Source organism: Alosa alosa, chromosome 21 (genome assembly GCF_017589495.1).
Source record: "Alosa alosa isolate M-15738 ecotype Scorff River chromosome 21, AALO_Geno_1.1, whole genome shotgun sequence".
Lineage (NCBI taxonomy): Eukaryota > Metazoa > Chordata > Actinopteri > Clupeiformes > Clupeidae > Alosa > Alosa alosa.
The window spans coordinates 457905-529993 of NC_063209.1; the positions used below are offsets into that span (position 1 = coordinate 457905).

General features: G+C 39.6%; 2 protein-coding genes across 5 annotated transcripts; one reads left to right on the plus strand and one right to left on the minus strand.

Annotated features, from left to right (window-relative positions):
- Positions 1–408: 408 nt before the first annotated feature.
- On the minus strand, positions 409–36071 carry commd5 (COMM domain containing 5). Of its 3 annotated transcripts, XM_048231243.1 has the most exons (8): positions 35996–36071; positions 35747–35900; positions 34794–34954; positions 34668–34696; positions 34532–34582; positions 19173–19268; positions 18907–18982; positions 409–717 (listed from the first exon to the last, which is right to left on the minus strand). In XM_048231243.1, exons 2-8 carry the CDS (start codon positions 35886–35888, stop codon positions 616–618), a joined length of 657 nt encoding a protein of 218 aa, XP_048087200.1. In that variant the 5' UTR covers positions 35889–35900; positions 35996–36071; the 3' UTR covers positions 409–615. The 3 variants fall into 3 exon arrangements, with proteins under 3 accessions (XP_048087200.1, XP_048087199.1, XP_048087201.1); XM_048231242.1 differs by having other exon boundaries at positions 35747–36056; XM_048231244.1 differs by lacking the exon at positions 409–717 and adding an exon at positions 18444–18761 and having other exon boundaries at positions 35747–36056.
- Positions 36072–50287: 14216 nt separating this feature from the next.
- On the plus strand, positions 50288–55606 carry slitrk4 (SLIT and NTRK-like family, member 4). 2 transcript variants are annotated; one of them, XM_048232339.1, is made up of 2 exons: positions 50288–51059; positions 51500–55606. In XM_048232339.1, exon 2 carries the CDS (start codon positions 51537–51539, stop codon positions 54039–54041), a length of 2505 nt encoding a protein of 834 aa, XP_048088296.1. In that variant the 5' UTR covers positions 50288–51059; positions 51500–51536; the 3' UTR covers positions 54042–55606. The 2 variants fall into 2 exon arrangements, with proteins under 2 accessions (XP_048088296.1, XP_048088297.1); XM_048232340.1 differs by having other exon boundaries at positions 51796–55606.
- Positions 55607–72089: the final 16483 nt, after the last annotated feature.

A 72089-nucleotide genomic window follows, 5' to 3' on the forward strand; every position in this document is an offset into this window, starting at 1 on the left:
AAACACTGAGAAGAAAGTTAATGTTTCAAATAGGCTACATCAATACAATATATAATATGTGAAGTGAAACTGGATGGGCCATAATAACCTCTGAATAGTTTTAGGCTACTTATTGTTAAATTGCAATGTGAGCGGCAGCCAGCAGGGGAGGATACGTCTGATACGATTATTTAAAAAGTAACTGCAACTATTGTGCGTCTATTGTGCGTCTGCCCTGATTCTGATACCGTGGGGGTATTAATTAAACCGTGGCGGACCGCCATGCTGAAATAAACGTAGAGGAAACACTGCACATGGACCTCACAGCTGTAATCTTCCCCACCCACATTTCCTCCACATTCCATGACAGACAATTGTTAATCCTAATATATAATGTTTCTTATTACAGGACATAAAGTTACAATACAATCGATTTAATATGTTTATTGTATTTGCAAAAATTAAAACAGCACATGATCATACAGTGGATTTCTGAAGTGTTTGTCAAATATTTTTTGTCTGTTATATACATCTGTCATGTAATATTTTGCTGGTTACACACATTTTTTATCCAGGCTGGTTTTCAGGACAATGACATGGCATAGCAGGCAATTGAATTGTTGAAAAAGTAATGTTTCAGTCTTGAATCTTGAGAATGTTTTTTCTTTCTAGGTCATTCATCTCCTTTAGAATGACTGCAACATTATAGCGCAATTCTTGGAACTTCGAAACAGGAATCTGGAAAAGAAAAAAAACAGGTTATAAAATGATGTAAAACAAAAACACTTGATAGGGTAATGTTAGTTTGGTTTCTGATATATGCAAGGTGTGGTTTGTGGAATGGGGGATTTAGTGGCAGCTACTTCGGAGCGGTCGCTCTCTCTCCAGTTTCTCTCAACTAGTTTTGATGGACATGTCAAGATGAACTGTGCCGCGTTTGGGCATTGGGCAAAGGGGCTGTGGCCACTAGGGGGCCCCGGCGCGGGACATTTAAAAAATAAAACAAGTGTCTTATCTTCACCCGTCTTTGCCCGTATCAATGCATGCCATCACAGACAACAATGGCTTCACATGAGAGAATTAGGAAATATGAAAGCGGATCTCGAAAAAAAGAGAGCGCTTCAGCCAGACAATCTCAGTAAGGCGCGCCAAAACCACGGCCGTACACACTGTGCGTATCAGCCAGGCTACTCAACAACGAGAGAGAATTTCCCCTGTGTGCGTGTATTCACACCAAATTGGCCTAGGCTACCATAACTTCTCAACTCTGCACAGTAGCATATTCCATTAACTGCATGCCAGTAGGCTATTTACAATTTTCTGTAAAGTAAAGTTGGTAACCTTATCAAAATCAACTTAATGCAGAACTATGCACGCGCACACCTTTTGTTTGAGCAGGAGAGATACACAGGCATGCTACAAAAGTTGTAGGCTAGCTTGTTGTTTTCTATTACTATCAGTGCTGGTTATCAGCACACAATGGTATAGGCGAATTCATTAACTCGACACTCATCATGGATATACCGTATTTTCCGCACTATAAGGCGCACTTAAAAGCCTTTAATTTTCTCAAAAAACGACAGTGCGCTTTATAATCTAGAGCGCCTTATATATGGATTAATTATGGTTGTTATGGCTACCTTACTCAGGGGCGTCGCGGAGTAGGCCTAATACACGTGCTTTACCATAACATTAGGCCTACAGTGTGTGTATAAAGACCCCAAAATGGCACCTGTCAAGAGACACGCTTACAACGCAGAATTCAAACTCAAGGCCATCAGTCACGCAGTAGAACATGGGAATAGAGCAGCTGCGAGAGAATTCAACATTAATGAATCAATGGTACGGAAGTGGAGGAAGCAAGAAGATGAGCTGCGTCAAGTAAAGAATATGAACAGAAGGAAAGGGAACAAAGCGAGATGGCCACAGTTAGAGGACAAAATTGAACAGTGGGTTATTGAACAGAGAGCAGCAGGTAGAAGCGTCTCTACAGTCTCTATTCGACTGAAGGCAACAGCGTTAGCACGGGACATGAATATCGATGCCTTTCGTGGCGGGCCTTCTTGGTGCTTTCGTTTTATGAAAAGACGTAATCTCTCCATCCGCACACGAACTACAGTCTCGCAGCAACTGCCAAAAGATTACAAAGAAAAGCTGGCCACTTTCCGTGCATACTGCAAAAACAAGATCACTGAAAAGAAGATCCAGCCAGAGCACATCACCAACATGGACGAGGTTCCCCTCACCTTTGATATCCCCGTGAACCGCACTGTGGAGACAACAGGGACCAGGACGGTGTCTATACGCACCACAGGGACCGAGAAGTCATCCCTCATTGTAGTTCTCAGTTGCCAGGCTAATGGCCAGAAACTTCCACCCATGGTCATTTTCAAGAGGAAGACTTTGCCTAAAGAAAAGTTTCCAGCCGGCGTCATCATCAAAGCTAACCCAAAGGGCTGGATGGACGAGGAAAAGATGAGTGAATGGTTGAGAGAAATTTACGTCAAGAGACCGGATGGCTTTTTTCACAACTATCCGTCCCTATTGATCTACGACTCCATGCGCGCCCATCTCACCGATGCTGTCAAAAACCAAGTTAAGCAAACTAATTCGGTGCTTGCCGTCATTCTGGGTGGATTAACTAAAGAACTCCAGCCGCTAGATATTGGTGTCAACAGGTTGTTCAAAGCTAAACTGCGAGCTTCATGGGAGCAGTGGATGACAGAAGGCGAACACACATTCACCAAGACAGGAAGACAGCGCCGGGCGTCTTCCGCCACTATCTGCCAATGGATCGTGGATGCCTGGGCTAAGGTATCAGTCTCAACTGTGGTCCGAGCTTTCACGAAGGCCGGAATCATCACTGAACTGCCAGGTAACAGCGGCGACACTGACACTGACTCGGATAATGACGAGAGGGATCCGGGCATGCTGGATGCCGTAATCGCCCAACTGTTAAACTCGGACACTGAAGATGAATTTGAGGGATTTGTGGACGAGGAATGAACTGAAAAACTGAGTGTATTGTGTTGTATTTTACGTGTTATAACTGAATAATTTTGAGTTATTGTGTGAATACGCTAACGTTTGATTTAGCAGTATCAGACTGTTTTTTTACGTGACAACTGAACAAGGTTGGGAGTTATTGTGAATACGCTAACATTTGATTTAGCGATGTGTTTTTTTTAGGTGTTAGGCTACAACTGAACAAGGTTGTGAGTTATTGTGAATAGCCTACTGTACGCTCATTAACATTTGAACAATGTTGAGAGTTATTGTGAACGTGTTTAATAAAGTTTGACTGACTGACTTATCTGACTGTTTTGCTTCGCTTAATGCGCCTTATAGGCCGGTGCGCTTTATATATGAAAAAAGTTCGAAAATAGACCATTCATTGACAGTGCACCTTATAATCCAGTGCGCTCTATAGTGCGGAAAATAAGGTAACAGGTTTTTTTAAACAACGAAAACAGAAAGGATAGAGACAGCAAAGCGAGAGGAGTTATTTAAAATGGGCAAGCCGCAAGCACAAGGTAGGCAAGATTATGGCTTGTCAAAACGTTAGGCTATCATTACCACTGTTTAAAGCCATATGTGAACGTAGCCTTCGCTAGAACAAAACTAGGCAACTTTAGCCTTTATAGGGCTAGGCTATACAAAGTTGTCCAAATAAATAGGTCGTTAGGCGTTGTTGTTATAAAGATATTGCATGTGGATGTTATTAGCCTACTACAGTATGTAGGCTACTTTTTAACTGACCAATGCAGGAACCTAACCGGGACAAATATTATCAAAGCGTTGGAAGGTAGGTGTGTGTGTGCGTACCATCGCATTCATTCCTGCAGGCGCCCTGTCCACTTTTTTCAAAACGAGGATCAAAATAGTGATAAGTCCACGTCTAGGCGGCTGCGACACCCCCCTTGTTTGTATTTGATGTGGTTGGGCTGTGTGTGCGCTAGACTGCGTGTTTCAATGTATTTGACGTCGTGGCTGGCTAGGGCTGCGTGTTACAGTGTGTTACAATGCATCATGAAGTGGCTGTGCGTGCGCGCCAAACTCTAGGCTACAATGTTTTGCCCCGGGCCCCAGATGACCTTAACCTGGCCCTGAAGATGAAATGTCAAGATTAAAGTCGATATGTCAACTTTAAACTCTTTTTCTTTTTGAAAATAATGTCAACACGTCGAGATTAAAGTTGACATGATATTTCAATTTTATTCTGGAAATTTCGAGTTTAATGTCGACAGCAAAGGGTTACTCCTTAGCAAACCATAACTAAACAGTACTCCACCACATCTGTGGATTAACAGTGCTTACACACAGTTTCATGCATTGCAGTGCTGGAGACACATCTCGTTCACTTTACATGGGCTTACGTCATCCGTTGCCGAACTGAATTGTGGGTCCGTTGCGTTGCGTTGCTCCCGTCGAAAAGTTCAACTTTTGCTGCACCGACGAAGAGCAACCGAAGGCACCAGCTAATCAAATTACGGTTATAGGCCTACTTCAAGGCATTTGCATAGTAGGCTACACACCCCTGACTGTCGGGAACACCCACTGGCATGTGGTGACGGAACGCAACTGTGTATAAGCCACACAGTCAACTCAATGTTAGTAAGATAGACAAGGATGTTTATTCTAATGTAAGCCAGCATTGTGTATAATATGATTGTCACTTGGAGGAGACTTGTAGATAATTATGACTGCCACGCAGCGAAGCGATAGCATGGAACCATCGTTTTTTCGCCCCCGCTGGACTGGAGCCCCCAAAAGGAGGGTAGGGCAGACACAGTTTTCTGTGAATATCTCGAGAACCGTAGGGTTTAGGAGGTTTTTTGTATGTTGATCTCAAGGGGCCATGTCAACCCATTCCATAACCACTCATTTCATGTATAGCGCCACCTAGTTAAACACAAAAAAGTAAAATGAGGTGTTATGTCGCGGGTATCTGTGACCTAACATAGTCAAAACTGCACGAAATTGGAAGTGTAGGATCATTATGACACCCTCTGTATGCACGCCAAGTTTTGTGGAATTACGCTCATGGGGGGGGGGGCCCACACAATACATTAATTTATGTTACTACAGTATACACCAACTGGCCTGTAGGTGGCCGGAGACAGTTTTCTGTGAATATCTCGAGAACCGTAGGGCCTAGGAGGTCCACCTTTTTTATGTATGTTGGTCTTAAGGGGGCATGTCAACCCATCCCATTACCACTTATTTCATGTATAGCGCCACCTAGTTCAAAATTAAAAAGCAAAAAATTAGGTGTTTTCATCACAATATCTCTGGCTGACAAGGTCAAAACTGCCGCGAAATTAAAAGTGTAGGATCATTATGACACCCTCCGAATGCATGCCAAGTTTTGTGTACTTTCGTTCATGGGGGGCCTTACAATAAAATAATTTATGTGTACATTTGGTGACGTACACCAACAAGGATTCCCGGGACACTGAAAGACCGGGGTACACAAAACTTGGTGGACATGTAACCCCACATGGATAGCATGGAACCGTCGTTTTTCGTTTTGATCTGTAGCCCCCCCGCTGGACTGGACCCCCCGAAAGGAGGGTAGGCCAGACACAGTTCTCTGTGAATATCTTGAAAACTGTAGGGCCTAGAATGACCATTTTTTTCCATATGTTTGCCTCCAGGGGTCCTGTTAACCCATTTCATGTGCACAAACAGATACACACGCACACACATACATTCACAGTAATCATACGTATGACACATACTCACACAGTAGACATACGTACGCATGCATGCACAGGCACATACGCAGGCACACACACAAGCACACACACAAGCACACACACACACATAACATAACATAAACATGTACATGCACACAATTCAAGAATTTCTCAGAATTATGAACAGGCACGATGGAGGTGGGGTTGTATAAAATTAATTTTACATATGAAATTTATGAACTAATCATGTTTTGGTACTTGTTGTCTAGCAGATACCAGTGAGAATTGTGTGTGGATAATGCAATTTAGTGAGACAGTTAGAATCATTTAGGCCTTTCAGCGTGATTTATTTTTGTGGACTAGGCGGCGGTCATATTTTGTACTGCTCTGCGGTACTAGGGATGTTAACCGGTAGCCATTTAACCGGTGGTTGACCGAATCAAAGTTGACCGGCTAAAAATGTCTGCCGCCGGTTAAAAAAAAAAAAACACACTATTTTTAAAGCTCTCGAATGCCAGCCAGCATCTGTTATTACACTGCGCACACACGTGTTATTGGTGTTGTATTGTATGGGGCGATATGATCACTCACAGTTTTTCTTTAGCTTAATGTAGGCCCTTGGCCTATTTCACACGGTGTTTATATGTTCATGTTTGCCGTTTTAAACATGTTTCAAGTTCAAGTTCACCGTTGAGTCTCTTGAAAATAAAAATAAATTTAAAAATGTAGAGATGGTTCTGATCGTTATTACACCATTCTCACAATCATTTTGACGTGAGAAGTTAAGTGTTGCGTGTAGCCTATTGCAATCCTGACTGCAATATTGTGACAAACTTCACTGCTTGTTAGTGGCTGCGTGTTGACTATGGCATGATGATAATTGTAACAATGTAATGGCAAACGAAGACACGAAAGACTAACTTAGCATATGCCTACTTGTTGTGTTTTATTATTCATCTGTACTTAAATGGCATGACGACAGGAACTTATTGCAAAGGATTTTGTGCAGCACGCTACAGAGGCTGTTGGCAATCGGTAAGTTGTTTTACGAAGACGTTGGTTAATACACTTTCCTGTAACACCACCAAATGTAGCATTCTGTTTGTGACTTTGTAACGTGAGCTTTTATAGCCCGAGCTTCGGTGCCGCGTTGCATGGAAGGTCGGCGTTGTAGCGTAATGTGTGCCTGTGCGTGGAGTGCGCGGGAAAGCAATTATTTTTCTCCCCAAAACAAAACCCTTATTCCTCCACAAGTAGTGGACAATGATTGGGGAAAATGTATAATACAAAGGGCACAAACTAACATTGTGTGACGGGAGCCTAACCATTCTAAAATGGGGGGATAACTTGTTTCACGGGCAGAGAAAGACGCCACGACAGGACACGGGTATCATAAAATGGCAGTTATAGAATTTTCGGTGACCGACTTTAACCGGTTAATGAGGCTCAGTGGCCGGTTAAGATTTTTTTTTAATTTCGCCATCCCTATGCGGTACATCTAGTTAATATTAGGATAGTTCCACCTCCGCTAATGTGGTAGCATCGTCACCTCAGAAAAGCGTGGGGATGTGCACAGTAGTGTAACATTTATTCACCATAAATGAATAAAGTTGAAGTGGCTCTGCAATGTAGGCTATGTTTCCATTTATTTGCAGTACCATATTCCTTACATGACATGACCCAGTGTCCTTGTAACATGCATGCAAGTCTATCTAGCACAGCTAATATTAATATCAGTGAATCACACTCGCCTACTGTCTCCTAAGTTTGTCACCCAACATTACATTAATACACAGGATTAGATGTTATAATCCCTTGTGCCAAAATCCAAGGTAAAAACACATTCAGAAGCCCCTACTCAAATGGACTTTAAAAATAAAGCACGCTAACCACAAATCTGCCAACCAATGGTCACAAACACAAGACAAATGGCCCATCCAACAGCAGTATATAGTATACGGCATGTCATTGGGGTTATCAAGTGGGCACCCTTATTCACCGGTGTTTCGTTAAGTAAGGACCACGACACCTCATGAAGGCTTAACAGTGAAACCAGCATCCTGGAGACACTCCCCTCCATGCTGCCACCATATTACCACATTGAAATATCCAATACCCAAAATACTTTTAACCAGCCTGGGCATGGTCTAGGTTGGCTAGGTTGGTCCGTCCCGTTGATGCGGACTGAACCATAACCATTAAAACCCTAGCCAACCAACATCAACCTAGGCACAGTCCATCACAAACACAAAACAAATCAAATGAGCCAGTTAGCTTACGCCCCATGTTGCCACCATATCACCACAATAAAATATCCAAATACTCTTAACCAACCTAGGCATGGTCTAGGTTGGCTAGGTTGGTCTGTCCAGTTGATGCGGACTGAACCATAACCATAAAAACCTTAGCCAACCACCATCAACCTAGGCACAGTCCATCACAAACACAAAACAAAACAAATGAGCCAGTTAGCTTACCTTAGCTTGCGCCCCAGTAAGGGTAACTTCTCCTTACCCACAACCATTTGCTTGCTCGTTCTGCTGCCAAGGACATGTTACTAACCACCTGCCTTAGACTTCGTCCACAAATGGCCAATTCAGACAGCAAGCTAATAGCAGACCTGGTCCCAGTCTCCCGATAACGACGGAGACACGCTCTTCCGAAGATTTTCTACGATTCATCTTACGATCGTTCGTTTGTTTTTTCCGACTGTTTCCCGAACATGCTTGTAGCGTGAACGCTCGTGCACTGCTCTTAAGATGCTCTTAAGGGAAGCTGTCCACGTTAATAGTTCTGAAATATCCTCTAATTTGAGGGTGATGTCAGGTGACTGCACGTCACAGCTATAGGCCTACCGTTTACACTTTAATTCACATCAATGCGAAAATAGAAAAACTTTGACATCCCCATGTAAGCATCCCAAGTAGGTTATATACCACACACAGACATGAATAATAATTATCTAAGATTAGATTGTTGCACCGTTTATGTCTGTCACTTAAGAAGATGTTTGAAGATAAGAAAGAGGTCGAGTAGGCTAAGAAAGTGAGGAAATGTGTAGGCTTAAATAACATAGTAGGCTTAGATTTTGACGCAGCACTAGCACTAACCACATGTTCCTTTCTCTGTTTTTACCTCATAGGCCTAATAAAATATAGCCTTCACTTGGCAAAGATAATGTCAAACTATTCTGGCAACATCTCGTTTCGTAACTTGATTGCATTTTTTAATCACATTATTATGACCATTAAATGTATGCTATTTTGCACGCTAAAATCTGATTCAGCACAAGTAAACACAATAAAGAATGGGAACGTAAGTTGGTTAATGTATTCTAAGTTGTAATTCCCCTGTATGTCCTGTTGGTGACCTCAGTGAGAAGTGCCTGTTAAGACGCGCTCAGCCGGTAACGAGAACTCTGGAGCACTCGTAGATCTTCACGACGCTCTTAAGCTACGATGGTTTCGGGAAACAGTCGGCAAATCTTAAGACTTTACGATGCTCTTAGGCTTACGATGCTTTCGGGGAACTGGGCCCTGGCCACAAACCCTCGTGCACCGATTTCAATAGGCCTTAATCATGCACTCCAACCTCGCTTGGCTGCCTCCTCTGCTATTTCAGTGTATTTCGCTCTCTTCAGCTCATTGGCCTCTTCCACTCCGTCTTCCCAAGGGACAGTAAGTTCAATGAAGTAAACTATCTTCTCTGAATCCAACCACAGAATTAAGTCAGGTCTTAGTTTAGTACTCACTATATGTGGAGGTACCACCATCTGCTGGCCAAGATTCGAGCAAACCTTTGTTTCCCAGCTCTCTTCAGCTCATTGGCCTCTTCCACTCAGTCTTCCCAAGGGACAGTAAGTTCAATGAAGTAAACCATCTTCTCTGAATCCAACCACAGAATTAAGTCAGGTCTTAGTTTAGTACTCACTATACTGTATGTGGAGGTACCACCATCTGCTGGCCAAGATTCGAGCCAACCTTTGTTTCCCAGCCCGCTCCATTTTCCAACTGGCCGGTTTTACACCTGGCTGTCACGAAATGAGGTTTATCCCCCTGACGTACAAAGTTAATTTGCCTAACCCCTTTAATAGCTGCTAATGAATTGAATTATCTCCTTTTATCCTCAATTGCCGCTGCCACACATTTCAATACTTGGTTATGACGCCACCTATACCGCCCCTGGGTGAGACTCACCTTGCACCCTGATAGGATATGGTGGAGGCTGCCCACACACAAACAAAGTGTGCATTTATCATCCTCACCAAACCATTGACTTAAGTTCTTGGGAGATGGGAACAAATCATATGTAGCACCTAACATAAATCTGATCCTACCAGCTTCCATACCCCATAGATCTTTCCATCTAATCCGTCTTTTTTCCACGCCTTCCCAGTTCACCCACTGCCCTCGTTTCTCCTGCAGAAGCCTTGTTCCACAAGGGTTTACTTACGTCCACTCTTAGACCCCCCCGCCCATGCTGCACATGGCCCATTATATCCCTATGCCTCAATGCTGATTGAGCTTGCTTGCCTGTTCTGGGTTCCACTTCCTCCCTGCATTAACCCTTACAAGCCCGACCGTTCTAATTTCGTTAAAATTTTGACGATGACCAATCATCTAATATCTCAGCTGTCCAATGACTGATTTTATTTCTGAAATCTTCCCCGTAATGCTGACAACATAAGCTTCAATTTGATATGATTGGTTAAGGGGTTTATGGCGCGAAATGTTTTAGATACTTGAAGATGAGTCGTGAAAAAAACTTTTCACTTCAGTCGTACATTTTGACATGGACCGCCAGATGCCACCTGCACTTCGTTGGAGTTTACCTCAACTGGAAACCACACAGCTGGATAAACTGAGGTAATATATGTTTTTACATCGTTTCTAGTTATGGTTAATCTTAATTTGTAGTCATAAAATCATGTTATTTGACAGTAATATGCTTTCTCATCAGCGTCAACATTATGGCATAGCGGGGGCTAAGTGCATCATCATGTAACTTTAGCTAGCTGCATTACTCTGAACCGCTTGCAGTATTCTCGTTTGCTTTTGATATCAGTCATTTTCATTTGACAATATCATTTAAAAACCTGTTAGTATATAACCTGTAAGTAAGTTTGTTTTCTAGTACCAATTTGCTTGTTAGGTAAGCATTATATGGGCAAGTCAGTATAGCATACCAAAGCTGAATAAATCAATGGGTGCCGCGTTTCTAAGTTGCATTCTCTTACATGAAATAAGTTGAGCGATATTTTTACTCCTCTCAATATGTAGAAAACAAGACGTGAAATCACGGATTCTGTCAGAAATGTAGTGCTAATTAACTTATTGCCTCTCCTCGGGATGTTACCTCGCTAGGCAGTTTGTAGTGAACTGTTTTACTTTGCTAACTTCTAAATTACAAACATCAGACGTGCTTGTCTCAACATTTTCTAAGATGGCATGACTTGATATTCTACTCTTCTCAATATGTAGTTATAGAAAACATAATGTGAAATCACATATTATGTCAGAAATGTCATTATTGCATTTCAGCAGTTTCACTAGGTGAAATGTAAATCGGTCTTTATCTTAATGCCAGCCAGGCAATCAGATTTAGGGTAGCTAAACCCATGTGTAATAAAATGACTTTTCATACTTCTAAATATTTTTGAGTTACTCAGAATGCTTCAATAGTTTAGGCTACCTCTTCTTGTGTATGTATGTGCACACATGCACGCATCTGTAGTTTTGAGATTTAATTTTTTTAATTAATAAAGGTATTCAATTTGTATGATTTTACTGTTGTTTCAGATGGAGGATGACAAGACCTACACAGACCTCCTTGCAGGCCTGAAGAGGTAGCTGACTGCTGATGAGCTTGCGCTCACAATGTTGAAGACCATGTGAGGAAGAAGGAATAGATTTAGGTGGCGTGGGTAGGGTGGTGTAGACTGCCACTAAAACACTGTGAAATAGACTTATGTTGTTTTTTATATCTTGTTGTCCCAGGCATATGTGGTTTTACCAACCGGAACGGGTGGGAGGTTGTGCTTAGTAGGCCGTCGTATGCAAACACACAGTGCAGGGGCATGGGACGAAGAGACCCCAGAAGAGTTTCACAGTTTTCTGGGATTGATCATTGACATGGGACTTCACTTCCCTCCCTAATATCCATTGCTACTGGGGAACCAAGTCTCTGAAGGGATCAGGGAGCGTTGACCAAATGAGAAATACATATTGTGTACACTTTTTCTCCATTGACATTGCCGTTGTCAGTAGTTTCTTATTATTTCAAGTAGGGCTGCACGATATATCTAAAATATGTCGTTATCGCGATATCAACATTTGCGATGGACATACCGCAAAGATTACTTAATTTTCGATAAATTTCGATACATTTTCTGTCCCGTGCGCATTCCATACAGTCTATGGTGTATTCACATTCTGAATGTCAACATATTTTACCAAACCGATGCAGCTGCCCTAGAAGCCTGTCCCCTACCAGTTTAGGTGTGTGGTGTTTTAGGTGTTGAGGCGGGAGCTAATGTCGTGATGGCTGAAGATAGTGAGTCGAGCGAGGTAGGTTACATGTGGGTGAAGAGGAATTGGTGACTAAAAGGAAAAGCATGTCTGTTCTATGGAAATATTTTGGTTTTATTAAGGATGACGTGTTACACAGCGCCAAATGCGTCCTCCACCGTGTTAAAATAAACAATTTCTTTCGTTATCGTTATAGGATCAGAAGATATCTGTCTTTCACTGTAAGGCTTGTATTTCATGATTTGCATTTAGCAAAAGCCCCAGACAGCAGCAGAGAGGTAATCAGGATTCGTTATTTGTAAAAGTTGTTTAGCTTACTTCGTTGGACTGTGCGATCGCAACCCCTTACTTTCACTTTCCGCTGCACTCGGCATGCCGGTAGCCTAATAACGTGGGATGCGCAGCGTATGAGGTTGAAATATTTACATTAAATTTTTATTGCAAGTTTTAAATATTGCAAGTTATATCGTTATCGCAGTACTCAATAATGTTATCGCATATCGCATGTTTTCCTAATATCGTGCAGCCCTAATTTCAAGTTTGACAATGCAGAATCTGGTGTTGAACCTAGGTTTGGTAGCTACAGCCAGAAAGCTGGCAGGCATTTCCGTCAAAATTTCAGCCTCGCCTTCAGCTTCAACTACTACTCGTCTTTTCATCAAGTACATATTCCTGTACAGCAGGAGCCAAAGAAAATGTGTTGGCTTTGTTATAAATACAATACAGAATAACACTAAAGTAGCTTGTATGGCCTGGAGTTTAGCGGTAGGTGACTGTTTTTTTGGTAAACAAAATTGCTGTCAGATTTGGCATTCTACAGAAGGGGATGCGTTTCGTTATGAGTCATAGGTCTTGTGTGTTTAACCTTCAGGTTCCCCACCCCACCTTTCCCTATCCTCCTCTGTGTGTGTGTGTGTATATATGTGTATGTGTTTATTCTCAACATGCTTGTTCTATGTAATCCACTTTCAAATGTTTAGAACACATAGATTTTTGAAGTTGATTGTATTCCTAGCTTCATAAATAATAGAGATGCACCGATAGATCGGCTGGTGACCGGAATCGGCCGATTTTCACGTGATCGGCCATGACCGGCGACTGGCCGGTCAGTCTGAGATATGCCGATTTTATCCCGGTCAAATGCACTTGTGCGCCACAATTGTAACAACACCCAGCTGAGTTTGCAAAGTTTGAAGAAGCTAGCAACAAGGCCAACACTCAGGGCTGGATGTAGGGCTACAAAGAAAGCGCTAATAGGCTACTGAGTTTTTCTATGCAGCAAACGCTGTGCTTTGCCATTGGCCTACTGCGTGGAATTTACTAAGCTGTCACTTCATTAGGCTACGTAAACATCGCTCATCACCGCCCGTCACTGCCGCTAATTGCGTGCCCACAGTTGAACCACAAGCGCTGCTGAACGGAGATAACCGATTGCGACATTAGAAATAATCAAAGTTTAGAGATCATAGGCTACATAATAAGATGTCAACAAGCAGCAACATACAGTAGCCCTAGTAGTTCTACTCCACTTAAAAAAAAAAAAAATACTCGGAACTATTTACTGCAGTAGACTAGGGCTTAAAATACCCTAGTAGATTGAGAAGTGGATGTCGTGAAAGTGAACAAATGATAGCCTATTAGAAAGTCAAACAAACGTTAAAGTTGCTTTTGACATAGTAGCCTACAATGAAGAAAACTGATGCTCTGAATACTGAATCAGCCGTCTCTGAAAGTTTCTATAGCCTAATTGATGCATTTAACCGGAATTTGGATTTAATTTTTTCACCGCAAAACAGACGTGCACTGTTTTCATATATGGTGGAGCACCTAATCGCACTTCTCCTCCCCTGTGTTTGGTGATAGCCTAGGCTACAACCACTTTTCCCTCGCCCTCCCATAAATTCATCAATGCATATGAAAATATGTTACATGGTAGCATGTTCAAATGTATCATGCCCATTTTTGTTATATCTTTAGTTGGATATTGGATGTGCGAAGAATAAAATGGGTGTTCCATAACTTAACTTAATCCATAATTTGATACTGCAGCTGAAGTTAGACTTGAAGAAGAATCTGTCTGCTCACCAGTTCCATTTTTTTAACAGCCATTTCATTATTGATAAGTTGATTACATGTCTATATTAACATGTTCTATCAAAGAAAAGATAGAAAATAACTATTTGTGTGTGTGCTGTAAAATGGTTAGAAGAAATGAAATCGGAATCGGCTAAAATCGGTATCGGCAGGTCAAACTCTATGAAAAATCGGAAATCGGTATCGGCCCAGAAAATTGCAATCGTTGCATCTCTAATAAATAATACATTTTATAGATGTATATAATTTTCATATTACACTAATTTATATAAGGACGTTGTATCTATGTATGTATAAAATGTATTTTATGTCTCTATTCAGAATTGATCTTCAATAAATATACAGTATACTTACTTCCTGTATTACTGGTAAGGTACATGTTTTTCTTTTATATATCATTATTATTGACTGTAGCATTTGCTTATATACAAATAAATGGTTTATTCTTATGGACCAAATAAATCTAAACCATTGTGTCGGACTTCATTATTAGTTTTTATGCATACTTTTATGTTTTTGGTGAGAAAGAGAATGTGAACTCTGTCAACATTCTAAATCCCGTTTCCTTTCATCATAACTTTTGAAAGGTTAATGATATTCCAATTCAGTCTTTTTTGTTAAATAGCCCACAACTTGCTGAACATGTCATACACTCTATATTTTTCTCTATCTCGTATAGAAATATGATGAAAATTCATTTTTATGTGAATGAAATTAAATTTTAACGAATTTCGGTATACATTTGGAGAGGATTTTCAAAAGACTGTTCATTACTATATCAAATCCTTCTGATTACAATGGTATGTATATCCCATTGATGGTATGTATTATACTCAAGAAATAAGGTTTTTTGTGTAAGGAGGTCATCCAGCACCAAAAATGGAATGTTCGGCACGGGCATGAAAGGGGTAACTGTGGGTGCAACTCTCCTCATCACTGGGTCCTTGGAATGAGTAAGAGTCATTTCCAATCTAACCTTAGCACACTTAAATTCCTGTCAGACTAGATATTGGCAACTCTGTTGGAACGGCTAACGTCCGCTTCAAAGTCACGCTACCATAAGGCTAGTAATAGCTGTGTCCTCACACTATTGCACGTGACAATTTACTTAAAAAGGTGATTTTCTCCTCTTCTGGCGTATCGTAACAGGAGAACCATGCCAACTTTGGATGCGGTTATCGTAGCGATACTTTTTGCAATACCCTCGATATACATATCGTTGGAAAGCTTAGTCAATGGCCGTTCATGTGAGCACATTAACTTAATTTTGTAAATTTGACCAAAACGACTGGTTTCGCCTTGCAGGGTCACATTTAGGCCTAAACTGTTAGCCAAAGGCCATCATCTCTGGCCCCAGTTTGATACAAAAAAGTAGGCTCTGATTTAGCCTAGTCTACTGTATGACTTCAACGAGGTGATCTTTAGTATCATTCTGGAGCTTACAGCAGTGTTTCACCAACCTTTCTGGGGACCCACTTTTTAAAAATGACAGACTATCGCGACACAATTCAGTTCAGATCTAACATACAACCACCAATATTGCCCAAAACGTCAATGTTTTAGGCCACAGGTTCTCAAACTTTTCTATAACCATTCTACAGTGCCATATCTAGGTGGTTGGATAGATAGCGCCTACTAGGTCTGGCCCACTACTATTATAGGGTTTGGTGATGCACTGACTCCTCAGTTTTCCCACAATTCTCAATTACACTCATGAAACAATGTTAAATATGTTCAAAGCTGTTAAATTCTAGCTCACACACACACAACCTCAGGTTGTCCTCATCCTGCTTTGAACATGGTTGTGTTGCATTTTGAGCACCATCAGCTTGTGAAGTTGGAAATGACTAGCCTACCGAAAAGATCAATTTTAATGTACATCTGGGAGTTTGGGGATATTCTGGCATGCTACGCAGTAATCACTCTTCAGCATATGCTCCTATATTTCTTAAGATAGATGTTGTTGTAGCCATGTTGCGTTGCAGATAAATGGACCCATAACACCGTGGACAATTCCGATTTAAACAGCAAATAACTCAAGTCGTTATATTGTAGCCTATTTGTTGGTGTTGTGTTTATGTTATCAGAACAAGAGGCTTTTGCGAAATAGCCGAAAGATAAACGATAATGTGCCATACTGTAGCCTATAGTAGGCCTAGGCTAAAGTTTGCGAGATGGAAAGAAGAAAATAGCGTTTAAATGTACATTTAAATTATAGCCTAATCTAATGCACTGTTGTTAAATCCGAAACAAGAAGGAATGTGAGGAAACTGCTATTAACTTTAAAGAGTATAGGCCTATCTACAATTGAAACTACCGGTAGGCTATCTGCAGCCTATGACACAAATGTAATAGCCTTATCCATCAAATAATTATATAAAATTAAAAATAATTGAATTGCTAATTGAAAATGGTAATTGTTATCTTTGCAAATTTCACAGTGGTTTACCATTACACAGATAACCTTTACATCCTTAACAACTTGTGAACTTGAGTGCTTGGCGGAAGAATCATCACTGCATTGTAGTGTTAATTTTATCACCTATTTTTAATTTAGTCTTAGTCTTAGTCTTGTGACGAAATGTCCTTTTTAGTCTTTGTCATATTTAGTCATTCAAATATCATTTTTTGTTAGTCAAGTTTTAGTGGACTAAAAGTCTCGTCATTTTAGTGTAGTTTTAGTCAAAAAGAAAACTAAAGGTATCTTAGTCTTAGTCAGTTTTAGTCAATACATTTTAGTCTTTTTTTTAACAAATTATTTCTGATTACCATTTGAGTCAAATAGTGTTTCACACATCTCAATTTTCCAACAACATTGTGTGTCCACAGGGCTACTTTCGTCTGTTATAATTACTCATTTTGATTTTTTGTCAGTCAGTATGTTTACATGCACAGGTAAGTCAAGCTACAGTTATAGCTTCGGCTGGGATTTGACCATAGACAGTAAAAGATTTGACTGGACCACTGTCATATTAAGTAGACCAGTGTTTCTCAAAGTGTGGTCCGGGGGGATCACTGGTGGTCTGCAAAGCTATCCCAAGTGGTCCTTGAGCAGGCGTGGTAAAATATAATATAGATGAGTTGTTTGCAATATAACTTGTATGTAAATCCAAACAGTTCTGCAACACTGTCTATGTAAGATATGCCAATTTAAATCATACAGTATGAATCCTCTGACACAATAAGCAAAGTGCAAAGTCAATAAGCAAGGTGGTTCAGTGAGTATGCCTATTGTGTAGACTAATTATAGGCTACTGTTGAAGTAGGTCTAATCTTTTTTTTTTTTAGCTAGGGTTAGTTAAGTGGTCCTGAAACTGAAAAAGTTTGAGAAACACTGTTGTAGGCTAAACTATTAATGTTTTACTCCGCCTCGCTAGATGGCGATATGCGCCCAAACACAACACATTCCCCAAACAGACTCTCCATCTTAGCCATAGCTAACCTGCTAGCGAACTTTCCATATTAGCTTACTTGCTAGCAAACTTTGCATCATCAGTCTAACTAGATGAATAGTTGACATTACATGCTGAACATTTTTTATATGGACATTCTGGGGATGTTAATTTGTATGAGAGAAGCTTCAACTTCTGGGTATGTAGCATTGTGGCATAAAGCTTAGGTAGTTAGCTTGCTAACTCTGGCAGAAAATCTCCAGTGTTCTTGTTCCATGTAGTTTTAGTGTTGCAGCCACAGGGTTGCAGCAGCAGCACGTAGACTAGCCTACAGGAAAGCTGTTAGCGTATGAACTCATTGAATATTTTGAAAACATAACAGCTAGATATTCTGTCTTCTCATTTTGTAGAGCGAACATGAAGGGAGATTTTATCTTAGTTTTTATTTCATGCAAAACATTTTAGTCTCGTCTTTTTTAGGTCAACAATAATGCATCTTAAGATAGTCTTAGTCAGTGTTTCAGGACATTACTGCCGTCTCGTCATCGTCTAAGTCTTAGTCATGAAAAAAAAGGTCGTTGACGAACATATTTCCTCTTGTCTCGTCTGACGAAATTAACACTACTGCATTGGGTGTTAGATGAGAACCAAGACTTGTGTTGCGCTTGGCGCCATGATGCACCAGGTGTAAAATGTATAATGTTTCATTTCTTTAAGACTGTTTAAGCATTTTTTTATTCCTGCGCAAACATGCACAAATGATACACAATGTGTCCACATACTTTTATTCGTATTTTCTTTACACGGGTGGCAACTTCATATGAGATCAATCTCTCCATCTATCTACATCAATCCATTCATCTCTTATCCTAGCAACCATTTCAATTAACCTAGCAACACCCTAGCAAACACTTTCATAATGTCAACCGATCCACCATTACCAAGGGAAATATTCTCATCCCGATGTATTGTCTCTCTGTTTCGAGGGACAAGGGGGAAGGGGAAGGGGTAAGAATGAGAAATGGGATTGGTCCTTAGTCCCTTCTGCACAGTGAGAGGGAAATCATATTCTGAGAGACAATGCAAAGAGAATATATGCATAGATTATATGAATAAATGCATAGAGAATATAACACCACAATACTCCTTTGTGGACGGATAAAGTAACTTAGCCATCTAGTGATACATGCAGAAAAATTTGGAACCAAAGTTTACCTCAAAGCAATGTCTTGTTTCATCTGAGAGCTTAATCTGCCCAAGTATTGAAGGTTGAAGAGCCCGGGAAATAGAGCTTTATAGAAGGAAACAGACAGTTTATTATAGTACTTGTAACAAAAACCTTCAATCAAAGCCTCTGGCTATTGAAATTAGAGAAGGAAAATATACGGCATGATTTGCACATGTTCATGTTGAAAGTTAAACATTTTAGATGACTATACACAAACATCCTATGTAGTTATGTTAGAAACATTGGGCTATACCTTGTAGAAATGGCAACATCTACTCTCCATGTGAATTCCTTGATGCTGGGTAACTGTGTAACCTGATGAGTGCCTATAGATTCCAGAACCATTCGTCTAAAAACAAATAACATAAGTTGTCATCAAACAGTCAAGATGTATGAATTAAATAATTCTGGTGATTTTTCACATAGATCTCTGTTTCTCAAGGTCACAGACTACTGTCTGTAAAAAAAAACGGTTCTGAAACATTCGGTTCTACCTAGCTCGAGTTGCTGCAGCTAACAGCTGCCAGGCAGCTACAGTGCTACACTCTGGGGGCATGTTCCTGAGCCCCCATGAACATGCCCCTAGAGTGTACACTGCAAAAACTGCTTATCTAACAAAATCTAACCAAGTGTTATTAATCTTATATCAAAATAAAAAAAAATAGTTGATATTGTTTTCAGTATAAAAAGAGACTTACCTAGCGCTTTCTTGTGAAATCATTTGACTTAATTTAAAAAAAATTGACTTATTCATCTTGAAACAAGCAAATTTGTCTGCTAGTGTGTTAAGCAAATTTGTCCGAAAAACAAGCAAATTTGTCTGCCAGTGCGTTGAGCAAATTTGTCTTGATAAGACTCAGTGGCGTAACTATAGTAGGTGCAGCAAGTGCAGTCGCATCAGGGCCCGTGACCTCCCGGGGCCCGTCGCTACCGCCGCCCTGCCTCCTTTTTTGACCAGGCCAAGGCTACAGCGCAGACACTCGCAAATAAATGGGGGGGTTCAGAGTACATTTGAAAATGTTAGAGCACGGAGAGTGAAGCGTCATTTTGACGAACTATCGGAAGATGAGCGCTTAACCGATGCAGAGAGATACTTCAAAGTGCAGGTATTTAATGCAACTCTGGACATCATAATCAGTCAGCTCTCCCAAAGATTTGCAAGTATGCGGGAAACTTGTCATGTGTTTAAGTCTTTACGTCCTATGACCCTTCAACTCGCAGGTGATGATGAACTGCTTGAAAAGGCATTATAGCAGGGACATTGCACCGACATTCCCAACACAACTCCTCTCATTCAGGTCTTGTTTTTTTTTTTTACATTCATTTATTTATTTATTTATTTATTTATTTAAAGGACAGTGCACATTGATCAACATTTCTGTAAACGTGCAAGTGTTAGCCAGCACGCTAATTTTCAACTGTAGTCCATTGGCAAGATGTTATACTAGGCACATGGTGGCTAAAAAAAAAAAAACATTAAATCACATAGCAATTGACATACAGCAATAGAACATAATGCCATAATACTAGCTCCAATAAAACATTTAAAACATAAGACATATAACCATACAGCCAAACAACCCTTAAGGGATCAATAAAGTAACCACCTATCCATCTATCTACCATACATACACCATGGGTTACAGGACAGCTAAACTATAGAGGCAGACCTACATTAATGTATTATGAGAAGTGCTCACATTTTTGTATGCTCAAAAGCCAGTCCTTAACATGGTGTGTGAATGTATGGTGAGAGGTGGAGTTTGTAATGTCCACTGGCAATTGATTCCATAGTTTAGAGGCTCTCACAGAAAAACATAATTGGCCAAAGGAACTGGACCTAAGAGGGACTACACAGTCCCCTCTTAAGGCAGACCTTGTGGTTCTGCTGCTAGATGACTATTGTTGTATAAAAGTGCTGAGTGGAGGGGGAGCCTTCCCATTAATGATCTTAAAAATTAGGCATGCATCACTGTGTTTTAAAATATTTTCCCAACTGAGTAGGTTACATTTGTTAAGAATGTTACAGTGGTGGTAAAGTTTGTTTTTTTTGTCCAAGACTTTAAGTGCTTGTTTGTGGAGAGATAAAATAGGCCTTAATGTTGTGCTACATACCTGGGTCCAGCTTGTCATACAATATGTTAGGTGAGGGATTATCGTAGTATTCATGTATAGCTTTGCTACAGGTGTTGTCAAACAGTTCCTTATATACCTAAAGTTCGCTAGGTTATATTTGTTTTTTTTGCACTACCTTTCTCACTTGATGTTTAAATGATAGGGTAGAGTCAAGAATAATGCCCAGATATTTAAACTGTGTAACTGTTTGAATGACCTCCCCAGACACACAGACATTGGGTTCACAGTGAGATACAGTGTTGCTTTTGCTAAAAAACATACAAACTGTCTTCTTAACATTGAGATACAACTGAGAGCAAGTAAGCCATTTACGTACATGTACCATTATATCGCTGAGCTTGGGCTTTAGTTTTTGCATGAACATATATGACTATCATCAGCATACATCTGTACCTCACATCCAGTGCACACTGATGGCAGGTCATTTATGTAGATGCTGAACAGAATAGGGCCCAGGACAGCTCCCTGGGGTACACCAAGTTCGTTCCTCAGGGGTGGTGATGTCTCACCACTAACTCTCACACACTGAACTCTCTTTGACAGGTAAGATCTCATCCAGTCAGTAACACTGGATGAGAAATTAAAATAAGACATCTTGTGGATAAGTATTTCATGGTTGACCGTGTCAAAAGCTTTTTTCAAATCTAAGAAAATTGCTCCAACTACACCTCCTTTGTCCAATTTTCATTTAATGTTTTCCACAAAGAAACAATTAGCTGTCTCTGTGGAGTGATTGGCTCTAAAGCCAAATTGCATGGGGTGCAGTTTAAAAGGACTACTGTTAAGATGCTCAGTCATTTGCTCAGCCACACATTTTTCAGCGATCTTAGACATGATGGGTAAAATACTAATTGGCCTATAGTTATTCAAAAGCAGAGATTTCACAGAAGTCATCTATTTTTCAACTTGCCAAAATGCTGGTGGTAGATTATGACAGTGTAACATCCACATTCGGGGAAGTGTGTACTGCTCTCATGTTGTTTCTGACATTGCCTGTGACTGTGGCAACAGCTGAGCGATCTTTTTCCAAACTCAAACTTATTAAGACCTACCTAAGGAGCAGCATGGGGCAGGAGAGTCTCAGTGGGTTAGCTATCCTGTCCATTGAAAATCACGAGAGCCAGAGCATTAAATATTGGGAACATCGTTGGCGATTTTGCTAGTGAAAGGCTAAATAAGATGGCCTTCTTCTAATGGCCTAATTCACGCATATTGGGGATTGTATGCATATGAATGATTTTATTTGGTTTCTACATGGTTAAATAAGTTAGGCTACATTAAGTTTTGTTTCTGCGCAGTGCGAGTTTATAAGCAAGCAATCTACGCTTGCGGTTTTAGCAGAGGGTTGAAGAGGCGCATTGAGTGTTCCCATAATTCAATGCGAGTTGATGTTAATGCAGTAATATTAGATTACCCTGGCCTGTTAATAAAATTATTTTTTAATGTTTTCACATGTAATGGATCCTGTAGTCGTGTGTTTTTTATTTGAAATTGTAATCTGTAACTACTAAACTACTTCGGTGCCTCAGGCCCTTTGCATAAACAATTGAAGTCACCCTTAATGTGTATTGCATGCATCAGAGCTAATTCATCCTGGGCCAAAGTATGTCGGTATGGGGCCCGCGTAGCGCTCTCGCACCTGGGCCCACCATTGGTTTGTTACGCCACTGATAAGACTCCTTAAAATAATTTAAAGTCTTCTTAAATTAAGTCAAAATTATCTTTTGAGAGGGCGCTAGGTAAGTCTTTTCATACTAAAAACAATACCAAATAGATTTTTTAATCTTAATATAAGATCAAGAACACTTGGGTTAGAATTCATTTTTTGCAGTGTAGTACTATGGCTGTCTGCAGATCTAGCTGGTGGCTGAAGCAACTCGAGCTAAGTAGTCTGAGTGCTGTTTTTGTTTTTTTCCATACCAAAAGTAGATCTATGTGAATAATCGCAGGAATTCTCCTTACCATAGTACATGTAGTAGTAAGTCAGGGACAGACAACTACAATTTCAACCACTTGCCAACAAGCTGCTGGTTCTCATAAACACTGTACTGTAAACAAGTTTATAACCCCTCCTCCAGCAAACGTTTTTAATTTCTTTAACAAAAGTAAACCTCATGGCTAAGTATTTCTGGAACCCTATCTTGACTAACTTGTGAGAGTCAGAAATATTTTCCAAATATTTTTTAGCTCCAGCTGCAGGCGTTGCAGTGTTTCCTGCAGTAATTTGGATGGGGGCCTTTATTGATACATTGATAATCAATTGATATACAGCCCCCCTGATACCGAGTTATGGATTATGAATTTTGTGCCACCATCACAGCCAATTAAACTTTAGACAGCCGAAGTAACTTCAAAGATTACTGGGCCAAATGCTTCAGACATGAAAGAAATAAGCAGTTTATCAACAAGGCTATCACGATTTAAGTTAAATTCTTAAACTAGAACATAAAACTTTCATGGAGTACTTAAACATGTATGACTCCTTTCTGGCCAAATTCCACAGTTTTCAAGTCTAACTTCTTTGTGTGGAAATGGAGTTTTAACGGAGAGAATAGAAAGTGTTACGATTGTGCCTGTTCTCTCCTACTCTCACATAGTAAACAAATGGAATATTGGAACATTGCGCTCCCCAACACAAACGCAAAAGGTTGGGTTTGTTTCATCTTTTGATGATAAGTTTTGAAAACCTTGAATCAATGTCATAAGATGGTTCATCACATTACACATCACGACATTACACACTATGTGCACACATGTGCAGGCCAATAGGGGGATTCGACTTCATGTAGCCGCCTGCAGACGTCTTAAAGCTGACTGCATAACATGTTTAATGTAATGTTTATTTCTGAGATTTTCAACCATTCCGGGTTGAAAACGTATCAGAATCAATTATAATCAAGAGAAGACATTCCATATTTTTCAGTGTATCCAATGTTTTATGGCGTTTTAATATTTATTGTGTATTGTGTTTTTTCTTTTCTCGATTTCTTTTTTCCATCTAGGGCAGGGGTCTCCTAACCTGACTCTCGCCAGATGAATTTCGTTCCGCCTAGCTCCACTCATCCATCTGGGAGCAATCCATTGGAGTGTTGCTTCAGAAGGCTGGGCCTAATCCAAAAATGCTTGCATATGATTGAATAAGCCACTTGTCCGTCATCTATTGACGTGCTACTTCAACCACTCACATCGAAGCCAACCCGTGACGCTGATAACAGTCTCACAGTGGCTTCTACGCTATGTCACATCTATGAAACTCCCGCCCTGTGTCCTGATTGGCTTTACCATAAAATCTGCTGCAGAAATCACTCTCAATTTTGACCCTTTGATGCACCGTTTCTTGTCCTCAAACTGCCAAAGACACTTCCTAGTAGGCTTCTGCCTAGCCCTCCTCCTCCTGTAGTCATGGAGATAATAAACACCAACGTAGTTCTGAACTCCCGGTTGGCTGGATGACGCTTTAAAGAGCTGTGGACGCCGGTGTCGACATGAGTGCAGTGCACTCCGTTTCGACATTCAATTAGATTATGTTGTTCTCAATACAACTCCACACACCAGCATCGCACTTTGCAGCCGCTGTTGTGTAAATTACGATTCAGTTCTACTTTGTCGGCGCAGCTCCATAAATCCATTGTTCATCCCGTAGACTGTATATATAGTCCATGGTTCATCCCATAGACTGTATATATAGTTCCTCCAGTGTTTGCCAGTTAAAAACTGCACTTCAAGTTTAAGCTATAATCTACGAGCTAAACATTGTTTACACTCCTACACTGTTACACGTGAACTGAATATAGTTAATGGACTAGGCTATTTCTGTTAGCAATTCATTGAAATGTGCTGTAGGCCTATGCTACATTTTGCACATGCAATTTTGCATATTTCTCATTTATGAAAAGTTCCTTATTTTCAACTGAACTCTAAAGATAATGAATATATATGGAGTTTTTTTTGTTTGTGTGTACATTTTGTGCATGCACTTCTGCTGTAGCATTTATTTCAGTTTATATCAGCTATGTTTGAAATAATCAAATAAAATATGAAGTTCAGTCAAAGTAACTTTCTTCGCTTTCATTTGATTCCCAATCAAGATACACTGGTAAAAATGGCTCCAGGACATATCTCGTACCAACACACCAGCAACACATGTAATTAATTAAATTAATAATTTCCAACTGCATTTAAACTGGCCAGGGTAACTTTTTAAATTACATTTGGCTGACGCATTTTTAGGCAAAGCGACTTAAATCAATGTAAATCAGGTTTAATGGCCAAGTATACTTGCATATACAAGGAATTTGTTCTCTGGATTTTACCCATCAACACTAGTAGGAACTGGTAGCGCGTTCCACCAATGAGGAACAACAGATGAGAAAAACAGATGAGTTTGGATTGGCCTTAGCATACCGGTGGCAGAGCTAGATGTTCGTCTGGGGAGCACAATGGTCAGGAGGTAGGATATGACTGTATGAGGGCATTCAAGTAGGTGGAGGCAGAACTGGAGTCTGCTTTGTAGGCAAGTGTTAGACTTGAATTTGATGCGAGCGGACATAGGTAGCCAGTGTAGCTGGATGAGCAGCGGGGTAACATGTGCCTTCGGGGTTGGTTGTAGACCAGGCACACCGCCGCGTTCTGGATCATCTGAAGGGGTTTCACTGTGCAGGCTGGGAAACCTGTCTGGAGGGCGTTACAGTAGTACTCACTAGAACTAAAAAATATGAACATATTTCCCCTATCCTAGCATCTATACACTGGCTGCCTGTTAAAAGTCGCATTGACTTCAAAATATTACTTCTAACATACAAAGCCATAAAAGGCCAGGCACCAGAATATATTAAAGATCTCCTAGTCCAATATACTATCACAGAATATTGGCCTTCTTCTAATTCCAAGAATCTCAAAAACTACAGTAGGAGGAGCTTTCTGCTATCGCACACCCCTCCTCTGTAATAATCTTCCTCCCTTAATTCGATTAGCAGACACCCTCCCTATTTTTAAGTCTAGACTTAAAACATATCTCTTTACTGCATCCCATAGTTACAGTAGGTGCGGTGTGGAACTTCACCCACCTCAGGGATTTTTGGAATGGACCACCCTGCTGTGTCCAGTCATGCGTGCGATGGTGGTCACTGACCACACCTGCGCTGGTGTCGACTACCCCTCATCTTGCCTATTCTCTATGGCAGAGGCGTCAAATGGCGGACCGCGGTCCGAGTCCGGACCCTGACGTGATCCTATCCGGACCATAATAGCCTAATTTAGATTTTCACGTAAGATTTCAAAGCTGCGCTGAATGTTTCATAGGTTAGGATAACAGCATTTACTTCAGTAGCTTCAGGAACCATCATTTCGCTTCCTGCTACTCAGCCAGTGAAATCTGTGCATTTTGATGAAGTCGAGTCAGTGAGTAAAGCTACGATGGTGAAGAGACTCACTGATAGCCTGAAACGAGCGAGGAGAGGAGACGGGACGAGAAACAATCAGATGGATATCTAAGTTAGCGATAAGTAAGTTATTTTCAAATCATGGATTACTCAGGAGAAAGCTAGACAGCGAGAACAGAGCTTTATATAATGATACCGGGGTCAAAACTTTCACGTCCATAATGCCAACTAAAACTACCATGGCATTGTGTTGCCGTTATGGATGTGACAGTTTTGCGCGGAATTGCCCTGGATCGACTCTGAGACCACAGAATATTTCAGATTTAAGAGGGCAATATGATTAATCCACCACAATCTAGTTAGGCCTAGCCTACATCCATTCACTGCCCAACAACGTAATGTTCCTGGGTTTCCCGGATTTTGGGTCAACACAAAAAAAAATACAAAAATAAAATTAAACTTGCTGATTGATGGGTTCAAGGAACCAGCTGTGGAATATCCATCCTTGTCTCAGCTCAAAGTTTAAGTTCACGTTAAGATCTTAAACTAGCCAAGGCTATTCAGTTTTTCTCCCCAATTAGGCCTACTCTTATCTTGTCTTATTTCTCCTCATTTCGAATGTTGCCTTTTAGGCTACTTATTTTATTTCACATTAAACATCAGGCCTAGGCCTACAAATAGTCTTCATCCATCCAAATACATACCTTTATATATATATATACACAGTTAAGAACAAAATTATTCATACCCCTGGCAAATATTGATTTAATGCTGATTTTCTCTTTATCAATATGTTTTGAGAACATATTGAGAGAACCATTTTGAGAGCTTTGATGGCAAATAAAGATGTTTCTATTGATTATTTTAAAAGGTATGAATACTTTTGGACATTTGGACACAAGGGTATGAATAATTTTGGACAATGTTAAAAAAGATAAAAATGATTATTTTTTTTATTCCATGTTTCTACCACATTGTCTTACAACCTTTTGGCATGTGGCAATGTCATTTTCAGTCAGAACAAACATATTGGTCAAGGGAAAATCAACATTGCATCAATATTTGCCAGGGGTATGAATAATTTTGTTCTTAACTGTATATGTATATATAATATATAGATACATATAGAATATGTATCTATACACGCACGTTAAACATTATGATGCTCCAGACCTTTGCTTGAGGAAATTTTCCGTAACTGGACCTCGCTGAAGGTGAATTGAATAACCCTCCTCTATGGTATACTGTAACAATATATAGTACCATTGATTTACTTATTGACATTAACCATTTAGATTTTTAGTAATACTAACCCACATCTCTCTTTCTTCCCCCTTACCTCACTTGTGAGGTATACCATCACCAGTCATCAGCCATCCGTGTCTCACTCATCTCACCTGAAGTCCCATTCCTACGACTGCCCTATCATCGCCTATTACCGTCCCCCTACCTGGATTCCTGGCCCGTACAGCCTAGCGACCCACCACCTGCCCTATGACAAATCTGCCCGGATTCCTGGCCCATACTGCCTAGCAACCCACCACTTGCCCTTTGACATCTCCTAATCCCCTGGACAATTCCATTTCCTACGCTGGACTATTTGAACTTTCTGACACTAAATTATGATTAATGCATTATCATACTGGATATGTAACCTTCCCACCTCTTGTAACATTCACCTCAGGTGGCTTTAAACACCATGTTCTATTATCTACACCTGACTAACTTACGCATTTGTCATGTATACAGACCTTACTGTCCTGTAACTGACCCTAGGCAGATGGGTCAGGCCCTTGAGTCGTGGATCTGCTCAAGGTTTCTTCCTATATGTGTCTCCAATTCTAGGGAGTATTTCCTCACCCCTGTTACCCATGGGCCTTCTTTTATTTTATTTTCTCTGATTGTCTGCATGACCGGGCGACTGAAGCATCATGATTGGAGAAGGTTATTTGGTTGTCAAGCATGACTCCTAAATTTCTTGCAGCCCTGGTTGGTGCAACAGACAGGGAGTCAATTTTGATGTTGATGTCATGATGTATAGTAGGTTTAGCTGGGAGGACCAGCAGTTCGGTTTTTGAGAGGTTAAGCTGGAGGTGGTGTGCCTTCATCCATGTAGATATGTCTGAGAGGCAATCAGAGATCCGTGCCGAGATCAAGGGGTCATTAGGTGGAAGATAGAGCTGTGTGTCGTCTGCATAGCAGTGGTATGAGAAGCCGTGCGAACGGATAATCTGTCTCAAAGAGTTGGTGCAGATAGAAAAGTAAAGGGGGCGCAGCACTGAGCCCTGGGGGACCCCTGTGGTGAGAGTGAGGTGCGGACAGCTGTCCAAGCCATGATTTGTTAAAATGAGCGTCCTGTGAGGTAGGATTCAAAACAGGAGATAGATTCCTATATTTGAAAGTATGGGAGAGAAGAATGTGGTGATTAACAGTGTCAAAGACAGCCGATAAATCAAGCAGAATGAGCACTGATGACCGTGCGGTTGCCCTGGCTTCCTTTAAGGCTTCTGTTACGGACAGCAGGGCCGTTTCGTTTGAGTTAGGGCTGAAACGATTCATCGAGTTACTCGAATAACTCGATTACAAAAATTACTCAAGGCAAAAACCCTGCCTCGAAGCCTCGTTAAATTTCTATGGCCCAGCGCACTATCTCGGCGCGGGGATCTGATTGTTCCACACGGACCGTTGTTCAGGAAGCACACCACTAGCGCGTGAATCGTACATTCTGAATTTAGCTGGCGTGATGGTGGAGTCAAGATATCCATAAATGGCAGAGAATGTCTAAAGTTTTCAAGTAAAGTTTTGGGATCATTACATACTCAAAAACGAAAAGAACAAGCATCTGAACCTAAATATCCACTCCATGCTGTTTCACCAAGCGTCAATAAAGTAGGCTAGGCTATTTATTAATCTATCTAGCCTATCTATCATCTATCTACGTAGCCTATAGCCTACATTGATGTTGGCTGATTTTAAATCACATACTGTATTTGTAGCGATGTCATGATCGCTTGTTTAGCTTTGATGTTTTTAAGTAAGTAAACTTATTCACGTTCAATTACATGACAGTATGCCTAAAAAAGAACCCCTCACACACATGCATGCACCCTCATCTTTCCTCACGCACCGCACACATGCACACACACACACACAGGTTGCTAGGTTACCATAGCAAATAGGCTCACCCCAGAAATTATTTTTTAGTAGCCTAATGGTAAAATTATTTGTTAGTAGCCTAATGGTAAATGCTGCAGGTGTAGAAATCTACAGATATTTATGTTGATGTCAGGTCTAGATTACAGCATGAAACTTGTTGTAGGCTACACATTAATACATGAAATTGCTTTCCCTCTTCTCCCTCCCAGCACTTCACAACATAGTATGGGCAGCTTTGTTTGCCCAGCTAAGTCATGCACAAGAGGCTGCAATTTTACAGAGAGCATTTACAGAGACACTTAAAAACACTAAATGGGTAAATTGCAATAAATGGGCTTAGTTTTGTAGCCTAATGTTGGAGTTAGAATAAATACCTCTGTGCCAATTGCTTGATCATTTTACAGCCATGTCATTTTCGTTATGCATTATGTGTTTTGGTTGTTTAAAAATGCAAAAGACCTGTTTGGAGACTGCTCGTTCGATACCTTTGGATAGGAAAGGTAGGAGTGGGATAGGAAAGGTAGGATTGAGACAGGACCGTAGTTCTCAACTTGAGCAGGGTTGAGAGAAGTTTTCTTGTGTTAGCCGGGCCGCATTGAATGCTGTTGGAAACGTGCCAGAAGTTAGCGAAGCATTGATCACATGTGTGATAGCTGGTGTGATGATCGGGCTGATGAACTGAAGTAGGCTCGTAGGCAGGGCTTTGAACCGATTTTTTTCCCAATCGGTTCGTTCCGAACAGAAACGGAATTATAACGTTTCCGGTTATGAGTTCCACCAATAAATTGACGTTCCCGAACCGGTTAGAACAAAAAAAAACTGTTCCCGGAACGGTTCATTTCGTTCCTGTCAGCTGTTTAATGCTATAGAATTATGTCACATCTTTCTCATCCAGCTTAAACCAAATGTAATAATATTACAACCATTCTTAAATAATAATAATTATATTAATAATAATAATAATAATAATAATAATAATAATAATAATAATAAAATAGGCCTACAATTATTTCAAATATGTAGTTTATTGTTAAAAGAGAAAATTTCCACACAAACGTAACGACATTATTAAGACACGTGGTTATGCCACTCGGGCAACAACAAATTCCAACTGTCGGGGGGAAAGGCTATCCAGTAGGCCTACTCATACCGTCACAAGCCATCTGTGCATTAGGCAAACAGAGGTGTTGAAGCCATTTAGCCAAATGTTAAGCTAGTCCATCATTAACGTGGAGTCGACAAATATAGCTATTGTTATTGTGTTTGGAATGAGCGTTTTAATTAATGATGGATCGTAATTTACCTCTTATTTAAGATGTGGAGTGGAGACTTTGTAATCCACCGCTCTCTCTCCATTCAGTCAGCGAATGTCTGATGTGATGTCACACAGGAAGTGAACCACAGCCCTCAAGTCAACCTCAGCGCAGGAAAATAATTACTTTTTTTTTTTTTGTTAATTAGGCAACGAAAACTTTGAGGAACGAAATAAAACCGGTATTAACCGGTTACCATTATTTTTAAATAAGTGTTCCTGTTCCAGAACATAAAAAATAATAACGTTTCCGGTTTCGTTCCTGTTCCCTGTAAAATACAAAAAGTTCCCGGTTTTCGTTTTCATTCCTTGAACCGGTTTAAAGCCCTGCTCGTAGGTATAGGGTCCATAGGCGCGAATGCAGAAAAAGATGTGCCAGCAACCGTCAGAGGCTGTAGGAATGCAATATCTAATTCTGTTGCGTCTTGTGGACATGTAGAGAATTGACTCAGATTGCTGATTGCCGCCATTTTGTTTGTAAAAAATGAGGGTATCAGCAGTAAGGCTGGATGGAGGAGGCGGCGGCTGAGGGTTGAGTAGCGATTTGAAGGTTGAAAAGTTTCCAAGTGTCTGTGACGCTGTTGATTTTGCCATAGTAGAAAGCGGTCTTAGCAGCAGTGATGCTGGCTGAAAAGGAGGACAGGAGTGTCTGGTAGTTTTTGAGGTCATCAGTTTGTTTAGATTGCCATTTTCTCTCCGCAGCTCTGAGTTTGGTGCACTGCGATCGGAGGGTATCATTTATCATGGGTGAGAGTGTTTGGATCGAGCTGGCCTTGTAGTAAGAGGGCACATTTCATCCAACACAAGCTCAGTGTGAAGCAGAGCAAGTCTGTGGCATCATTAACCTCCAGAGAGGAGAAAGTGCTGAGTGGAGGTAGACCAGAGGTGACCACAGAGGAGAAGTGGGTTGGAGACAGGTTGCAGATGTTGCAGTGGAACAAATATACAAATTATATTGTTTTGTATTCGTATGTCGCTTTGAACAAAAGCGTATCCATAACCATATCCATAATCATAAATAAATTGACATTGACATTTTTCCCACCTGATGATGCCACGGTCTCGGCACGGATCTCGGATTGTCTCTCTGACATATTCGCTTGGATAGTAATTACTATCCAAGTAAACGAACCAATTACCAACCATTTCGTTTGAAAATTCTAAAACAACGATGTCTTTTAATACTTCAAAATAATATTTGATAAATTAACCTTATATTTTTCAGTAGCCATTGGTGTATAGATTTGAACAAAATCTGGTTTGGTTCTTACCGGGGCTTTTACTGCCTGAAATATCTGATTTTGTTTACCACACCCGGAGGTTAGTGCTGGCCTGGTGGGTCGCCGATTTCCAACCTTTCTCACGGCACATCAACGGTTAGACCAAGAATTCTCGTTGCAAATCAAAATTCTACTGGAGCTCCAAGCAGATTTTTACACCGTTTTTACAGCTCTTCGAGTCACGGTAAAATGTAACTTTTGGTACATAGCTAATTTAGATACTTATGGTGTGGGTGCTTGCGTTTCTTTAGGAATCCGCCGTCTTGGTTTGTATAGAAATTAATATGTGACACAAACACGTAAGAGGTAGGTAATAGGTGACGTTCCTATACTAATCTACCGAAGGTCTCCTCTGCACTGTATCTTGAATGCTATTCTCTTGGTGTAAGTCACTTTGGATAAAAGCGTCCGGTAGCGTCTGGTAAATTAATAAATGTAAATGTGACTGATATTTCCTTTATGAATATTATTATTACAATTATTATTTACTCGATTTTGCATCAATTTTGTTGTTATTTACCTTGATCATAACAGTGGTCCCTTCCCTTGTAGCAAGGTGACATTGATATGATGTTGATTTTCCATCCAAATCATCATTTTGGTTGAGATTGAAATCTCAATGGTAAATAGACATTGAATCAGCATTACAATCCTGACAAAAACCCGACAGTGCATGAATATCGATGAGATATCGAAACAAAACATTGGTTTATAGTTTATGTTGCCATAATCGATAGAGCATCGATACATAGATAGTTCACTAAAAGCTATTGAAAAGTCATGGATTTGTGGTTGACTGGGAAATCTTGAAAATGATTGAAAAGTAGTGGATTTATAGTTGACCGCGCGACGACGTTTGAACTGTCCAGGAGATCATTTTCTGCAACAGTTCAGTCAGACCAACGGGGGTGTTCAGCTCTCTGTCAAGTTCACTTCTCCTTAATGGTAAGCAAGCATTTATTTATCAAACGATAATGTTTTATTGTAAAAGTGTACTACATTAAATTCGGTCATGTTTCGGTCTATGTACATCGTACTGTCTGACTTACAAACTCATTCAAATGCTAGGCTGGCTAAATTTACTTGCTGTTGTCAAATTAATGTTTAGGCTAACTTACGTTATGGCAGTTCATCATAATGTTAGGTTAACGTTACTTGGCAGTCCGATTAGGTCCTACCTTTGTTGTCAGTAAGTTACAGGTATACTCATGATAATAAAATATGAAGTAGGCCTAGTGCTAGGCCTACCGGTAACGTTAGCTTCTAGGCTACTGTCAAAATTATAGGCTGAAGATGTGCTGCTGGTTAACGTGGAGATTTAGCTAACATTTATGTAACTCCTGGTGATCATATTTTTGTGAGTTTAATAGGCTAACTTTAGCAATACTGATATAAGTTAACTTTAAGTCATCTGACTAGACTGCTATCATTAACCGTTCATTGGGCAGCAAAATTGTTCGGACGAACAGAGCTGCCCGAATGGCTGGTGCTGCTAGCAAACACGGCATGTTCAATGAGCTCACCCAGCTTGCGAAACTGAATTATTCTAACACTATCTTCAGCCTGGCATTTTGACAGCAAACTCAACAAACATATAGAATATATATTCTATGATTATTCTAAAGTTTCAATTATAAGTAGCCTTCAGTTTCAGTTGAACATATTTATCTAACACTGTCTATCTCTTTTTCTTCTGTTTGTGTTAGGTGCCACTTCACTCTGCTACTGAATGGTGGAGGAGGGCTGACTGCGAACGGGTGGTCTATGAATGCTATACTGAATGGATGGCAGGGAAGCACAACACACATTAATTTCTAAACGAAGAAGAGTTAATAAATGCACTTGATTTTCAAACTGATAAGTTGTCAATGGTTATTTATGCACGATTGTGTAGCCTAAACCAGCCATACTAGGCCTAGTCAAATTTATCCTGGCTGTATATAAAGCAGGATGTGAATTTCCCAATATTTTTCCAGATTATAAGTGGTTTACTGACGTTTAATATCAATTGAAATACCATTGAAATCGCATTGATCTTTAGTTTGGTTGTAATTTCAACGTTGTTTCAATATTCATTTTAATACCATTGAAATTACGTTGAAAATACCATTGAAATTACGTTGATCTGCAGTTGGAATTTCAACATTGCTTCAATATTAATAGAGGGTGCAAAATGTTATAGGATAAATTTTGAAGTGCAACGTTGACTCAATGATTTTAACGTTGACAAAATAATGTTGATTTAACATAGATTCAATGAGTAATTGCTATCTGGGAACAGTGTACCACCTTTTAACCTCAATACATAGAAGGAAATAGAGATCTCTGAAGCCTGAAAGTACCTTACCGGTTTCCAAACACAACACTAGAAAAGTCTGCTATACACTCCTCTGATATCCTGCAAATAAGAAGATAATAATTTAAACATTGATCAAATGAATTTCAGACCTAGATATCTTCACAAATTGGAAAAAAATGTATACCTAAGTGCCCGCAAGTCCTCTTGGAACACCTTTAAAGAAAAGACATATTGCATAAGACAATAAAGATGAGGGTGATTGTCCATCAGACCACTATCACTAAGTGTATGATTGATTTATCTTGATTACCTCGTGCTTTAACGATGACTTAGGTAGACGTAAAGCTTCTTTCAGCAGACCAAACATTCCTGCAATGATGTGACTTAATTTCTCTTCTGTAACAATGCCACTTTCAACAGTAGCCTTCAATGCTTCAGAGCAGTCCTTTCCTTCGATTGCATTAACCACAGCTGTGAAACATTTGGGGGCAGACAAGAACTATGTATTTGTGGCTTGAAATCTTTGCAGGGAACAATGAAATCTCCAGAAGGCATTCTGCAGCGCAACATACAACTGGGGCTTCAGCTTCAACTAGGGGTTCAAACAAAACAGAGACATAGCTCGCTACTCCCTCCCATGCAATTGAAACTCTCCTAAACGCGCATCTCATCGGTGATTGGTTGGAACGCAATTAATTTTGGTTTTGATTAGTAGCACCAATTGTTTTTGTGTAGTCTACAGATCTCAGAGCCATAGGCTGCCAACAGAGACGCGTTTTTTGAAAACATTATAATTAACGCAACTTGTCTGTGCTTTATTCTGAATAACGGGTCATATTTCTGACTTTATTTGTATTTATGGTATATTTAAATATTTAACTAGTGCTATAGACATCTGTTTTATTTGACTGCTTCATTTCCACTTTAACGTTAGCTAAGGCCAGCTGCTCTTGTGAACAAGTGTTCAGCGCACCACTACTTTTTGTCGGCCTTGAACTCACACCTGAACGTGCAGAAATCGTAGCAAAACTGTGACAACTGCGTTTTAAGTTGTAATTAAATAGGCTATTTTCTCAGTATCCACTTTCCTTTCCGATCTCATTGCGATAACATAAGCTAAGCTACTTGGACAACCAAATATTCAACATATTCAACAGCCTAAAGTCAACGTTACAGGCCGAAAATCGGTCATAGACCACTGCAACGGCTAACGTTACATTATATTTTACATAGGCTACGTTAAAAACAAACCAACCAACCAACCTTTAAGTATGTAGCGAAACCGTTCCTTATCCAGTTCTTTCAGATATTTTGACATGATCTCAACCTCCGGGAGTACTCCACTGCCTAGAAAGGTGACATTATCGCCCATCGCACACCCCGCTTTCCCGTATCCTGATGCCATCACTTCCCACCTCTAAACGTGGAAATACAAAAACCTATATGGTCACTTGAAATAAAAAAAAAAAATAAGCTATGCAATTGCTTCTCGAATTAACATAGCAAACCTACTAAGAAACCTCAGAGTTCAGCCAGAGCCCGTTTAACATTCTCTGGTTCAGCCTCTAGTTGAATTCACTGTCATGTGATCACTGAAAACGAAGCGCCGCCTATTTGGGGCACGTTCAATCTCAACATGTTTTGCACCGTTTTGCTACGATCCCCGATGTTTGCTCGAAAATGCGTTCAACAGTTTTCTCGTTAAGGGCATAGCATTTTTTGTCAGCGTAAATCATGGCTCGCTGTCTTTTACACAAGCACATTCAAGAATCTACGAAACAAGCAAATTGTGCAATAGGCGAGAAGGAAGAAATAGGCTGCATGCATGGGGAATAGGTTCACTATTCACTATTATTTGAGGGCGTTTTTGATCAGGCGGTTACCAGGTACGCCATGCTGCTAGGTGCAAACAAACGCTGCCATTGAGATCAAATAGGGCTAAGGAGCTGGCTCAAGGGTTATAAAAGTATTTTGTCTTGTTTAGTTGTATAATGAAAGCACAGCTTTTATAGCCATCCATGCATGTTCACTTATAATAATAATAATAATAATAATAATAATAATACATTTAAAGGCCTTTCATGACACCCATCTTTCATCACATCTCAGTGAGCGGGCAGGGGTGTAAACTTCCAGGACATCAGTGAGGTAGGTGGGGGTATAATTGTGTAGGGCCTTGTAGATTAGATTAGATTAAATCTTCCCTCTGGGAAGAGGTACAGAAGCCTGCGCTCCCGCACCACCAGACTCACCAACAGCTTCATACACCAGGCTGTTAGGATGCTGAACTCTCTCCCCCCTCCACCCTCAGCTACATAACATCCTGGACTTTGGACCCACAATGGCTGCCTTGCACTACTCCACTTGCACTACTCCACTTGTACATGTACAATTGCACACTTTGCAACTTGTTGTTGTTGTCCTGTTGTCCTGAAAACACTTCTGAACACACTTCTGCTGCTCTTACATAACTTGCACCACTATGCCACTTGCATACTTAGGTCAAACAGAACTACCTCAGCCATTTATTGGCCTGACTTTTGCACTATTATATTGACTGTCTACTGTATGCACAATTGCACAATTTCAACCCAAATTTTGCTGCTCTTATTTCTTCATTGTATGTGCCTTCTTATTTACTTTTTATATTGTTTACTTGAATGTTATGTTTGTCTGTGGACCTAATTGGTAAAATATGTCTTGTCTCCACCGTGGGATAGTGGGAAACGTAATTTTGATTTCTTTGTATGTCTTGACATGTGAAGAAATTGACAATAAAGCAGACTTTGACTTTGACTTTGACACACAGGTCTACCTTGCATTGTCACCAAACAAATTGAGTCCTATTGACTCCTTATGTCTTTGCCTTGAAAAAGTAAATACCTGGATGCAGCAAAATTTGTAATTCTTAATTTTAATTTTTAATTCTTAATCAGAGCAAAACTGAGATTATTTTATTTGGTAACAAAGAGGATAGAGCACATGCTTACTTCTAAAGCACTTACAACTAGGACTCAAGTAAGAAACTTGGGAGTCATCTTAGATGGGGACCTGAGTATGAATGATCACATCAAAAGCATGACTAAATCAGCATTCTGGCATCTCAGAAACATAACTAAGATCAGAGATTTTGTTTCTAGACAGGATTTAGAAAAGCTTATTCATGCTTTTATATCCTGTACCGTAGATTATTGTAATAGTCTCCTAACTGGCCTCTCCAAGAAGTCCATTAGACAGATTCAATTAATTCAAAACGCTGCTGCTAGACTGTTAACCAAGACTAAAAAGAGAGATCATATTTCACCCATTCTTAAATCTTTATCGGCTCCCAGTTAATTTCAGAATTGATTTCAAGGTTCTACTCCTAGTATATAAGTCACTGAATGGACTTGGCCCCAAATATTTTTCTGAAATGCTTCCCCAATATACACATAGTAGAGAGCTTAGATCTAGTGGAACTTGTCAATTAATAGTTCCCAGGGTTAAATCCAAGCAAGGAGATATGGCATTTAGCTATTATGCCACACAGCGCTGGAATCAGCTTCCAATAGATATGAGATTTTCCCCAACACTCAAAACTGAACTGCATTTCATTCTGAACTTCATTCTGCATTTATTAATAATTTTTTTTTTTTTTATTTATTTATTTATTTATTTATTTATTTATTTATTTATTTATTTATTTATATTTTACCTCCTATTCATTCAGTCTTTTTCCCCCTTGATCTATTTAATTATTTTATTGTATTAATTACTATTATTACTATTAGATCTTGAACTTGAACTTCCGTTACATGAATTGTGTGGACCTCCATACTGATCAAAAACTACAACAACTTTAAATGTTTCACTTGATTTTTTATTAGCATTATTCCTCCTAGTTCTGCTTTCTTCAGTCTTACTCCGTTTAACAGTGTCTATTGACTCCACGCTGCTACTGGATTCCGACCTTTGTCTAACCTGTTTTTTTCTAACTTCTTCCCAAAACATCTCATCATCTTTATCAACAATCAGTGGATCCTCTTTGAGATCCTTTAAATAACCATCTGAATCTTCTGCCATCACTCACTCACTGTACAGTAGGTCTACTGCCAGTGGCGGAACAAGTCAGAGCCGGGCCGGGGGCGGGGCATATGACCGGGCCCTTTATTAAACTCATCATACAACATACACATGCCCGCAACAGCGCGTCTGACGGAGAGCCACGGAGAGCAACTATGTAATTTTGAAGTCCATCGAACGTACATGAAGTGTAACCAAGAGAACAACAACAAAAACATTAGGCTACATGACCCCTAATAATAAAACAACAATAATACGCAGCACTATTTGAAGGGCATCACGACGAGCCTTAGCTCAGCGAACTTCGTCCACGATGCTCTGTGTATGTCCATTTTCTTTGCTCTCTCATTCTCTATGGACAACATGACAAGTCCACTCAGTCTCTCCTGTCCCACTGTGCTCCTCAAGTGTTTTTTAATGATCTTTAACTTGGAGAATGAGCGCTCAGAGGTTGCAACGGTGACGGGAAGAGTCAAAAATAAAATTAGGGCGGTGCAAATCTCACTGAATGCAGAAGTTACTGCTGGGTGGTTGCATTGGCCCGGCTTGGGGTGGCCGGGGGCTCAAGCCCGAATCTTTTTTTGTATGTGTTTTCAATTTCCAACGATTCTAATTTCTAATTTAACTTCCCCTCGGTTTCTCTATAAATGTTACAAAATATAGCCTACTATTACTGAGCAAATATCCCTTACTTTCAAAGCCCAATATTGACAGATAATCTGATTTTCCACACGATGAGTTTAGGCAATGCCAGAGCCGAGATGTAGCGGTTTACGTCATAAACCTGGCAGGAAAGTTCAGAGCGGCGCAGTCAGTTTAAACAGCAAGCCGGTAAGAATAACTGTTGTCAAGACATTAGGTAATTAGGCTACTGTACCCCGGAATACAAAAATAAACTTCAGAAAGACAGAAAGTTTGTTGTACTGTATTCTGTAGTCTCAATGATCGAATCAGTAGATAGTCCTATACCTGTTGTCAGTTCGTTCAATTCATTTATTGTAGGCCTAGGCTAGTAGCAAATATGAAACGAAGATGTAACGTGGCTACTGGCGGGATTTTGAAATTGCTTGTTTCATGCATTTTAGGGCAAAAAATACCATGGGATTGATGTGTTCTCCATTTGAGGAACGTAATCAACTGCGGACGTGCACAGACAGCTCAGACACAGAGCGCATATAGGCCTAGGTTTAGGCTACTTTCACTTTCTAGAGCGCATTCATTAGGCTACGTAAAAGATGCTTCATACCAAAACAACGATCAAACATTATCAAATGTATCATGACGTGTTGTCACAAAGACTTACTCCAATTAGGAAATCGAAACCAAAATCATGTAAGTGTAAGTGTTCTCTCATTGACGCCTGTAGGAGACAATATCATTGATCCAATTTTGTAAATTTGCACGTCGTAAAGTTCAATATGAGAGTTAAAATAAAGTCAGTCATACAGCAGAACATTTTATTCAATATTTTACACCTACTAAATCATCAAAGTAAACTTCAAAACATTTCAGCAACCGTGAGTCATAACTCGTCCTGACTGGGGCAACCTATAAGCCTAATACGTCCCACTCTGATGAAAATGATTGAAAAGAAACCGTTTGCATGATCTTAGCTCCTCCGGCCTTGTGCCGTGGAAGAGGCCCGTTCCCCCTTACCCGGAGGTGGGGTCCCGGGCCGGAGGCCGGAGGCGTGTCGCACCCCCCGCACCCCCTCAAGCTCCGCCCCTGCCTGCTGCTTTTAGTTACCAACTCCGTATGATCCGAACATGTCTCCAACAACAGCCACCCAGGGGGTCGTTTCTAGAAAAGTTAGAAACGACGTTGCTCAACCACCATGGTACGACGCAACTTGCGACCAAACAACGACATTGTTACACCTGTTTCCAGAAAGCATCGTTACCTGTGTGCACTTAAGCTACCTCCGACGTTCGAACGTTGTTGATGATGCAGCGATAGATATCATTGGTGGAAACAGTGGCAACGTGTAATACCCCACCCCCTAGAAATTCTCTGCCACAGCCTATGTTGACAATTTTCTCATTTAAACCGAGTGAATAATGCTGGCATTGTCATTATCATCTGCAAAAATCTAAACCTATTAATTGCAAGTATATAAAACATTTTACTGAAGCCGACCAATATGTGCCATTATTTGTGTTAAGTATCTATGTTGGAAAAAATATATAGCCTGGACGAATCTCTGGGTATTGCAAAAGTTATCAATTGTCTCGTGGCTTAATGGCAACGCATCAGTGCACTATGCGCTCGGCCGGAGTTCGCATCCTGTCTCTTCTTTTCATCTCTGAGTAAGAGTAGGCCTACGATACACAGTAGGTTTCGACCATACATATTTATGTATATAGTTACTCTACATCGAGAGACCATATGTACAAGACATCAGTCAAAAACAATTTAATCTACGTGTCACACTAGTTCACCTGCAGGTAGCGAGAAGCAAGAAGACAATCTCACATCATAAGAAAATTGAACCTACAACGTTGGGATAATAAGTCTGCTTTAGCCACTACACCATTTATCACTACTGTTAAAAGGGTCTGGGAAGATTATAATACTAAAAGCAAGGCAATACTTGAATTAACATAAATAGCAAGAATGAGCCAAGTAGGGGAGTCAGTGTCTTAATCAAAATTAAGCTACAGGATAGCTCAATCACTGAGTCACGAGATAAACATCCACTTTTTTTGGTTAGGCGGTTGTGGTTTTGGTTGGAAAAACCGGACACCAACAGGAACTACCAAGGAACGACACAAGTGCGACTGCCTAGGGGCAGTAGTTCAAACGACCAAACTTTGCATCCTTGTTTGCGATTGAGAGTTCGAACTACCCTTTCTAGAAACACCAAATCCAAGAATGATGGAGCGAACTACCAAGGTTGCGACGCAAGTTAGCAAACAATGCTTTCTAGAAACGACCCCCAGAACCGGAAACCCTCTCCCAGTCAATACTTTCAGCCCTATGCACAGGTTAAGGTGTTGTAGATGGTCATGTACTTGATGGTTTGTGGTACCAACAAATACTTACACAACAACATGACAACAACAGTATAGCCTTTAGTGTCATTGGCATGGTTATGTATTTTTTTATTTCAATATTACAATTCAGTAAGGATTGATATGTGATCTTTTTAAGAATATGTTGACTGGGGATGTGGCATTCTGGGGAAAAAACGGCCACTCAAGTTAAATTAATCTTAATCTAGGAGCAAAAGTAAACTCACAAAAATTATAAATATGGCCAGTAAAATCATACTGAACCCCCAGAGGCAGCTGGTGGAACTGTACACAACACACACTAAGAGGAAAGCCCTACAGATAGTCCAGGATCCTTTACATCCACTACATCACACTTTTGAAAGACTCCCTTCAGGAAGAAGATATAGATATATACCTACATCAAGCAGAAACATTTTTAAGAAATCTTTTATACCATCATCTATTAATTTGCTAAATCAATATAATTAATGAGATTTATGATTAACTGATTAACTTATATTATTTACTGCATTTTATTGACAACTTCTTTTGCACATTTCCATGTCTCCATATGTTGTACCTGCTGTGTAGTCTTGTTTGTGCTTGCTATGTCGTATCTGCTGTATAGTCTTTGTGTGTGTTTGCATTATGTTGTTATTGTTGTACCTGCTGTTAGTCTTTGTTTGTGTCTGCTTTATGTTGTACCTGTTGTGTAGTCTTGCTTGTGTGTGCTACATGTTTGGTGGGGCCAAAGACGAATTTCCACAGTAGTGGACAATAAAGACCTCTAATCTATCTAAGTCACATTCACTAAAAATGATGTTGTGTTGACAAAGCCTTAGTTGATTGAATTAGTCTGATTAAGAAGATCAACATGCTATCTTTATTTGATGAAACTTCTTCTTATATGATGTTCAATCAACTTAGAATTTCAAAGCAACCAGGTTACTTTTTGGAAAAGTTAATACAACACATTTTATGAAGTTGATCTAAGTAAAAAGTTTGATCAATACGAATTCAATATATTACAGTAATCAGTACCACTTTATATAGTTAGGGGAATCGTGTAATTTTAGGAACGGTTCATATAGATTTTTGCAACTGGTGATTTTTTACTTGCTAGGACCCCATTGAATACAAAACAACCTGTTTCCAATTTTTTTCTTCATTTTCACTGCCAGAATTCAAGATGATGGACAATATTTGTGGAAAAATAATATAAAGGTTTAAAGTGGTCGACTTTTTGATAAATATACACCTAATAAGGTAGATAAGTGAGATACAGACTATTTTAAAAAGATGTATTTCATCATTTGCCAAAAAAATGGGAGAAAAAATGGAAAAAAATGAAAAAAAAATGTCAACAAAACATTGTCATTGTCATTCAAGTATTTATCCTCACCACTGTCACTGTCTTTTTAATATTGGTGCACATCTCCTCAGAGCCTTCACACCTGCAAAGTTGCGTGAATGGTAAGCTGTTACTCTTGCAAGAACACCTTCTACTGCATTGGCTGGCAAGACAACAACACTTCACAAGTTCCACAACAGCCTCTGGTGCTGGTGGAAGTTTTGACAGAACAGGAGCCCATTGTCCATCAACAATTTGTCTCCATCCCAGTGATAGTGAGTCAAGAATCTTTGGAGCTGTATCTTCTGTAGCTTGTGCCCAAACATTTGCTTGCCTGTGTGCTCTCAGAATTTCAATTTCAATTTAATTTCACTTACAGAGTGTCAAAACAGTACACGTCTCATGGCGCTTTACAGAGTGTTAAACATTCAGACAGGGGTGAGGAAAAACTCCCAAGAATTGGAGAAACATATAGGATGAAACCTCAAGCAGATCCACGACTCAAGGGCCTGACCCATCTGCCTGGGGTCAGTTACAGGACAGTAAGGTCTATATACAGAGAATAGAACATGGTATTTAGAGCCACCTGAGGTGTTACAAAGTGGTTGGATGGTTACATAACCAGTATGATAATGCATGAATCCTATTTAGTGTTAAGTTCAAATAGTCCAGTGTAGGGGATGAATTGTCCATAGGAATTATGAGTTGTCATCGGGCAAGTAGTAGGTCGCTAGGCTGCGCGGGCAGGAATCCGAGCATGGGGACAGCAATAGGCGATGGTAGTTTTAAACATGTTCCACCGAAGGGCTTTAGCTGTTTGAAAAACATGTTTTGAGGAGCTGACACACAAATTTCTCACATCCAGCTAACACGTCTGGAGATGGATGAGGACCTACAAGCCTACAAAGTGTGTTAATGACACCATCATGACTTGAATGCACTGTAAAAAATAATAAGTAATGGTTACTTGAAAAAAAGGGTGGAAACTCGTTGCCTTAAATAAGTTAAGTAAACAAAACTTTTCTCTTCCAAGTTATGTTTACTTGATGTCTACAAGTAATGCTTACTTAGAAGAAGTTATTCTTACTTAAGACTTTAAAGTTCTGGTTACTTACTTCCAACTAGTAAAGTTTACTTCATGCCCTCAAGTAAAGCTTACTTGAAACAAAGTTGTATTTACTACTGTTAAATGAGTTACCCTTACTTTAAGTTGTAAAGGGTACTTTATGTTGTCATTTTGCAGAGTACAAGTACAAAGACAACAAAACGCAGTTTGCATCTAACTAGAAGTGCAAAAAATGCAATCTGATATACAAAGACAGGTGGTGCATAGACAGGATAAGAAATATGCGGTGTAAACAGTAGTATACAGTTGGTTTACAGAAGGTGGTTTAGAGTAATATAAATTAGGTATAAATATGTGCAGTGTATTAGCAGAATAAATATGGATATTCGGTATGAACCATATAGACATATATGTGGCGGTGCTAAGCGTGGCGTAGTGGTGCTAAGCGTGAGTGGTTAAGGAGCTGGGCTAGCGTGTAGTAGCCTAAAAGTTGTCGGTTCAATTCCGGCTTCCACCGTTGTGCCCTTGAGCAAGGCACTTAACCCCAAGTTGCTCCGGGGACAATATAATCCCTTGTATTTGACATATGTAAGTCACTTTGGTCAAAAGGTGTCTGCTAAATGTAATGTAATATGTACAGTATACAGCTATGTGCAGTGTGGTAACAGTACTGTAGTGCAGAAACAGTAACATTATAACAGTAGTAAGAATACGTGTATGTGCAGGATGAATAGTATGAAGAGCAGTAGAAAATGGCAGGTATAAGTGTAATTACAGTATGTACATTTGTAAATAAATAGAACACTATGGGTGGAATAGGGTAGTGCAATTGTCCGCGGGGGTTGGGTGTCCCCCGTCAAGGTTTCCATGGTCATGGTGGACACCTCAACAGGCACAGGCAAGGAGGCATTGGGCGGGGGCTTAGTTGGTTGGTTGTCACCGGGATGCAGAGCTAGAGAGCTAGAGACAGCCGCAGGGAAGAAGTTTCCTCTGAACCTGCTGGTTCGGGTGCAGAGAGACCTGTAACGCCTCCCAGAGGGGAGTGGGGTGAACAGTCTGTGGTTGAGGTGAGAACAGTCTCTGATGATACTGCGCGCCTTACGCAAGCATCACTTGCCCTGGATGGCCTTGATGGAGGGGAGTGAGGAACCGGTGATGCGTTGGCCAGTTTTCACCACCTTCTGCAGTTTTTTTCGGTCGTATTCTGGTGTAACCTCCATGTTTCAATCAGTAGTGTTTGAGCAACTGACCTCTGACTTCACATCCAAACAAGCACAACTTACATGTCCAGTTCATTGCTCTGCATTTTCAGTTTTCCAACTGCAAAAAAGAAAAAGGGGCAAAATTATTATCAATATGCATCTATTGGCCATGTTTAACAGCTGATTAAGTTTATCACATTAAATGTTAATTTAAATTATTTCTCCAGAGACCTAATTAATACTGTTAAGCTAAAAATATTATGATTTGGCAACTTAATTTTCTCTATTGCTTCAGGCCTAGTACATTTATCACAATAGAATTTAAAATGTCAATCATACGTTGGAATTATATGGATGCCATTTTGCACCTTAATAACGGCACATTAGCTCAAATTCCACACACTGCAACCTAAGTCCTCTTGCTAAATCACAACGAAAGATTTTAGATAAAAAGACCATGGCTTTCTCAGTCAGTAAGGTTATGAGTCCAATTATCCTAATTGTTTTATCAATACAGTAGGAATATCGACGTAAACCATTCACAGTTTAATCTTTACACTTTTGAATCAACTTAGCATGCTAGCAAGCCGTTTCTCATGAGAAATGGCTAACGTTAGAACTAAACTTCATTAAGAGAGCTCATGAAGACAACTGCTATTGGCAAATTTATACAGCCTAGTTCTAGACCCCAGGCCACCACCACTTCCTCATAACTTCGATAACATAAAAAATATCAAAGGGCTTGAATACCTAGAATATTTGTTTTCTGCTCTGCATGGTCTGAGGCAGTGTTAACAAAGATCTTTGGTGTTAACTCTTATAGAAGCTAGCTGCTATCAGTTAGCTGCAAACTGTTAGCAGCTAAGCGATATATATCGGCCACTTAGCAAGTTGAACTTAACATTACCCCAGCTGTTAATGAAACCGAATGTACAGTTTTGCACAAATGCTGTTAGTTCAACCTATACTGTAAACATTTGACACATTAATACATACTGTAAACTTACCGGACAGAGCAAGTCACTGGTGAAGCTGCGTTACACTCCCATCCCAAAAGTCAGCACCACCGTAACACTGCCGACCGTTGGCTGTGGAATCCAGAATGCTCCCTCTGCTAACTGTGCGCGTGTGCACTGCGTGAGTCCAGTTTACTCAGGTCTGAGTTGTGAAGCTTACTCATGTATCTCAAGTTTTAGACCCCATTGTTGCAAGTTCGGCACAGTACTAATGTTACTCTAGTAAGAACACTAGGTCAGCCTATAGTAAGTAAAGTATACTTGTGTTACTGCAGTAAGATGTAGTGTCATTTTTTACAGTGTGACTTGAAACAGAAACCTTTCCTTTCCCACGGGATAAACAGTAAATGGCGGGACAAACGGTTGACTTTCAATTTCCTGATAGGATAGGATACAATAGGATACCCGATAGGTCCACCGACTCTATACACGATGTGATTGGCCTGACCGAAGTTTGTTTTTTCCACCTCACAAGCCAACGGAGAGTTGCTAGACTACCCTGGCTGCAAATTACATTTGATTGAAGATTTCTAGGCTGAGATGTATCTTTTGTCGACGTTCTCCAGTGGCCATGATAATGAGACTGTCTTTGTTGATGGCTGGTACCCTGCGAAGGACAAGCACCAATACATCTGTGTGACATGTGTAGATATGTGGGGTTTTGCCAAAATGACTTATTGCTACTGCCACCTTTGTGTGTGTGAACTGTGACTGGCAGTTTACATAGTTCAACAGCTTTATGAGCAAGGTAGAGGACGAGGTTGGCTTTGGTTTCCTTCGATCCCAGGAAAGCTTTAAAGTCTTTGATTGGTGTGGAGTCTTGTATTTTTTATCCCTTATCATGTGCTTTTCCCATTGTATGGACCTGTCTCGTCCTGTCTTTCATGGAGTTTGTGATGGTATATTGTTAAATAATAAGTATATGTCATTGTAGCCTCGTGCCTTACTTTCAACATTTTCAAAGAAGCATTTTGCCAGATCTTGGCAACAGTTTATGTCACTTTTCCTGACAACCATCTCCTGCACAACAGCCATGCCATCTATTAAGATGCTATCCAATGTGTGTGTTAATTGCACTGAGCTACTCTCTGTAGATTGTTCAGAGGATGCTGTTTCTGAAACCAGTCACAATTCATGGATGAAGGCAGAATTAGCTGTAGTGGACAGCATAGGCTTGCTTATAATCAACAAATTCATATGTTCCCACAATTTCCGGCAAGTCCTGTTAACAGAAGACCAAAGAGCTCATTGTGGACTTCAGGAAGTCTACACCTCTACAGGAAGTCAACACCTCTACCCTGATCAAGAAGGCTTACCAGCGTCTCTTCTATCTGAGGAGGCTAAAGAAGGTCCACCGGCCTCCTCAGATCCTGGTGAACTTCTACCCCTGCACCATCAACTGTGTCACAGTTTGGTATGGCAACTGCTCTGCCTACGACCGAAAAGCAATGCAGAGGATGGTGAAAAACTGCCCAACGCATCACCATTTCCTCACTCCCCTCCATTGAGGCCATCCAGGGCAAGCGATGCTTGCATAAGGCGCACAGCAGGTTCAGAGGAAGCTTCTTTCCTGCAGCTGAACTCTACAGTAGCTCTCCATCCCAGTGACAACCAACCAACTAAGCCAGAGGAAGCTTCTTTCCTGCAGCTGAACTCTACAGTAGCTCTCTATCCCAGTGACAACCAACCAACTAAGCCCCCCCCCGGGTGTGCCTGTGCCTGTTGAGGTGTCCACGACCCCTTGCCTGTGCCTGTTGAGGTGTCCACGACCATGGCAACCTTGACAGGGACAACAAGGAGGCAGACCCCCAATGTATGTTGTTACATTCACATTACATAGCCATATTTATTCTGCTCTTATAAGGTAACTGCTAATACACTCTACATATTTATATTACTCTAAACCTCTCTACCTTATATAAATCAACTGTATACTACTGTCTACACTGCACTATACAGTATTTCTTGACCTGTCTATGCACCACCTGTCTATACTTTGTATATCACATTGCACTTTTCTCCTTTTTTGCACTTCTGGTTAGATGCAAACCACATTTCGTGGTCTTCATACTTGTACACTGCAATGACAATAAAGTTGAATCTAATCTACTCTAATCTAATCTATTGCGGTGAGTGCAGAACATTACTTTAATTCAATTGATTATTAGGTTATGTGAAGGAAACTTTTAATCAGTCAATGTGTTTTTCCGGGTATGCCAATAAATAGCATAATGGTGGTTACACCCATCACTGGTTGATAATCATGACATCTCATGTCACCCATGGTCATATTTATCACCTAAGTCATTCAATTTTATTAGAAAATGTATGTATATAACGATAATACCTATATACATTTAAAATTTTTAAAAAGGCGATTATTTGCAATTTTTGGTGATGTATCCGTCATCTTGGATTTTGGACCATTTTGGAAGTTGCATCCACTAAATAGAATGTTGTGTTAACAATGACTCCTTAGTTGATGGAACAGGTCTGTCAGATCAACTACACAACAGAACAACACAACTTAATTGCCTCATTTAGCTAACTGTATTCAGGGACGGGCAGTATTTCTATTTAAAATACATATTTCAAATACAAAATACTATTTTGTAATTTGTATTTTATTGAGATGATGAAAATGCCTTCATATTTTGTATCAAAATACTTCAGTGTGGTGTATTTTTGTATTTTCAAAATACTGTAAAATACTTTCTGTGAAACACTGTGATGACATCTATCTAACTATCTATAAAGCACAAAATCTCTGTCTCTGTCTGTCTGTGGCACCCTCGCATGGTCAAGCTCCTCTGCTTAAAGGCATCAACTGAGGAGACAGGACTAGCTAAGGTTACACACACTCCTTTGCTCACACAAGGATGGACTTGAGTTCACACTTGAGTTTGCTATTTTCCTTTCTTTTTTCTGTTTTACAGTCTTTTTGAAGACTTTAAAATTGTCTGTGTTCTCTGACCTATGAAATATGTCAGTGCTATGGTAACTTGACAAGATACCTCAAACAAGGACATTTTCAATTTTGCACATTTTAAATAAGAAATGATTGATAATGTCATAATAATTGGCTTCTAATCGGCTTTTTATTTTTACTTTTTTTGTATTTACATTGATAGAGGTTGTGCACACACAAGTTTCAAATAACTAACAAAAGTGAGGTGAGGTGCCCCCTGTCAGTGCTCATGCAGGTTACACACGTTTTTAAGTTGAATCAATTAATATTTTTTTACAGTGTAATTCATCTACTTAGATGCAGTGACTGTTGTAATTATATGCACTGCCAAGAAACAAATCACCTTTAGCCTACAATAGTAAGATAATAATAAAAATGTTGCTAAAAATATTTGCTAAATTATTTGATGGGCACGGTGCAGCCCTACAGCACATACACTAACCCACAAAAGTAAAGCTAGTCAACAATAATTACCACCAGATGAGGGCGCCATTTTTGACGTCGACTATGCACTGAAATGTATCGTGACGCTTCATCCTGTAACCGCAAGCTAATTAACATGCGGTGCGGTAGTAGAACTTCAAAGCCGTTGATGTATGTCCTAACCTGTAGATGATGTCCTCCGGAGAGAAATGCATGAACATCTTATATCGCCTGCTAAAAGTATTTTGAACATAACTGATCATGGCATGTCAGTAACACGAGGAAAAAGAGCACCTGTTGTATGATGGTTACTATCAAGCTATAGCCTACGTCAGGGTGCAAGCAAAATAACAGTGTCTAAGCCAAATGAAAGTTCCTGCAAATGTACCTCTTCCCTGAATGACATAAGGCCTGCTGCAGCTCTTATAGAAACACTTTGAAATGCACCTCACGCGCTCTGTCGTTTTCAGTGGTCTTATATTAAAACAGATCACCACTGGTTGACTCTGACAGCGCGATCACCATATTTTATAATCTAAATATTGTAAGAACATCTTCTTTTCTAATTCCTCGACTATCAGGTATTCTCTAACACGATCACTGTAACAAACACTGGACAAAACATAGTTGGCAAATGTTAATTGTTATGTACATATTTCGTTTTGCTCCATCTCAATGCCCCCTCCCCCATCTCTGCAATCTCCCCCCTCCTGTCGTGGGAAGCTCAATGCAGCTGTATACCAGTAGCCTACTCTTTGGGAGGAATGACACAAAATACAATTTCAAGCTAGGCTCTATAAGCTCGTCGAGGCTGATTTCTGCTGAAAGAAAATCTCGTTTTAACACTAGAATATGAGGAGGAACAGCCGTCTGCATTTGACTAAGCTGAATAATTCATTTTCCGCGTCAGTTCAGTCGCCTATCTTGCTTTTCTGAATGTCTGTTCACGTAAGCTACTTTCTTTCCTTCTTTCCGAGTAGCCTATTACCTTAGTGTGACAACGCACTGACAATCCTACAGACTGCAGAATCTGACATAAGGAGCCTGTCAAAAATTGTGTGCAAAGGGTGAGTAAAACGCAAAGGATTATATCGATTTTTCAGAATTCAACAGAATTAACCAAAGCAAATCCTAAAATTTTGTAGATTCGTGGACGTAGTGTTTTTTAGGGCATCATTTTGACGATTTTCTGGGGTGTTTTTTACTGGCGAGTGTTGGACTTGTGTTCCAACCAATACACCCCTCTCGAAGTATTTCAAGGCAGACGGTCCTTTGAATGCATTTATAACTGAAATACCTCAAGGACATACAATGGTCTGGGTTATTGGCCTACACAATAAAATGCGTTTGAAGGAGGACAGCCTGACTGGAAGGGGCGCAGGGGCTGATATTTGAAACCACTGCGATACTGACGTCTCAATGGGAACAGTGCGTCTCTATTCTCTGCCGATTTTCGCTGTAATCGGATCAGAAAAATACATAACAGCCTCATTGGGTGAGTTTTCAATTTCTTACCAGCTAATCATAGATGCGTACAATTTAGTTTAATGATATGCCCATTTCATTCCTGTGATGCGACTAGAGAACGTTGTATCAGCTGTTGTGTATCTGGTGTGTGTGTGTGTGTGTGTGCGTGTGTGTGTGATGAGCGTGTGCATACGCGCGCACACGTCCATGTGTGTGTATGCATGTGAATGTGTTTTGGACACAACCAGGTTAATAAGGGTTTTTTTTTTTTATCTCTCTCTTCAAATAGTGTAATGGCAGATAAACACATATTTGCCATGGTGTGGATTCTATCTGGACCTATTATTATTACTATTATTATTATTATTAGTAGTATTAGTATTATTATTATTAGTATTAATATTATTCGTTTGATTGAAAAAATAATGCACATTTGTAAAATTAATTTATCTTTTTCATTCCTTTAAGGTTGCTAAATGGTTCACTGGGGAATTTTAAAGGCAAAATGCTGCTGTTTGTTCTATTGGCACTTTGTGTATCAAGATCGTTTTCTAACTCGGATTCTGGCCTTTCCACGGAGACCTGCAGTGTTTGTTCTTGTATGTCCATTGAAAATGTCCTTTATGTGAACTGTGAGAAAATAACTGTTTACAGACCTACAGAGCTGCAACCACCTGCAACTTCTAGCCTGTACCATCTGAATTTTCAGAATAACCTCCTGTACATTCTTTACCCTAATTCTTTTCTGAATTTCACGCATGCAGTATCTCTACAGCTGGGAAACAACAAATTACAGAACATCGAAGGAGGGGCCTTTTCTGGGCTGAGTGCACTAAAGCAGTTGCACTTAAATAACAATGAATTAAAAGAGCTACGTGCTGACACTTTCCGTGGAATCGAGAACTTGGAATACCTCCAGGCCGACTACAATTTAATCAAATTTATTGAAAAGGGAGCCTTCAACAAGCTACATAAACTCAAAGTTGTTATACTTAATGATAATCTCATCCAGATCTTACCTGAGAACATTTTTCGCTTTGCTTCCCTGACACATTTGGATATTCGAGGAAACAGGATACAAAAGCTACCTTACCTTGGACTTTTGGAGCATATTGGTAGAATTGTGGAGTTGCAGCTTGACGACAACCCATGGAATTGCACTTGTGAATTATTGCCATTAAAGGCCTGGCTAGAAAACATGCCCTATAATATTTTCATTGGTGAAGCTGTATGTGAAACCCCCACTGACTTATATGGACGGCTTTTGAAAGAGACAAATAAGCAAGAACTTTGTCCCATGGGAGCAGGTAGTGATTTTGATGTCAGAATGCCACCCTCCCATCCTGAGGATGGCCAGGCAACATCAAATGTAGTATCAACCACAATAGCATCAACAGCTACCAAAGTACCCAAAACAACCAGCTCCTCAAAGGTTTATGGCAATGGAATCGTTGCTGGTATTCCATTTGGTAAAAATGGTCCAATTATTTCCTATCAAACCAGAGTCCCACCCCTTTCCTGTCCACAGCCATGCACTTGCAAAGCTCATTCATCTGACTTTGGGATTAGTGTCAGCTGCCAGGAGAGGAATATCAACAGTTTAGCAGATATTGCACCCAAGCCACCAAATTCCAAGAAGTTGCATCTCAGTGGTAATTATATCAAGGATCTAAGTCCATCTGATTTCCAGGGTTTTGAGGGCTTAGATTTACTACATTTGGGTAGTAATCAAATAGCTACTGTTCGAAAGGGAGTCTTTGCAAATTTGACAAACCTAAGGAGACTGTATTTAAATGGAAATCAGATTGAGCAGCTCCACCCTGAGATGTTTCTTGGCCTTTCTAACCTTCAATATTTATTCTTGGAATTCAATGCCATAAAGGAGATATTAGCTGGAACATTTGATTCCATGCCAAGTCTTCAACTCTTATATCTTAATAATAATGTCCTTAGGAGTTTGCCTGCCTACATATTTGATAATGTTCCCCTGGCTCGACTGAATCTGAAATACAACCAGTTTATGAATTTGCCTGTAAGTGGTGTTTTGGATCAGCTGAGGTCACTCACTCAGATAGATCTGGAAGGGAATCCCTGGGAGTGTTCATGTGATTTAGTGGCTTTGAAGCTGTGGCTTGAGAAGCATGATGGACAGGTCGCTGTAAAAGAGGTCAAATGTGCATCCCCTTTACAATTCTTTAATATAGAATTGCATAATCTTAAGAATGAAATTCTGTGCCCCAAGCTTATAGCACAACACCCCCTTATACCGACCAGTTCCATGGCAATTCCTTCATCAGTTGTTTCACCGGGTGTGGGTAAGATGTCCCCTGGAGGCCCAGTACCCTTGTCCATCATGATTCTTAGCATTTTGGTGGTTTTAATTCTCACTGTTTTTGTTGCCTTCTGCCTCCTTATCTTTGTGCTGAGGCGCAACAAAAAGCCAGCTGTAAGACAAGAGGGTTTGGGAAGCCAAGAATGTGGCTCCATGCCAATTAAATTACGCCGACATAACCATAAATACAACAAAAATGATGATCTAGGTGGGGAGACATTTATCCCTCAGACCATAGAGCATATGAGTAAAAGTCACACCTGTGGGATTAGAGACTCTGAATCAAGTTTTAAGTTCACTGACTCTCAAAGACAGAAAATAATCCTCTGCAATAGCGCTGACAAAGACAAAGAGTCTCTTCCCCTGGACCCCAGGAAGAGGCTGAGTACTATCGATGAGTTGGATGAATTTTTTCCAGGAAGGGACTCTACCATGTCCCTTCACCACTACTTAAGGAACAAAAAGGATTTCAATACCATAGGTGTCAGTGGATTTGAAATTCGTTACCCAGAGAAAACACAAGACAAAAAAGCGAAAAAGTCTTTGATAGGGGGTAACCACAGTAAGATAGTAGTGGAGCAGCGCAAAAGTGAATATTATGAACTAAAAGCAAAACTACAAGGTACACCTGACTACCTTCAAGTGTTAGAAGAACAGACAACCATGAGTAAAATTTAGTCATTAACCACCCTTTTTTTCTTTAGTCAAAAAGTGCCTTCTGAAAGAACAAATTGACTGGAGCATGACTGACGGACATGAATGTTAGAAACTGTAATTGTGTTACAAATTTGAACGCTTATCATTGTAATTATTCTATAATTTTATAAATGATAAATCATCTGATGAAACAAGCATTTATTTTTTTGTGTTGTCGCTGCTACCAGAATGACTTCTTTCTTTCTCTGTTACTTTCTGTCTTCTGAATTTCCTGTCTTTTTTTCTTTTTCGTATTTTGTACACCAAATCAGTGGATATTTGAAAGTGTGTTGTGTTTACCTTTGCAATTCATTTATATATCAACCATGTTTGTTTTTGAACAATTCATAGGGTGCTGTAACTAATTTAACATATGGGGCTGTTCATTTTATCTTGTGGTAATTGATAATCTCTCCATCGTGGTAACAGTTTTCTCCTGGTAAGATGATACTAGTTATTAAATGTCATCACTCAGAAAGCTGTTGGATATATGAATCCATGAACTATTTCTGCAAAGGAACATTTTGTCATTATTATCATAAATGTCATTGCTCTTGAGGTGTTTGGGGATGGCATATAAATGGACATTTCATCAGCCCAAGTGGAAAAGCTGCTTGCCATGTAAGCGTATATGAATTTATTTTGTAAATTGACATTGTTTGTATTTGTTGTGGAGTTTGTAAATTACAATGGTCAACAATGGAAGAAATAATCCCATGAAGAATTATATTGTGTCAAGAGCATAAAACTCTAATTATCATGTTTTATGGTCACCATCAAATGTAAATGCATAGTGTGATTACCCTCATATTTAATTTATTTTTCTATGCAGAATTATTTAAAGAATATATACTATTTAAATATTCAAGGAACATATAGAATGCTTAACACTATTTGGGCTTTGTCTATAGAGCCATGAATTACTTATCAGCATACAACTTTGTTTTAAATGGAGTTGCTGTAGGGAATTGATATAATGAGAGGATGCGAATTTACCATATTTTTCAATTTTACTGTATGTTTGCATGAGCTGATGCGTCATAGTTTCAGTCTTACGGTTTTCTTATTCTTAAATCCCAGAGAAAGTTGTAAAAGGTTTCTTACGCAACCAAAAGAGTGCATTTAAGTGAAATGCTTTGAAATTATTGTGAAACAGGACTTCAGTTAACTGCAACTTTGTGTAATATATCAAAATGTTTTTGAAGTGAATGAAATGAGATTTTAACTGGAAATAGGAGGTATATTATTTTGATTACTTCAGAAAGGCAGTTGGGCGTTCATGGAGTATTCAAGATACAATGTGTTTAACATAGCTTCTGATGAAGACAGAATTATATATCACACCATGTGCAATATCAAAATGCTCAATTGTATTAGCTTATATTCTTCTTTTTTGTAACTGCTTGTTCAAGTAAATATTGTAGAGGTTTTCAGATATTCAGAAATCTTCATGAACTTGATTTATTTCATCCTTTAAGATATTGTTAAGTTAACCAGTGTTTGACATAGAATGTACCTTGAAAGACAAAAATAAATACAGTTTTTTATCTGTCTGTGCATTGTTTAATTATATGTTAAAGTTATTGATCACTGATATCAGTAATACTTATGATAACTGTAGTTATTTCCATCATGCTTAGGTCTTTGGAATGTGTTCACTCCACATAATGCCACAGCATCTTTATACCAAAACCTCTTCAATGCTATTTGTACAGCTCGTTACTGGAGTTTAGTTTCAATGAAGGATGTAAATGTATGCTTAAGCGAAATGAAAAGACAGAACAGACACGTGCCAGAAAATCACTCAATCACTAGTGCATTGGTTACTTCAGATAGTGTGTGCACGCTTGCTATTTCCCATCATATGAAATCCTACTCAAAATATGTAAATTCTCTTGAAAACCATATAGGGCACTTCCTGAAATGTTGGGTACTTTATGTTTTTTTTTTTCTAGAAACAGTTCTGCAAATATCCTTTTCAAGGTTTCCAGAAATGCTTTACAGTAATGTAGGTTATGCATTTTTGTCAGACTCAATTTGTAGTAATCATTTAATTCACAATGAATTTGTATTCATTGTGGCTCCAGCTAATAATTTCATATTTGTTTGTTCATTTTCTGTGCATAGACACATCTGTTAATGTGCCTTTGCATTCTTTTGAGGTGGTGTTTGATAGTATTGACATTCATGTGTCTGCCCAATAAATACAAAGTTATTACTTTTATTTCAGCGACAGAATGAGTTAAAAATGGACATTACTTCAGTGTTAACTTCACTTAATATTTCTCATATTTTTTAATCAACAGAAAAATTAGAAACAGAAAATTACAAGAGTAATGGAATTTAGAAAAAAAACAATCAAATCCAATACGCCAAATGAGAGATTATAATACTAGTCATATGCACAAGTACATATGAACAGGGTAATGAATCTACAACAAAATTGCTAGTTTTCTGTGCGGTCTCCAAAAGGCTGCATATCTGGAGCTTGGCTAGTCCTTTTATGAAAGAAATATCAGAATTGTTTTTGTTTCAAAAACTTTACAAACCTTTACCTTCAAATCATATGCAGATGATGGCATGTTGGAAAAAATAATAACCAAGCTGAACCTAATGAATAATTTGTGGAATGATTGCCATGTAAAAGTCAATGTTAACATTTAAGGGGATACTCCCAGAAGACACCCTGCACACACCTATATGAATTAGTGTAGTGTATCTGTAGGGGTGGGCTGTAGAAATAGAGCTGTGCTGACTTCAATGCTCTTAAAGCCTTTCAGCCTCACTGCAGAGACGGATGTCTCCTGACAGGTTAGGATTGGTTGTTGTGTTTCGGAATCCCATCAATTATTAATACATGTCCATGTCATTAGGTGATGACTTCCTCATGTCATGAGGTGTTGCTTTCATCTGTCCAAATAATTCAAGTTGGCCTCCCGTGGATAGTTTGTTGTTGATGAACAAAATATATTTACAACATACTTTGCACAACACATGAGAGTTGACACCAAGTAATAATTAGCAAAGCCAAACTAAAAAGTCTAAGAAATGTTTCTTAGAACTGTGTAATTGTTATGCATGCTATATCTTGTACTACAAACAGGAATAACTAACCTAAGGTTGACCTGGATGAGTCTCTGGCGAATGAGAGATAGAGACAGGGACTAATTTGGTGAGGGCATCACAATTACAGTATTAGCAGTTGGGGTTGATAATTCTACAGTGTATGTGCATCAGTGGACACATAGGGTAACCTTTCATTCTACTCTAAATGTATCCTTTGAGAAATATGGACTTGCACTCATGAAAAATATGAAAAACATTTAAACTTGGTCTAGACATAAAGTATGACACATTTTCAAACAAAAAAGTATACCCCATCCAATTCGAACAGATTTGTATGGAGCTTCCCCATAAAAACCTTTACGGTTGTGGCAATTTATTGGCATGCCATATCTGCAGAAATGTTCATATGTGCCATATATGGTCTCATGCTATATAGGTTATACAATGCATGGTAATGTTCCGAATATGGACATTTTCAGTACTAATTCCTCTATCTTACACCATTTGTTTCTAGCAACCAACTGGCTTAGATTTCACTGGGTGTGAATTATTGTCATTTGGTTGCATAATCAACCCCCACATTAATCATGAATGCTTTTCCCCATGGCAACTCTTTTAAATAAATTAGTCTCTTTCCCCCTTGTGTCCCCAGTCCCAGTCTGGTTAATCTAATGTAAATGGATCAGTGGCATTTACTAGGGATTTCAATTTCAATTTAACAGAAGCAGACACCCCATATCTTATATTTTTAGGCTTTGTTTTTGTTGTATGAATGGAAATGCCATGGATAAGCATCTTAACATTTCCAGTGAACTAATTTAAAACAACTGTCAGATTAGTATTTTATATTTTGCCCCATGGCCATAATTCACTGACACAATATTCCTTTTGCACTGACACCTGGGTAACTCATGGGGATATCTCTGTGCTAAACCAAATGAGTTTAGGACCTTGTCAGCAATGGACAATACCTGTTGTATTATGGTGAACAGCCTTATGTATTCCAAATGGTATCTGTACATTATTGATAAAGGGAGTAAACAAGAGACATAACCAACCAGTAATTATTATATGTTCAATTATCAACAATTATATGTTCAAGCCGGGTGGAATTATAGAAAATAAAAGAAAATGTAGCAAAATAAAAAAAACTGTAGCAAAAATTGGCCATCAATTCACAAACACAAATGTCTATGGGAAAGTGTAAGGAATGTAAGCTATAGCTTATGGCCAATTGTTGAAGGCCTACAGTTCACTTGGCCACACAAAAATGTTTGCATCATCAATGATGAACATATTAATATTTGTAACACCAGCTAAATATAGCTGAACTTTAATTTCAACTAAGGTGGTTTACACTTATCACTCACTACTCACTGGTACTGGAGATGGGCCTGATCACTTTTGAATGTTGTATTCCTACCCCTGAAATGTCTATTGATTGGATCGTTCATGGCAGCATGTCTTACCTGATTTCCTTGCATTGCACTAGACCTTCTATATCCTGACATGTTTTTAAAGTTGATATAATTTTCTCCCCATCCAAACTTCTTAATTTAGGGCCATGTCTATAAGTGTAAGTGTGTGTGTGTTAGGGTCATATGGGGTCAGATGTCTATAAGTGTAAGTTTGTGTGTGTTAGGGTCATATGTCTATAAGTGTGTGCATGCTTATGATTGATTATCAATTCACAATGAGTGAAATATTTATGTCAGTATATTTTTGTAAATTTCTAAGCCATAGAGTTTCCCACTATCCTGATCCTTGACCAGTTTCTGGACAATCCTGCCTACACAAATATGAATAGATATGTCTACTGGCATGCTTCCTGGTGACATGAATGCAAAAACATGTAAACATAAAGATTCTTGTTTATCATGATAAACAAATGATTATCCCCTGATATAATGGCTGACATAAGAAATATGCAAGCATTATCACAAAATACTTATGGGTAGCCTAGACTGTCCTGACAAAAACAACAATATATAACATGTACTGTATAGATGACCCTTACAATGACCAAGATAAGAGCTTAAAAGTAAAAGTAGTAAAATTACACTGAAAATAGCCTAGGCCTCAAAGGGTTAATCCCAAAAACAGGTGTGCCTGGATTCATTGTTTCAATGAAAAACAAGGACAGAAACTAGTAAATGAGTCATGGACCTGATGGAGAAATGAATATCCGTATATTGATATTGAAATTAATATCATTATCTCTTATCAGCAAGGTGCAGTGCTATTAAAAGGTACTAAGTGGAATTCTTAGCTTAAAACTTTCATAATTGATCTAAAAGTAAAAACAGAATGTATAGCACGAACTGTTTATTTATCATGTAATATGAAAAACGTCAGTGGTCCAGTGTTGTCCAGATATCCACTGAAGTTAGCGTTCAAAGCAGCTAGTATCGGACTGGCTCTAGTGTAATAGCACATTGTACCACACGTGTTACTGTATTAAATACAAGTTAATAGAGGAGTGCCGTGTGGCTGTACTAAAGACAACTCCCATTACAAGTAAGGTCAAGTAAGGACAATTTTGTCAGCTTTATTTAACAGAGACAATGAACTCATTAATGAACATATTAATGAACAGAGAAAATGTGCCAGAAATAGCCTAAAGGCTATTTTACATCTGCTATTCCTGGGCTAATGTTAAGAGGTCATGAACATAATTAAAAAAAATACATGAAACTGTAAAAGTCAACCATGTGGTGTAGAAGTACAATATGAAAGTGCAATATTATATATGTTATCATGTAGGTACATGCAATATAAAAGCAACACTTAAGACATGTATTAAGACATGTAAAGGTTTTTTTCCCCTCATAATTCTCAATAGCTTTTTTAGGTCTTAATAAAACGTCTGTCATACCTTTGTCAAAATATTAAAAGGAAGAAGCACCACCTCACTGTTTTCAACCTTGTCTGAAGAGCCCTGTTCAGAGCATCCTATTTGTATGCTTGTGATACAAGCATACACAAGCATATTGCATGACGGCTTTGCTTTTATATTTACAACAACTCAAGCTTTCAGTATAAATGTAAACTCGTACTTGTGTTCTTCAGTTGTGAGCGGAGACTTGGTCCTTGAAGACATGAAGGGAAGCATTCTGAATGACTCATTCTCATCTGGAATCACATGTGTCCAGACCTAGGACATTTCCATAATATGCAACCTTGTGAAGCTTGACTTGCAATGATTAGTAAAAGAAAAAAAAGAGGAAAATATTGAGAAAAAGCACAAAAAGGAAAGAGATGACAGTGGACTTTAGGAGAAGTCCCCCCACTCTCCATTCTCACCATCCAGAATGACAGTGTTCACTGTGGATTCCTTTACAATTGGTTCCTGGGAACTACCCTTTCACAGGACCTATAGTGGTCTCCCCACATTGACTCTGTCCACAAAAAGGCCCAGCAGAGGTTATACTTCCTGCGACAGCTAAGGAAGTTTAATCTGCTTAAGTAGCTGCTGACCACTTTCTAGTCAGCCATCAATCAGTCTGTCATCTGCACCTCCATCACTGTCTCGTTTAGGTCAGCCACCAAACGGGACAGGGCCAGACTGCAACGGACAATTAGGGCTGCAGAGAGGATTGACTGAACACATCCTTTTCCTGAGAAAATACATGTATTATTTTGTCTAATTGCCTTCCCAGTAGTAGGTATTATACTCTTTGTGTGCAGTTGATTTTGTGTTCACAAATTCACAAAGGAGATAAACCATGCAAAAGTTGCACATGAGACTATCTGTGTATTTGATATGGTTTTCACAATTCTATAGTTTAGCATTTGTTGAAATTGGCAATGATGGTAATATGTAAACATGTAGAACACAATGAAAACATAATCTTTCAGAAACAGAGTATAAGAGAGAGGGAGTTGAATCATTCTTTTTGAAACCTCCTGGACTGCTGCCACCGATGACATTGACCTTGGAATCTGTGAATTTGTATGCATTATATGTGTGCTTTACTCCTTTTTTCATTTTTATCTATACTAAATGGCAGAAAAAAACATGTTTGTTAACAACATGAACATTATTAATTAATGGTTACTCCCCAGTAGCATAACAAATATTATTGCCACACATTTACGACAGCATAATCATTTATCATATGTTAGGAAAAAGTAGCAATTTATAAGGATGTTAATGTAAAGGTGTCAAATGCAGTTTCATTTGTTGTTGTTGTTGTTACTGGGCTCCCTCTGCAGTTACGGAGTATCAGTATTTTACTGTCTTAAATGACACTTTTGGATAGCACCCTTCCCTCTGTACACGATACATGTATATTTGAAGGGTTCAGATGCAAAGCCTCTAAATGCCACCTACTGTATGTCAAAAATGAGATAAAGATGGTGAGGGGATGCGCTCCACACATAGTATACGCTAATCAAATAATTTAACTTCTAAACCCACTAAATACCACTCTCTTCCTGGTCTGAAATATCGATTTATAGGCAAAAACCTATAGGAGCCTGAATTTAAATGCTCATTTAAAAGAAAAGTGGTCAGACGGATTTAGAGGGTTTTGCATCTGAACTCTTCATTTGTTAACAAACCGGTAAAAATAATTTCTGAAGAGTCATGTTATAAGTATAAGTATATGTATAAAGTATATACTCTTTTGATCCTGTGAAGGTCTCTGCATTTATCCCAATCCGTGAATTAGTGAAACACACTCGGCACACAGTGAACAGAAGCACACTAATCCCGACGCAGTGAGCTGCCTGCTACAACAGCGGCACTCGGGGAGCAATGAGGGGTTAGGTGCCTTGCTCAAGGGCACTTCAGCCGTTCCTACTGGTTGGGGTTCAAACCCTCCGGTTACAAGTCCGAAGCGCTAACCAGTAGGCCACGGCCATGTTGACTGACAAGGTAATATCACACAATTTCATAGAAATAGTATGCTATTGCTGTATAGCAATTTGTGATTATCCAGGTTGGGGAGAGCAAGTTGCAAGGCTGGTTCTCAGTGGAGGGATAGCCTACGGTGAACAAAATTAAAAAATAAATTGTCAGTAACCAGATTGATTCAAATGAGAGGGTGCTGTAATTGATATATTGCACTATATCAAGACATACATGTGCTTATATCTTAGGATGTGAAGGTTCAAAGTTTCCAAAATTAGACATGCTGAATCACTATCACAATTCACCCTTCCAAAGCCAGCCCGAAAACTACCACAGGCCAATCGTGGCTTAGCAACCCGTAACTAGGCACGGGAGGTCTGGCAAGCTTTTGAGTTTTGCCATGTTAACCTATAGAGACTGACGGCCTGTGGGTCATCAAGGACACTTATTTGGATGTGTGGTGCCCTTACCCATGTAAAAACACAGTGAAATAACATTTTGCACCATAGAAACATGACATCATTGGGAACACGTATTGTTCTAACTATAACAAAATGGCATATTGCATGATATTTCCATTTTCCGAGATACGCGCTTCACGATGACGGCAAGAAGTTAACAGACATTCACCAAGAAGTACAGTATAGCCCGTCAGCAATCTATCTAAAATAACACCTATTTGAAATGCCATTCATGATTTGTTGTCAAATATTGAAGTTGTGGGAAGTACGTAGCTTAAACTGTATGTTTCTTTCGTCCCCCATGCATGTTTTGTTTGTCCTGGCGAGGAGGGACATGCACATCCGACTTCTGCATAAATAACTCATGAACGGTTTTGTTCAGAGCTGAAAATGCAACTGTATTTGACAGAGGACAGATGTAGGCTGCTAGTGACAAAATAGTAGCTTTCAGTGTGGTACGATGTCTTTGTAAATAACATTTCATTAAAAAGTTCTGGTTCTCCCCCTATGTAATAGACGTGCAGGGTGCGAAAGTTTGACAGTCCTAGCAACAGTAACTAAGGAGGGCCGGACTTCTGGAAGGGTCAATTGTTGCATGCACACCAAATTGCAACTGACACATTTCAATAGCTGCTGGGATCCTATGCTATGCTATCCTATCCTATCCTGTATATGGGCGTATGCATCGGTGCAAAATAGTTTGGGAGAAGCCTTTGTGCAGGCTTTTTACATTTACAAACACATACACACAGAAACATATGCACAAACAGACACTGAACACATAGCCTACATTTGTATCATCAAAACTTTTCTATTGTAATAGACAACCCCCCCACACTCCACACACACAGGTTTGCACACTGTAAGGCCACAAATAGCCAAATGGCCCATCTGATACTCCAGTGTTTCTCAAAGTGTGGTCCGGGGACCACTGGTGGTCCGCAACCTATCCCAAGTGGTCCACGAGCAGACGTGGTAAAATATAAGGATGAGTTGTCATATTGAACCAACTTGTATGTAAATCCAAACAGTTCTGCAACGCTGCCTATGTAAGCTATGGCAGTTTAAATCATATGAATCCTCTGACATAATAAGCAATGTGCAAAGACAATAAGGCAAGGTGGTTCAGTGAGTAAGCCTATTGTGTAATGAACTGTTGAAGTAGGTCTACTCTTTTTTTAGCTAGGTGGTCCGTGAAGTTTTTTTTTTTTTAGATAGATAGATAGATAGATAGATACTTTATTGATCCCCAGGGGAAATTCAAGAACTTTATTGATTAAGTGGTCCTTGGTTTGAGAAACACTGTGATACTCCACCCAACTCATTGTGTGACTCATTGTGTGACCTCAACATAGGGGGTCTGGCCAAAGCTTAACTAATTACCATATAAGCAATTGACACCTATATATTGGAGAACCTCTGGTTGTGATCTGAATGTATGGTATGAATGTAATATATTCATGTTTGAATTGATCCTTGTATTGTGGGCAAGTCTGAAGTATCTGTGCATAGCTGTAGACAAATAACTACACTGTAGTCTGTACTTAAATTTCACACCTATCCCTTCACACTAGCTGACTAATTAGCAACAGGCCAGCTGGAAGGAGGACATTGTTATTGGGTTGAGGGGCATATTCAGGATAAAAAATACCTGAATCTGGAGAGATGGGCTTCTTTCCTTTTGCTCTACTGGAGAAGGCCATTCTGCTCTTGAGCCCACCCCCCTGTAACTTGTTGTAGTATACAAGTACAGGGGGAACTCAAAGCCAGGCTGAAAGAGGCTAAGAAGGAATACAGAAAGAAGGTGGAACAGAAGTTGCAGGAAAACAATGTGAAGGAGGTCTGGGATGGAATGAAGACCATCACTGGCCTGAGGAAGAGTAGCAGTTCTGTGGAGGGAGATCTGGACAGGGCAAACCAGTTGAACCACTACTGTACATAATTTCTTTCAACATTCACCACTGATGCACTGTTCTGTCCTATGATGTTCAACAGGGGCAGAGTGGCAATCGGGGCGATCAGGAGTTTTCCCGGTCGGCCGGTCGAGGAGTGTGCACGGTGCGGGCCGGCCCATAGAGCTTTTATCGCGGCCATCGAAATGATAGATTCATTATGAAGTTCATCAAGATTTACACTATAGAGTTCTATACGCCAGAAGAACTCTAACCAATATTTATACCACTTGCTCACTGTCTATATGTCATTCATGGTTACCCTGCACACTCATCTCTCCCATGCTGATTTTTGTGTAGGCTAGCCTTAATTTTTTTTCTTAATTATTTTTGTCTTATTTAGGCGTTACAGAACTTTCATGGTCACAAATAAAAAAAGTGATAATTTAATTTGTTTGTTTGTTCTCAAATTAACGTAGGCCTAGCTAGAATGGAGCAAAGCCTCCTGGGAATGGGGAATGTGTTTCTGGTTTATCCAATGAACCGATTGCAGGTCAAGTCTATTTACAGAAATGTAGTAGGATAAATGAGTGGCCCCTCGTCTAATGGCATGACCCTACAAACAATCAAGTTCAAGGAAAACTACAGGATTTTTGACAGTCGACGGATTTGCGTGGTTGCTTGCTGTTTTACACATGGATGGAAGGCAGAGAGAAAGGTTAGCGGAGCTAAAGCATTGACATTATTGCGAGGCGGAAACTAGCACAAGCTAGTCTTATGTTGATATGTAGACCTAGCCTAATGACTAATTAGTGGGCCACTCAGGCTGATAAATGGTTTGTGGAACTCGTTGGAACTGTCTATATCAGGGGTCAGAAAAAACACCTTTTGGTCAATTTTCGCTGGTATTACACTTTAAATGCATTATCGCTTCACTACCCAACATGCGAACAAGGGAAAGAAAAGAAAAAAAGGAACCAATGAGTTTATGGCCTAGATAAAAGACAGTTATAGTCCATGAGCCACAGGCCGGGGCGTGTCACTACCACTTGGGGGGGTAAATTCTCACTATATTTTTCTGAAAGCTACATATCTCTGGAGTATAAAATGGTATGATAGCAAGTTGGATCTTGTAGCTTTGTGGCTGTACAGGCCTTCAAAGTTGACCTCTGATTTGAAAAAAGGAAATTCCGCCTATTGGCTTTTTTTTGTTAAACCAATATAATCCAAAAATGATGCATATGTGGTGTTTGATGTTGGCATACATATTTTGAATCATTATGTGATTTTGCCCTTCATTTTGGTTGATAAAATTCAAGATTTATGTGTAATAATGAGCAAATCTACGTTTTCAGAGACACAACGTGTTGCAGCACTAATTGAAATGCCCACTGCCTCATTAATCAATGTATTTATACCTTCCTACCTCCCAGCAGAGGCTTGAAATACAAATGATTACATAGGTCTGCATTGCTATGCTATTTACTATTTGTAAATGTACTATTCGGAAACACCCCAAAATTCAGTAAATTAGTATTTTATTGAAACTACCCATAAGAGGTATTCCAAGAGATCAAAACATCATGATTACCAATCACATATTACCTTTACATTCAAGGAATACCATATGAAAATTGTTCACATCACCACATGTACCCAGCTTAACATAAATATTATAATTTTATAATGTCCAGGGCACATGAAATACATACAGTAATTTCCAGTGTATTAGACGTATTGTGTATAAGCCACAGGACAGTGTTTTATGCAAGTTAAAAGAAACAAAACCATATACCATATTAACTGCCCCCGTGTATTAACCTCATAGCTGAAGAAATGTTGCAAAATCATTGTATAAGCTGCAGCTAATAGTTGGGAAATTATGATAATTGCATCACAGGTGCTAAAATGATCTACATTATACATTTCAGTTGTACTTTTGACTAGTAAGAATGTGGGAATGAGATGTAGATGAACTGGTTGGTGAAAATATTCATACTTTACACATTGTTATCATTATGTACAATTATTATTTTTATTATTATTATCATACTTAAAAGTGTTTTTCATCTGATGTTAAAATAATTTCCATTGAAAAGAAATAATAACTATTTTCCAAGACTTGATCTACAAGTACATACATTTACAACAGTTTTAAAAATTCTACACAGTTAGATCTGATGAGACAGAAACTGAAATTGGATCAATCCATTTTCAGAGGAACATGAGTTCATTTGCATATCTACAGTACAGCAGGCAAAGCAATACAAGAGGTTAGGGATGATCTGATTCAGGCTCAAAGCAAAGCAAAAATTAAATACATTTACGAGCATGAGTCAAAAAAGAAAGGGCACAGGCACATGGCAAGACCATCATGTTAAAGACTGGACATGAGAGAAGTCTTTTGTCACCCTTTGGACCTTAACCATGGTCATTGGCGACACCTGAGGGGACCCCAAGGAAAACCTCTAAAGCAGCACTTGCAAAGCATTTGCAGAAACTTGCATCACTATCAGATAATCTTCCAGATGAATATAATACAGCAACAATCATTGATGGAATGTCTCTGGTCCAGAAGGTCAATAACAATGTCTCAACTTATGCAGACATTGCTGCTGCTATTCATAGCATGATCCGTAAAGAGGCAAAGCAGAGGCAGATCATTTTTTAGATTAAATTAGATTTAACTTTATTGTCATTGTGCAGAGAACAAGTACAGAGACAACAAAATGCAGTTTGCGTCTAACCAGAAGTGCAAAAAAGCAGAAAAGTGCAATGTGATATACACAGTATAGGCAGGTGGTGCATAGACAGGACAAGAAATATAGTGCAGTGTAGACAGTAGTATACAGTTGTTTTGCAGAAGGTGGTTTAGAGTAGCATAAATGAAATATAAATATGTGCAGTGTATTAGCAGTTACCTTATAAGAGCAGAATAAATATGGCTATGTACTGTAATATGAACAATGTATGAACAACATGTACAGGTATGTGCAATGTAGTGCCGGTACCATTATAGTAGTAGTAAGAACAATATAGATATATGCAGTGTATTAACAGAATATATTACAGAAAAACTGAATAAATATGGATATTTAGTATGAACCATATAGACAGATAGGTACAGTATGTACAACTATGTGCAGTGTGGTAACAGTACCATTGTAGTGCAGAAACAGTAACATTACAATAGTATTAATAATAAGTGTATGTGCAGGATGAAAAGCAGTAGAATATGGCTATGTACAGTATAAGTGTAATTACAGTATGTACATTTGTAAATAAATAGATGGATGGGATAGATGGGTGGGATAGGGTAGTGCAGTTGTGGGGGGGGGGGGGGGGTAGGGGGTGTCCGCCTCCTTGTTGTCCCTGTCAAGGTTGCCATGGTCGTGGACACCTCAACAGGCACAGGCAAGGAGGCATCAGGCGGGGGCGGGGCAGGGGGTGATGGGGGCTTAGTTTGTTGGATGTCACCGGGATGCAGAGCTAGAGTTCAGTAGGGTGACAGCTGCAGGAAAGAAGCTTCCTCTGAACTTGCTGGTTCGGATGCGGAGAGACCTGTAACGTCTCCCGGAGGGGAGTGGGGTGAACAGTCTGTGGTTGGGGTGAGAACAGTCTTTGATGATGCGCGCCTTACGCAAGCATCGCTTGCCCTGGATGGCCTCGATGGAGGGGAGTGAGGAACCAGTGATGTGTTGGGCAGTTTTCACCACCCTCTGCAGTGCTTTCCGTCGTAGGCAGAGCAGTTGCCATACCAAACTGTGACACAGTTGGTGAGGATGCTCTCGATGTTGCAGCGGTAGACGTTCACCAGGATCTGAGGAGACAGATGGACCTCAGAAAGAAGAGATGCTGGTGAGCCTTTTTGATCAGGGTAGAGGTGTTGAGGGTCCAAGAGAGGTCCTCAGGTCCTCAGAGATGTGGACACCCAGAAACTTGAAGCTGGTGACATGCTCAACCTCAGTCCTGTTGATGAAAATGGGTGTGTGTGTGCTAGCTTTAGACTTCCTGAAGTCCACAATGAGCTCTTTGGTCTTCTTGGTGTTGAGAGCCAGGTTGTTATCAGTGCACCACCATGTTAGATGCTGGACCTCCTCCCTGTAGGCCGTCTCATCATTATTGCTGATGAGCCCAATTACCGTAGTGTCATCTGCAAACTTGACAATGGTGTTAGAGCCATGTACAGGTGTGCAGTCGTAGGTGAAGAGGGAGTAGAGGAGAGGGCTCAGCACACATCCCTGTGGTACACTGGTGTTCGATGGTTGAGGAGGTGCGATTATCTAACCTAACAGACTGAGGTCTGTTGGTTAGGAAGTCCAGAATCCATAAGTTTGGTTTTTCTTTTATCACATACACATATATTGGTAGATGTTTTTTTTTTTTCCTTGACATGTTTCGACGTATACTTCCGTCTTCATCAAAAGGTCACACGGTGGAGTAGTGTGACGCGTTTTTATCAGCTGATGTTGTTACGGGGGTGTGATCCAGCTGTCAGTTTTTTGACAGGTGGACCACACCTCCTGCATGCCAGTCATTAAGCAGGAGAACAACCGATACCACCGCTGGATAAAGGAGGCGATTGAAATAGGAAAGCCCAAAGACGATGAACAGAGATGAAGGAGCATATATGCTCTCCCATACCTGGAGTGCCGTCCTGGGGGGCGGCTGACTGACAGCAGGAGGTGTGGTCCACCTGTCAAAAACTGACAGGTGGATCAAACCTCGTGAACAAATATCAGCTGATAAAAACACGTCACACTACTCCACCGTGTGACCTTCTGATGAAGATGGAAGTATACGTCGAAACATGTCAAGGTAAAAAAAAAAAACATCTACCAATATATGTGTATGTGATAAAAGAAAAAACAAACTTATTTATCAAGTGTAGACACAATGAATGCAATACAAGTAGTCCAGAATCCAGTTACAGAGGGAGGTATTGATGCCCAGTTCACTGAGTTTGGTGATCAGTTTGGAGGGGATGATGGTGTTGAAAGCTGAGCTGAAGTCAATGAACAGCATTCTTACATAGGTGTTGCTATTGTCAAGGTGGGACAGGGCAGAGTGAAGTGCCATAGAGATGGCATCCTCTGTGCTCCTGTTCTGACGATGAATTCAATGAATAGATTAAAGATCCTTTGTACTCGTTTCAGCTACAATTTAAAAAACATTTGTACTGCAGACCTATGTATGTCATCATTTAACATTAATTTCAACTCGCAAGAAAGTAAGGAAGGTAGAGGGCAATTCCAGCGTTATGGATGTGACAATTGGACTCATATTGGTAAACAAAATGCCTTAGAGTGGGGGCAAAATTAGTATCAGTGAATTAATTTGCATAACTTTTAATGTAACCTCTGTCCTCTGAATACTGAGAAATCCTCAAATTTCATATAATCAATTTCATCCTAAGAATACAAGGCATTTTATCAGCGTTATGGATGTGACATGAAATGGACACACTTTTGTGAGAGATTACAGGTTTTCTACAAACTCTGTGAATTTTAAAGGAAACTGCCGAAACTATGATATATGTACTATGAAGGAGACTTGAATGAACACAAAAAGTGTCTTTTTGAAACTATGCGTCATTTTCGTAATGCATTATGTAGGAAAAACTGGCGTTATGGATGTGACGGTTTCACGTTATGGATGTGACGTGTCTGAACCAGTCCTCAACAAACTATATAAAACACATAATTAAGTAGTGAATTTTGATATGAAACAATTGAAATGGTAATCATGAAAAGCTAGCGATGAAATTATTGCTTCCTCAGTGCCCACTAAGATCCACAGGAAGAATCAGAACAAGTCATTTAAAATATAAATAAGAAATTTATTTTTTTCTTTTACCGTCATCAATTTTGGTCAGTGATTCCCGGGTTACTGAAACACCAGGGAACATGAAACTTGGTGGCCACTCCCCTAAATAACTAGCCCTACCTGAACCGTTGCACCCAAGATGACAAAATATTTATGGTATGTTAGTCTCAAGAGCCCGCATGAACCTAACCCATACCCACTAATTTGTGATTTGCACACATAAAGTACACACTGCAAAAACTGCTTATCTAACAAAATCTAACCAAGAGTTATTAATCTTATATCAAGATAAAAAAAACTAGTTGGTATTGTTTTCAGTATAAAGAGACTTACCTAGCACTTTCTTGTGAAATCATTTGACTTAATTTAAAAAAAAAAAGACTTATTTTAAGACATCTCATCTTGAAAACAAGCAAATTTGTCTGCCAGTGCGTTAAGCAAATTTGTCCTAAAAACAAGCAAATTTGTCTGCCAGTGCGTTGAGCAAATTTGTCTTGATAAGACTCCTTAAAATAAGTTAAAAAACTTCTTAAATTAAGTCAAAATGATCTTTTGAGAGGGCGCTAGGTAAGTCTTTTCATACGAAAAACAATACCAAATAGATTTTTTAATCTTAGTATAAGATCAATAACACTTGGTTAGAATTCATTTTTTGCAGTACATGCACGCGCACGTGCACACACGCACATGTACACACATGCACATGCGCACACACACACACACGCACGCACGCACAGTCGCACACATACAGACAGGCCAGCACACACACACATAAACACATACAGACGGGCAAGCACACACACACACACACACATGCACAAACACCCACCCACATGAATGCAGACACATAAACACACACACACAGGCACGCATACGCATGTGGGCATGCAAACACATACGCACACACACACACAAACACACACACACATAAACACACAAACACAGGCACGCATACGCACATGCACACACACACACACACACACACACACACACACACTCTTATAAACAAAAGCAAACTCACATATGCACACACTCATTTACATGCAATTAAGTTGCAGGAGTAGGAGATGGAGACAAATTGACAAGCGTGATTTATTTTTGCGAAGAGAATATGCAGGACTGAGAGGCGGTCATTTTTTGTACCGCTATGCGGTACATCTAGTTTATTGCTGCCCCTTACTCATGTTACTCTGTGGGTATTAGCTATAGAGGACCTGACACTTCAAATGCTGTCATATCGCGTCACATTTAAAATTAGACTGTGTTAAGCAGACGTGAACGGCAGGCTGAACAGATCTGCAACAGAAGGAGGTTGCTATGTTAACTCCAGCTGCAAAGTCAGCCATCTTCACCAGCTAACACGATAATCCAGTAACTGTACAACATTAGTATGACAGTTACAGGAAGATAATCGTTCAGATTTTCGTTATTAGGCCACTTGAAAATAGGCTATGGCTAGGCTAATCACTGGAGGTATTTTAATATTATGTTTGTTTTGCTAATGGTTAGGCAAGGCCTCCCTGTGGTTTTGATCAACCTAATAATCTTTGAAATGTCAGTTGTAAACACTAAGTTGAAATGCGTTGAAACTGACATGCCACCAGAACGTTTTATCGGCTTTGAGGTATAATAAAAGTCCCCAGTCTTGTAAATTCAGATTATGTAACATCCATAACGTCACATCCATAACGCACCATTAAAGGTTTTAAAAGTAAGAAAGGGGCACAATTTGGTCATCACACTTTACATTGATATAAATCAGCTTTGCACAGACACGGACATTGTCGCATCAACACTGTATGTGTAGCATACACTTTTCCTATAAAACGTTATGTATGTGACATGGCCATGGAACTTGCTGACTTAAAAACAAAAGCCTTACAAATGTAAGGAGTTGTGCTCTTAAAGGCAAGCTGAGCATAGACATTGC

Bases quoted from the DNA above. Each gene is read 5' to 3' on its own strand.
- slitrk4 (XM_048232339.1), top strand. From the start codon at position 51,537: ATGCTGCTGTTTGTTCTATTGGCACTTTGTGTATCAAGATCGTTTTCT.
- commd5 (XM_048231243.1), bottom strand. From the start codon at position 35,888: ATGGCATCAGGATACGGGAAAGCGGGGTGTGCGATGGGCGATAATGTC. The intron at 19,269-34,531 runs GTAAGGTACTTT...ATTTGTTTTTAG, and splicing joins AGTGTTGTGTTTGGAAACCG to ACGAATGGTTCTGGAATCTA. The intron at 18,983-19,172 runs GTATAGCCCAAT...CCTTCTATAAAG, and splicing joins GATGTTGCCATTTCTACAAG to CTCTATTTCCCGGGCTCTTC.